The 72089-nt window shown below is 39.1% G+C and overlaps 2 protein-coding genes across 4 annotated transcripts; both read left to right on the top strand.

Annotated features, from left to right (window-relative positions):
- Window positions 1–35136: 35136 nt before the first annotated feature.
- Window positions 35137–35715, top strand: LOC138909037 (uncharacterized). The gene has a single exon (XM_070200060.1). The coding sequence runs from the start codon at window positions 35137–35139 to the stop codon at window positions 35713–35715; it is 579 nt and encodes a 192-aa protein (XP_070056161.1).
- Window positions 35716–57112: 21397 nt separating this feature from the next.
- On the top strand, window positions 57113–67083 carry LOC104109885 (E3 ubiquitin-protein ligase CHIP-like). Of its 3 annotated transcripts, XM_009619260.3 has the most exons (9): window positions 57113–57553; window positions 57630–57697; window positions 57775–57838; window positions 59618–59689; window positions 65950–66083; window positions 66175–66325; window positions 66416–66526; window positions 66607–66743; window positions 66853–67083. In XM_009619260.3, exons 1-8 carry the CDS (start codon window positions 57437–57439, stop codon window positions 66730–66732), a joined length of 843 nt encoding a protein of 280 aa, XP_009617555.1. In that variant the 5' UTR covers window positions 57113–57436; the 3' UTR covers window positions 66733–66743; window positions 66853–67083. The 3 variants fall into 3 exon arrangements, with proteins under 3 accessions (XP_009617555.1, XP_009617554.1, XP_009617556.1); XM_009619259.3 differs by having other exon boundaries at window positions 57114–57553; window positions 66607–67083; XM_009619261.3 differs by lacking the exon at window positions 59618–59689 and having other exon boundaries at window positions 57116–57553; window positions 66607–67083.
- Window positions 67084–72089: the final 5006 nt, after the last annotated feature.

The following is a 72089-nucleotide window of genomic DNA, read 5'->3' as shown; positions in this document are numbered from 1 at the left end:
CCATACTCAAAGCAAGATCTCGGTGGGTGTGGCTGCTGAGACTGACTTGGGCCTGGTCGGTTGGACTAACCGCTGAAGGCACCCCGTGCAGGAGGTGAACTAGAAAGTGGTTGAGCAAAGTGTGTAACCTGAGACCTTGAAATAATCAGAGCATCACTAGAAGCCGGAAGTGCTGAGTAAAGTGGATGGCTCGCAAGTCCTTTACCATGACGGGATGTAGCTGTAGAGTGGCCACCACTAAATTCTCCAGTACCTCGAGACCTTTTGGCCTTCCTGTCCTCTCTCTCATGGCCCTGCATACCCTCTAACCTCCATGTGATCTCTACCATCTGCCGATATGGGGTATATGTCTCTAACTCTCGAGCAATGCTTAACCTAATACCATAGTTAAGCCCCCCGATGAATCGGCATACTCGCTCCCTAACTGTAGAAACCAAAGTAAGTGCATGTCTAGACAAATTACTAAATCTGACAGCATACTCTGACACTAACATAGTACCCTGTCCAGCTGCTCAAACTTAGTGCGCCATACATCCCGAAGGGTCTGGGGAACAAACTCTCTCAACAACATCTCTGAAAACTGGGTCCATGTAAGTGAAGTTGCATCGACTTGGCTACCTCCCTCCTAAACCCGTCACCACTGATATGCTACTCCCGACAATTGGAATGTAGTGAAAACAACTCTGCTCGTCTCTACAATACCCATGGTGCAGAGAATACTATGGTACTTCTCTAGAAAATCCTGGGCATCCTCTGAATCTAAGCCACTGAAAGTAGGAGGATGATACTTCTTGAACTTCTCAAGTCTAAACTGCTCCTCCTCAGATGTCACTGCCCTAACCTCGGCCTGAAACAAAACAACATACTCTGTTGGAATAACCTCTGGGACCTGATCAATATAGACCTGCTGCTCTGGAGTACAGGTCGCGGGATTCTGAGCTCCTCCCCTAGCTTGATATATGGCTGGTTCAAGTGAAATCAACCCCGCCTGAGCTAGAATACCAAACATGCTCAAGAACTGTGTGAGGGTCTCCTGAAGTGTAGGGGTGGCAACAGGCGCCTCGGGTGCCTGCCCCCCAACTGGAGCTACTGGTGGCTCCTCTATCACAGCTCGAGCAGGTGCTCTAGCTGCACCACGTGCCCCTCCTCGGCCTCTGTCCCACCCTGACCTCTCGCGGCCCTAGCAGAGAGCGCGGGTGTCTGATCGTCGGATCCAGCAGTGCGTGTTCTCACCATCTATGAGAGAATAGAAAGACAAAGATTTAGATTTCGAAGTCAACCAATTCGCACGATAAGGAATCAAAGAAGTGGAGGTTTTTTCTTAACATTTTCGTAACCTTTCAAAGATAAGTATAGACATATTTTTATCGATCTGCAAGACTCTATTAAACCTGCTTATGACTTGTAACACTTATAAACCTAGAGCTCTAATTCAAACTTATCACGACCCCAATTTTCCACCATAGGATTTTGTGATGGCACCTAGTCTCTACGACTAGGTAAGCCTAAAATGCATAGAGAAATAGTGAAAATACTACTAAAACTTCAAATTAAACCTTCACACTATTATAATAAACTCAACAGTATAATAACCAACACTTTCCCCAAAACCTGGTGGAACAGATTCATAAGCTCTACAAGAAAGTACTAATAGTTTCGAAATACAATATTATTTGAAACAAGAAATAAATAGTAGAATGTCTAAAATAGATGGTGACTCATAGTCTTATGGACGTCGATCAGGTATACCTTGAAGTCTCAAAAGACAGCTACTCAATCAACCTCTTGTGTCTGACACAGGCAGACACACCTGGATCTGCAAAAAGGATGTGCAGAGGCGTAGTATGAGTACACCACAACGGTACCCAGTAAGTATCAAGCCTAACCTTGATAGAATAGTGACGAGGTCAGTTCAAGACACCTACTATATGAAATAATAAATAGAATAAAAACATAATAACGAGAAGTAATGGAAGGCGGAGAAATAACTGATACAAAACATGTTAAAAACATAGACAAATGCCAGAATTGTAAGCACAGAGATAACATAAAGGAAGCAATTAAAGAGAACCACCAAAGTCAAATACGGATCCAAACTGATAAGACAAGGAAGAACAAAAGCAACAAGAAGTGTTTCACCAATAACTCCTTACAACCCGAGATAAACAACAAGAATCACCAACGAGATACCACCTCATACACAACAAGAATCAAAACCGAGGTACCACCTCGTATACAACAAGAATCACAAATGAGGTACCACCTCGGATTCACATTTCTCAATTTCAATCACAATTTTCCTCATACCATCGCGTGAGCCTTATATTTAAATAGTTTTGAAAAGAATATTTTTCCCGAAATAGCTACACGCACTTTAGCTCGCATTATGTCGATGCATGGCGTCAAGTAATTCCCTTTACAAGAAACAAGCACATAAGTCCCACCTGATGCCTCTGCATGCATATTAACCCCTATCATTATACCACCGCATGTGCATCAATATCACATCACAATAACAACTCGCACCACAAGTGCCCATATTTCACAACTTGCCAATAATCAACAATATATCAATATTTCCACAACAATTGCCCATGGCTCAACCACCACGTGTACAAGAATGTAAACAATAACAATGAGTGTAAATTTCTCAACAAGAAGAATATCTCAACAATAAACAACTTCGCCTCAAAGTGATAACGGCTTTCCCAACTTCAACACCAATAACTCAATAATAAGAGAGATAACATGTAACAATGATTTCAAATAATGATAAATCAACAATGGAAGAGATAACATGTAACAATAAAAGAGGCAACAACTTCAACTGAGCATAAGAGCAAAATATCAAGTAAGATGTAGAATAAGTGTTAACAAAATCATTTAATGCATGTAAGGATAGACTAACACAAGTAAGAGTAGATTAACTATGAGAATTTAAAATATGATATGACAATTCAATTAAAACATGGAAAGAGTCTAAGTAGCCTAAATCAGTCAAATATCAAATATAACATGTGTACCCACTCGTCACCTTGCGTGCACGGCTTTCACATAGCACAAATGACATAATCAATTCCAAATCCTAAGGGGCAGTTCCCCCACACAAAGCTAGGCAAGATATTTACCTCAACAAGGCCAACTTAAACCTCAGAAATAGCTTTTTCCATAAAATTCGCATCCACGCAGCTCAAATCTAACCAAAATTGTCTTAATATCATCAACAATGCAAGAGAAAACAATTACAATAGGTAAAGCTGTGATTTTTACACCTTTCCCAAAAAGTCAACAAAAGTCAACCAGGGGCTTGCCCAATTGAAACCCGGGTCCAAAGGTAGATTCCGACTATCCATTACCCCACGAGTCCATATATATGATTAGTTTCAAAATCCGAGTCCAAATCGATTCTCAAAACTCAAATTCTTATTTTTCAAAAAACTTGACAATTTTTCACTTTGATACACATGTTTTTGATGTTAAATCTAAGATATATTGATGGAATATAGTTCGAAATTGATTAGAATCACTTACCCAAAGTTTGTAGATGACAATCCCCTCTCCAAATCGTCTCCTACCGAGTCTAGGGTTTTAAAATGAGAGAATATATTGAAAAATCCCGTCTCCCAGCACTTTTGTCCAGCTGCAGATGTCGCATTTGCGACACAGGGTTCGTATTTGCGAACCCTCAAAATTGCAGATCGGGGATTGCATTTGCGAATCCTGACATGCTCAATAATTATCGCAATTGCGACAAAGGCTTCTCAATTGCGAAGTTGGACTTCTTTGCAAAAGCGAACAAATGTTCGCAAAAGCGACCCAAGCCTCTTGCCTTATGACTTGGCAATTGTGAAGGGGTTAGTCGCAATTGTGACATCAAATCCCCCATTGTCACCTTCGCAATTGCAAGGCTGGTGCTTGCCATTGCAATAACAGAGCACCAGCAACACCAACAATTCCTTTTCAGTCCAATTCATTCTGAAACATGTCTGAAACTCATTCGGGCCCCCGGGACTCCAAACCAAATATTCACACAAATCTAAAAATATTATACGAACTCGTTCGCATGATCAAAATACCAAAATAATATCTAAAACTATGAATCAAATACTAAAACACATGAATTTCAAAGTAAAGTTCAAGAACTACTAGAATTGCAACTAAGCGTCCTTATCCTATAAATTCAACTCCAAATTTTACCAAATTTTGTAGACAAGTTTTAAATATCATAACGGCCTATTCCAAGTCCCAAAATCAAATTCTGAACTCTATAGCTAAAAATCAACCTGCGGTCAAACTTTTCAGCTTCAAATTGCCAAATTTCGGCAAAATGACACAAATCAACATACGAGCTTCTGAATTTAATTTTGGGCATACGCCCTAGTCCAAAATCACAATACAAAGCTATCAGAGCCATCAAAACACCATTTCTGGGTCATTTTCACAAAAGTCAAAGTTTGGTCAACATTTCTAACTTAAGCTTCTAAGTCAAGAATCAAAGGGTCCAAATCAATCCGAGATCTTCCCGGAACGAAGCTAATCAACCCCGCAAGTCATAAAATTATAAACACATATGTGTGAAGCATCAAAAGGGAAAATAAGGCACAATTACGCAAAACGACCGGTCGAGTAGTTACAATTTCGTTCTTTGATTGGTTGGTTTGAGCTATATGAGGCTAGGTTGTAAGGCACAGATTTGGTTTGGGATGCTTTGGAGAAGGTAAAATTGATTCGGGAGTGAATTTGTACGGCACAGTCCAGATAAAAGAGTTATGCTAATAGGAAGGTTCGTGATGTGGCTTTCATGGATGGTGAGAAGATTTTTCTCTGAGTTTTGCCTATGAAGGGCGTGATGATATATGGAAATAATGGCAAGTTGAGTCCTTGGTATATTGGTCTATTTTAAGTATTAGAAAAAGTTATTGAGGTAGCCTACAGACTTACTTTGCCACCCAATTTATCGAGAGTTCATTCGGTGTTTCATGTTTCCATACTTCAAAAGTATTTTGAGGATCAGTCATATGCTTTGAATTTCAGTTCACTGTGGTTGGATGAGAATCTAGCTTATGAAGAAGAGTTGGTGAATATTTTGGATATGCAGGTTTGGAAGATGAGGTCTAAAGATATTGCATTAGTGAAGGTTCAGTGGAGAGGTAAACCGATCAAGGAGGCAACTTGGAAGACCAAGCATGATATGCTGAGAAGATATCCTCATATTTTTTATATCCTAGGTATGATTCTAAACCCGTTCGAGGATGAACTATTATTTTAGATGGGGATAATGTAACAACTCGGCCGGTCATTTTATGTATTTAAGTTATGTTCCCTATTTGATGCTTCCCGTATGCTTGGTTGTTATTTTATAAATTGGGGGGATAGTTGGTTTGGTTTAGGGAAGGTTTAGGAGTGAATTGGAGCACTTAGTTCTATTTTTGGAAGCTTAAGTTGTAAGAGTTGACCAAGATTTGACTTTCGAATAGATGACCTCAGATTGGTGGTTTGATAGTTCAAATAGGTTCCTATGGTAATTTTGGACTTAGGCGTATGTCTGAATTTGAATTTTGAGGTTCCTAGGACGTTTTGGCTTTAATTATCGAAAGTTAAAAATTTGAAGGTTTCGAAAGTTCATGGGTTTGATCATGAGTTGACTTTGATGATATCGTACTAGGATTGTTATTTCGGAACTTGAAACAAGTTCATTTAGTTCTTTAGAATTTATGTGTGAAGTTTGGCTGGAATTTGGAATGTTTAGGTATGATTCAGACATGTTCGGCAAAGTTAGAAAGTTTGAAACTTAAGAGATTGATTTTGATCGTTGATTATTGACTATGATATTGTTCGTAGTGTTTTGGATATCTGGATAAGTTTGGATAATATATTCGGACTTGTTGGTATGATTGGACGGGGTCCTGTGGGACTCAGGTGTGTTTCGGGATCCAGACCATTTTGATGTTTGTTGGTAGGTCTGGTGTCGGTGCACCACCACTGCGGAAGCGTGGTATGCAAGTGCGATGTCACACCTGTGAGGTAGTGGTCCACACCTGTGAGGTAGTGGCCTTGAACTTGAAGAGTGCAGAAGCACAGGTTGGTCGCGCCTGCGTAGTCTTCGCCTGTAGATTTCTGTTGCACCTGCGTTGTCGCAGATGCGCTACTTTGGTCACAGAAGCGGAGGGACTCTGAGCGCACAGTCACGTAGATGTGAGCTATTTTACGCAGATGCAAGCTCGCAGATGCGTGCTTAGTTGTCGCAAAAGCGAGATCGCTAGTAGCGTATTATATTCAAGGACTTTTCTTAATTTTTACTATTTTGAGTTTTGGAGCTCGGTTAGAGAAGATTTTCACTCTACTTTTGAGAATAAACGATTTCTAATTGATTTTGATAATATATCTTGTTTGCCTATAGATTATTACACATTGATTGTGGAATTTGGAAGAGAAATTTGGAGGTTTTTATGCAAAATTTTGGAAAGTGAATAATTAAGGTTTGAACCCCGATTTGGAGTCGGATTGGATAAAATATGTGTATTTAGACTCATATTCGAATGGATAATCAGGATTTGTGAGTTTTATCGGATTCGAAAAGCGGGCATGGGTTGACTTATTGATTGAGTTTTGGGAATTTGATCAAAAATTAAATCTTTATTGTTTGGAATTGATTCTTATGGCTTCATTTGACGTTATTGAGTTGTATTTACTAGATTTGACCCGTTCAGAGGTCAATTCGAGAGGCAGGGGATTCTTGGATTATTAATTCTCGCTCGTTTGAGATAAGTATCTTGCCTAGGTTTGGCTTGAGGATATCTCTCTGTAGGCTATGATATTTGCTTTATGTTGGGGGTAACGCATATGTGGGGTGACGAGCACATATGCATGCACATTCAACTTTAATTCATACCCTATAGGTGCCTACTCGTCCTATGCCTATTGTCCAGGCGGTGTTGGACAACTATATGGGTAGTTCTAGACTCATCTTAGGCTGCTCATAATTAAAATACTAAGGACCAAATTTTTTTAAACAAATAGGACTTCACAAAGGTGCAATTAACACAATAGGGCTCACAATTACCTCGACAAGTAGACGCACATGAATGTCAAGCTATTACCAATTAAATGGGGTAAAGAACCGGCAGAATCAATGACGAATTGTCCTATGAACATGCTTTCTAGTTGTGAGATTAGGCCGTACAGTTAGGGAACTAGTTTGTGTTGTCAATTTACTGAATTTCTAGGTGGAAAGTGTAGGCTGCCAGTTATGAACTAATTAAGCCTATAGATTGACCTGTACATGGATAATCTAACAAAAGAAGATCTCGTCGTTGAGTACTATAGGAGGGATCTCTAGGTGATTCCAGTTTTAGAATATTTTTACATGATACATTAGTTGAGTGATACGAGTTATTGTTTATAGATCCTATAATCATGGCTTCTAGGTGTAAGGCGTTAGGAGCATAGTTGGAATTGCGAGTGATTGAATTAAGTAATAAAATTCTATAGGCATGATGCAAAGTATGAAATCTTAATACATGATCTCTAAGTATAGTGGCAGATATTCAAACGAATTAACATAGAATAGATCCTATAGGCATGCTTTCTAAACGATATTGTAAGTCATATAGGCAGTGTTTAGTTACCAATTGATTGAGGTCCTAAACTCATGATTTCTAAGCGAGACGGGCAAAATTGAAAGTCCTATGGACATGGTATCTATTGGCAGGTAATATGCAGAAGCAAAAACTTGATCGACAAGTAGAAAGCAAGGCTCACTTGATCCTTTAGGTATATTATCAACCCGTTCATGCGAAATTTAAACCACCCCAGACCTCCTTTCAACTATTATCCCCATTATCATTATTACAGACCAAAAAATAATTACAAGCCTAATAGGAAAGGTGGAATACAATGGCCACAGCCCCAAAGACATAGTAATAAGATACAAAGTGAACCCAAGTATATTTGGGCCTTCAGAATCTCCTAGAACACAACAGAAGCCCATAGATTGCACCATAATTCAGCAGTGGTGAAAAGAAACCCAAGCGAAGGTACTACTCAATTGATTTCGGAGGCAGGCCTTACCCAAGCCATATGCTTAATGAATTAAGGAATTAAGGTGGACTAGACATAACTTCCTAGAGGCAGACCTTCTAATTGTTTGTGCTTAGTGTGTATTATAATAAATACTCAATCAACATAATGCAAAGAAGAAGGATTTCAAGCAAAACAACACAAGCAATGGATCAAAACATGTATGTTATTCCCTATTACGCTTGTTATTGATATAACAATACACTAAACACAATGAATCAAGCTTTTCCTAAATGAATAGATAAAAGTCTATACACAGGTTCATTGTCAACACACAAGGAGGAAACAGATTTCAATAGGCATGAATACACACACTAATGTCCCTAATTCCAGGTTCTACAAATGGTTTAAGGACACTAGGAGCAGCAGTCAACAAAGCATAGCAAAGAGCACAAGTGAGATTTCCTATCAAGCAACATGAGTCCATATTCTATACTTTATCAATTTCAATTGATTCCTAGGCGTAATTACATGGTAGAATAGACCCCAAACGATCAAACTAAACAACAATTCGAATGACAGTACTACTTAGTCGATCAATTAAGCCTAATTGCATGGATGAATGTCACGTAATCATAATTCAACAGAAGCATCATTAGTGATATTGCATGAGAATGAGACAGTGATGAGAATTATCCTATGAGAATGCTTCAACAAACTAAATCAAGACTTAGAGCATAACATGTAAAGCTATTTGTGGCAACTAACAGACAATTGTGAGAATGGAGATTAAAGAGATTGACCAGATAGAGTTGCAACAAAAGCAAGAAATAGAGATTTAAAGAACCTCAAATAGTATCTCCAAGACCTCAAATTCCGGCATGTCAGAGTTTACAAGGATCTCTTAGGATCCCGGGCAATGCTTATGCCGGAAAAGGTTAAAAAATCAATATTCGGTGGCCTTGGCTTCCAACTGGCCACAAAAACCAAAACAACAGTGGAACAAGTAGAACTAAAAGAGAGCACAAATCACAGAACAATATATGTGAGTTATGAGTGTGGGAGTATGAGCCATTACGTCAACCTTTAGGGGAAAGGGGAAGGGTTTATATAGTGTTCAATCCACATAACCAGAAAAGGAAAAGAATAAATCAAACCATTAAATCAAGGAAACCTCAGGCTAACCGATTCCTAATCGGATTAGGGAAAATCACACACAAACCCTAACCGAGAAGAAATCAACGGAGATACGAGGAGATATGTTCTTTTCCTCGATGTATAGAATCGGGATCTTGTAGAAATCCTTAAGATTGGAGCCATATTGGCTTGATTCAGATGAATTATACTTTCCATAGACAAAACAGTACCAAATATCACCATAATTGAACAAGTGACGGTGATAGAGAACAAATAAGGAAAGTGTATTGCTAGTTGACTGACTAAGCTGCCGTAATTTAGGAAAGGGTTGATGGATATTGACGGTGGAAACTACGGTTTAGCATGAGAGTGACGAGAGCGTTTGAGGGTGGCGGGTGAAGGGGAAATGAGGCTAGGGTTTGGTAGTCGGGTAGATAAAAGTGGGAGGATTGTTATGCGATGTTGATCATTTGAGATCAACGACCAGGATTAAAGAAAAGACGGGGCAGATCAATGGATCCTCGACCAGGTAGTTGGGCGAAGGAGTCGTCTGATTTGGCTTGGGGCGATTGGGCCTGGGATTTGGACCTCTTTGGGGTCCAAAATTGGATTGATTTAGGGCTGAATTTAAAAATATGCCAAAATTAAGAAAAATAAATTAATAAAATAGCTAACAAATATATAAAAATTCTATTTATGCAATTTAATACTTTAAAATAGTGGCTTAGGATTGTAGAAAAATAAAAACGCTATTTTGACCTAAATAATATAATAAATATAATTATTGTGAAAATATAGGATATTATTGCAAATAATGTGTAAATGGTATAAAAACACAAATTCAAGTGTATGAGATGATGTAAAAATATTATGAAATATGCATAAAATGCTAAAAATATAAATAACTTGTCTGGACAACTGATAACTCATAAATAATTTTGAGGGAATAACAAATAAATATTTATTAATTAAAAATGCTTGGATCAACTAAAAGCTTATAATATGAATAAAATTATTTGTATAAAACTTTCATGATAATAGTTTGATAAAAAAAATACTACGAAGATAATATATTGATATATAAAACATGTCATGGAATAGAAGTACAAGAAAATATTCTATAAATATTATTAAAAATATATATAAAAATACTATAAAAATATATACCAATACATTATAAAATATACTAGTTCACAAAGGCTAAGTAGAAAATATGAGGGCAAAATTGAGTATCTAGGTAAACAACTCAAATATAGTAATCAGGTAGCTGGAGATGTGTAACGACCCGATCGGTTGTTTTGAGTATTACAACCTCGTTCCCCTATTTACTGCTCAATTTATGCTTTACAGCTGTTTTATGACTTACCGAATTAGTTGGTTCGGGTCCGGAGTGAATTCAGAGTGAATTGAGACACTTAGTCTCTAAACTGAAATCTTAAGTTGAAAAAGTCGACCGAATGTCGACCTATGTGTAAACCACCACGGATTGGAATTTTGATGGTTTCGTTAGCTCCGTTGGGGGAATCTGGACTTAGGGGCATGTCTGGATTGTGATTTGGAGGTCGGGAGTAGAATTAGGCTTGAAATGGCGAAAGTCGAAATTTTGGGAAGTTTGACCAGGGGGTTAACTTTTTGATATCGGGGTCGGATTGGAATTCCGAAAGTAGGAATAGGTTTGTGACATCATTTATGACTTGTTTGCAAATTTGAGGTCAATCAGACGTAATTTGATAGGTTTTGACGTCGTTTGTAGAATTTGAAAATTTCAAAGTTCTTTAGGCTTGAATCTTTGTGTAATTCATGTTTTTGATATTGTTTGAGGTGATTAGAGGATTTGACTAAGTTCATATAAGGTTATAAGACTTGTTGGTACGTTTGGTTGAGGTCCCGAGGGCCTCGGGTGCGTTTCGGAGGCTTAACGGATTGAAATGAGGACTTAGGCAATTGTTGAGTTTCTGGTGTTCTGGTGTTTCGCGCCTGCGGTGGGGAGACCACAGGTGCGGATGCGCAGAAAAGGAAAGGAAGGTCGCAGGTGCGAGCAAGGACATGAAGGATAGGGGTCGCAGGTGCGAAGAATTTCCCGCACCTGCGGTAGCGCAGATGCGGACAAGTGGACGCAGGTGCGGGGCAGCTAGGAGAGAGAGACTCTGCAGAAGTAAGGCCAGGGCCGCAGATACGCGTTTGCAGGTGCGGAACCTGGAGCGTAGGTGCGGGCCCTAGAGGTTCAAGTGATTTCCGCAGAAGCAGCATTTTTTCCATAGATGTGGGACCGCAGGTGCGGAGTATTAGCCGCAGGTGCGGAAAGCCTGGGCAGAAGGTTTAAAAGCTAGGGTTCGTGATTTTTGTCTTGTTTCAACATTTTGGACTCGGACTTAGGCGATTTTGGAGAAGATTTTTGAGGTGATTATTGAGGTAATATTCTTGTACTCATTTTGGATCATAAACCTTCTTTCCACACTGATTTTCCCACCTAATTAGTGAGATTTTGAAGTGAAATTTGGGGGTTTAGGGCTTGAAAAATTTGAGAGTGAGTTTTGGGGATTTGAATGGCCATTTGATGTCGGATTTTGATAAATTTGGTATGGTTAGACTCGTGAGTGAATGGTATTTTGGGCTTTGTGACTTTTGTCGGATTTCGAAAGGTGGGCTCAGGGGCTGATTTGAGCCGATTTCGAATATTTGGCTATGATTTAGTACTTTTCTTGTGGAATTGATCCCTTTAGCCTATATTGATTATATTCTATTACTTGTGGCTAGATTCGGGATGTTTGGAGACCGATTTGAGAGGCAAAGGCATTTTGACGTAGAGATTTGCTTGATTTGAGGTAAGTAACGCTTTCAAACTTGGTTTTGAGGGTTCGAAACCCCGAGCTATGTGTTATGTGATTGGTATTGAGGTGACCGACATGCCAAGTGGCAGGCGTGCACCGTGAGAATTGTGGCGTGATTGATTCCATGGCACTATATAGTGACTCTATCTTGTTGATATTCGTGTTTTCATCATGTGATAAAGTAATTGAGCTTCCAATCATGCTAGATATCATCTTTAGGCTTTATACCGGTACTGTTGGGACCCCTAGTGGTTGTTTCTTGCTGTCATCTCACTATTTTCATTGATATTATGTAATCAGTCATGTTCATGCATTTCCTAACATATCTCAGCCTTAGTTGTTATTTATTGATACATCATATCATTGTTTCGGGCTAGTTTTCATGATATTGTGAGCCTGTGAGTGAGCCTGGAGAGATTGATGACTGAGTGAGGCTGAGAGCCTGATTATGAGTGACAGTTATGGGATCGGGCTACACGCCGCAGTGGCTACACTGATTTTATGATAGCGCTTGGGCTGTAGGAGCCCCTCTGGAGTCTGTACACACCCCAGTGTGCGCGGTTGATATTATTGAGGGATGGATCTTCCCTGGACATGGATCTTGTCTGAAGTACTTGATACTTGGAGATGGATCTTCTCCACAGGTCTATATTGGCCTTTCATCGGTACTGGGTGACTTATAGTCAGTGATGCATATGTTCCGGGATGGATTTCCCTGGGCTGTATGTGCCATATATAGTACCGAGTGGTTGAGCATTCGAGAGTGTGAGCACATGAGACTGACGGCATGGTGCATCACATACAGCATGAGCATTGGCATGTAGAGATAGCAGAGTTATATTCTTTACACTGTTCGGATCTACTTCACTTTACTGTTTTGAGTTGCCTATCTAATTTGAAAGCATGCCTACATTTCTATACAGTTATTTCTATTTTATCTGTACCGGTTGCGTTAGTCACTACCTTTCAGTCCAAAGTTTGGACTTGTTACTTACTGAGTTGGATGTACTCACGTTACTCCCTACACCTCGTGTGCATATCCAAGCGTTGTTTTTCACGGCGGTAGTTGCTGATTGAGGCTTCAGAGTTCAAAGACTACCAAGGTAGTTGCACGGCATTCGCAGGCCTCGACTCTCCTTCTTTATCACTAGTTGTATTTTCAATTTATTTCTCTAGACACTGTAGTGGGCTGTATTCGGATCTAGACACTCATGTACTCTGTGACACCCCGGTTTTAGGACGGATTGTATCGTATCTTGGATATTTCTATTATAAAAAAGGCTTTCCTAAATTATTAAATTGCTTCCGTCTTTATGTTCAAAGATTTTTCTGTGTTGAGATGTTGAGTTGTGGATTGCCTAGTTCCACAATAGGCGCTATCACGACGGTTAGATTTTGGGTCGTGACAAGTTAGTATCAGAGCCTAGGTTACATAGGTCTCATGAGTCATGAGCAGGTTTAGTAGAGTCTTGTGGATAGGTACGGAGACGTCTGTACTTATCTTCGAGGGGCTGTCGAACCCTTAGGAAACTTCACATTCTTGAATTCTTGTCATGCGGATCTGTTGGTTCTGGTAACTAAACTTTTGTTGCTCTATTCTCTCATAGATGGTGAGGACACGTACTACTGGACAGGATGGACAGCCACCGGTATCACTAGTCAGGGTCGCGAGAGGCCGAGGTCCCGGTAGGGCAGAGGTGCAGCTCGCACCGTAGCTAGGACAGCACCTGCAGACGAGCAGGCTCCAGTTGTGGAGGAGCCCGTGGGACCAGCTCAGGCACCAGCTGTGCCCATTGTGATTCCAGGCCTTCAGGAGGCCTTAGCTCAGATTCTGACTATGTGCACCAGTCTTGCTTAGGAGGTCTTTGTTTCGGCCGCAGCAGCCACTTCTCGGGCTGGAGGAGGTGCTCAGACTCCTGTCGCCCGCACACCAGAGCAGGTGGTACAGGGACTTCAGATACCGGGGGCACCACCAGCCCAGCCAGATGCAGCTGCTCAGGACTATGTGGTTTATGTCATGGACGATGATGAGCAGCGTCGATTAGAGAGGTTTGGGAGGCTCCAGCCTCCATCTTTCTATGGTACCGAGGGAGAGGATGCGAAGGTCTTCTTGGATAGGTGTCAGAGGATACTCCATACAGCAGGTATTCTGGAGACTAGTGGGGTCTCGTTCACTACTTTTCAGTTTACTGGAGCTGCCTTTACCTGGTGGGAGGCTTATGAGAGGCGTAGGCCGGTTGGTGCAGCGCCACTTACGTGGCAGGAGTTCTCCGTTCACTTCTTGGAGAAGTATGTGTCGCAGTCAACACAGAGAGGAGCTGTGCAGACAGTTCGAGAGGTTGCATCAGGATGATATGACTGTGACACAGTACGAGATGAGGTTTTCTGAGTTGACCCGTCATACGGTTTGGCTAGTTCCCACTGATAGGGAGAGGATCAGGAGGTTCATTGATGGCCTCACATTTCAACTATGGGTGCTTGTGACTAGAGAGAGGGTTTCTGGTACTGCGTTTGATGAGGTTGTCGACATTGCTAGGGAGATAGAGTCGGTCCGCAGCCAGGAGCGGGTTGAGAGGGAGGCCAAGAGGTCTCGTGGATCAGGTAGTTCTGGTGGTGTTCCTTCTGGAGGTTAGTTTTACCACTACAGAGGTCGTCCTTATAGGCATGCTCAGACGGCTCACCTAGTTCACCGTGGTTCATCATCTAGCCATGGTTCTTTCAGTTCTCATCAGGGTTACTCATCTCTCAGTGCCCTTCCAGTTCAGAGTTCGTCTCATGCCCCATCAGCTCAGGGCTCATCTATGTCGGGGCCTTCTAGCAGTTATCTCTGTGCTCGAGGCTCCCGTCAGTCCCCACCGCTATTTGCAGAGAGAGGTTGGTTTGAGTGCGGAGATTTGGGTCATATCAAGAGGCATTGTCCCCACCTTTCAAAAGGTTCATTTCAGTAGAGGAGTCAGCCTTCGACTTCGGCACCAGTTACTTCACCACCCGCCCAGCCAGCTCGGGGTGGAGCTCAGTCAACTATGGGTCACCCTAGAGGGGGAGGCCGATTAGGTGGCGGTCAGACCCGTTCTATGCACTCCCTGCCAGACCAAATACCATTGCTTCGGATGCTGTGATTACAGGTATTGTCTTAGTTTGCCATAGAGATGCCTCTTTGTCATTTGACCCTGGTTCCACTTATTAATATGTGTCCTCGTATTTTGCTCATTGTCTGGATATGCCCCGTGAGTCTCTAGTTTCACATGTTTATGTGTCTATGCCGGTGGTCGATACTGCCATTATGGACCGTGTATATCGGTCATGTGTGGTGACTATTGGGAGTCTGGAGACTAGAGTAGATCTCGTATTGCTTAGTATAGTCAATTTATATGTTATCTTGGGTATGGTGAGTTATCAGATGTTTTGTTATATGGCTTTGAGCCAAGTGGGGGAGTCTGATATCTATGATCTGATTGCACGATTTGGTACGGTATTGGTTTTTTTTGGGGCCAAGGCATACTTTTTTATTGGTTATGACTTGCAGAGGTTGTTATCGGGGATGACTTGAGTAAGAAAATTTCTTGAATGCGGGTTATATTACACTGTATGAAAAATCATGAAATTATTAAATTGTTATTTTGAAGGATGTAGTGCGCACGGAGTGTGAATTTGATCGGTGGTATTAAGGCAGGGTTACCCCTTCGAGTGTGTTTGTACTAATGAGGCACGTGTCTTTCAGCACGTTTGGGCAGTGCAATTTAGAATTTGAGCAAAGTGAGTGACTCCCAAGAAGATTCTAATGGGTTCGAGATTTCTATGTAGCAATCGAGAATTTTTTTTTCGGATTTGTGCATGGATGGAATCTGAGATTACATTTAATGGTGCCGGGATTTGCGGTAATTCTGTATGATTATGGATTCTACATTTTAGTATAAGAAAGGTAAGAAGAATAATTTTAAATTCATAGGTATTTTCAGAATGAGCGTTACAGTGTGGTATTTATGGAGGTACTTGAGAAGAATACAATGGCTTATAGGCCTTATGGTCGTGTAGTTTTATGTTAGGGTGTCTTGTAGTGAGCTATGGGTAAGGATCATGGAGTTCTGATAAGGAGAGGTATCAAATTGAGGATAATTAAGAAGAAACTCGAAGTAAATAGGACAACTAGGCAGTAGGCTAGACCAGTATGGTAATGGCATGCTCGGTTCTTTTGGGTAATAATGACGTAGAGATGTTACAGATGTTTTGGTGGCAATATTCTTGAGCTTTAGTGACATGCGTGGCTTGGACGAGTTGAGGAAGTGTTCTTGATGGTTTCTACCATGGTTTGAATCGGATATTTCTACCAGTATAGGGAACATGTTGTGTATTGTGATTTTCTCCTGGAAGGGAGCAAGAGGAAGGTTTCTAACTAACCGGGTATGTAAATTGCTGGTGACTCAAAGTTGATAGTGAGATTCTTGTGCTTGCCACATGATGGCATGATAGATGTGGTATGTTATGCAGGATTAAGATTTACATGTACAAGGTGACAGTTCATTCTTGAAGGCAAGTTCAGGAATTCTGGACCGAATGGTCAGTGTTATATATTTAGATGAATGTTATAGTTGCTCGGTAATCCCTGAGAAGGGTGTGCGGTTGAAAAGGGCATCGTGTTTTGATTTACGGATGTTCATTGGTATTGCAGTACTCTCCTACTTGATAGAATGTTGATATTCAAATTTTTGATATGTGGCACGTAGGGATTATGAAAATATTCCTAGTGGGATGATCGTGCATGAAGGATGTGTTAGTTATTCGAGTATTGGAGTTGTGATCAGCTACGATGGGTCATGTGTTCTATGAATTTGAGAAAACTGGGGAGTCCTCAGAAGCATATTGTTTCAGGGTTGCGGCATGTTCGAGGTGGGTATTTTATTTAAACTCAGTGGAGGCACTAGTTGCGTTAATTATTTGTGATGACTACACACTACAAGTGCATATATATATATATATATATATATATATATATATATATATATATATATATATATATATATATGAGCTTTGAACCCATGTGTGGGCATCAGGGCAAGTATTCAGATCCGAAAAAATATTTAGGCTATGATATGCCTAGAGTTGACGGCTAAGCGTAAAGTTATGAAGTTTCTCTTATTCGCACCTTTGTTGAGAACTATCTGAGTTATACTTGAGGGTACAAAGAGGCTAATTCCCCGAATTAACTTGGTAGTTACTATTTCTACATTAACTATCGATTTGAGTTGTGATAGCGCACTTTGCACATGCCTACTCTATGGTATGTTATTTATACCAGTTCAGGAGCATGTGAATTCTACTTCATTTATCATATACATGTATGCTTATTTGATTGCTCCTGTATGATATGATTGGACTGTAGGCTTGTGACCATGCCAGGCGGATTATGTTATTGGCACGTGAGTTGTCCGTAAGGGTCCAGCTATTGATACTATAGCACGTGAGTTGTCCGTGCGAGTGAGGTTAATGCAAGATCTAGAAGAGCTGGTTACTGTTATTAAATTCGTGTGCCTTGGTTCTACTATATATAATGAGCTTATAGCATTGCAGTTGTAGTTGCACTGGTGTGGCATATCAGTGGGATAGTTGCGTTTGTTAATATTAGGTCATCGGGCCTAGAATGTGTACTATCGGATTTGATAATGGTGTATTCGGGAGGATAATATTGGAAGTCGGCTTAGAAAGTGATTATGGTTCTTTCTAGGGTGAGAGAGAGACTTGTTGATCTAATAAGTTGTTATGAGATTCCAAGTGTTTATTTAAATATCAGAAGTGTACAAAGGTTTTGCAACAAGGTTTGGTTCGATATGGGTTTAATACTAGTATTTGGTTGGTTTTGGAGTAGTCACTGTGATCAGGAATGGTGCTAAGGGCATGCGAGTTGTGTAATATGTTGGGTGATTATATCCGTGGTTATAGTTATAGCTCGATGCAACTTGTTCAGACTTATACAGTGTGTAACAGTGAGATTCGGGTCTTGTAAAAAATTTTGAATGTTGGGAATTAAATTCCAAGGTTTATGGGTTACTATTAAATTAATGATGTTCAGTTGTATTGTGTTGTCAAGCCTATATAGAATAGGGTGGCGTGGGATCACCCCCGGGTATGTTCATGGTAAGATGGAATAGTGACGAGAAGGCTTGGAAACAACTTTTGGCACGTTCGAGGACGAACGTATGTTTAAGTAGGGGAGAATATAATGACCCGGCCGGTCGTTTTGAGTATTACAACCATGTTCCCCCATTTACTACTCAATTTATGCTTTACAACTGTTTTATGACTTACCAGATTAGTTGGTTTGGGTCCGGAGTGAATTCAGAGTGAATTGAGACACTTAGTCTCTAAACTGAAATCTTAAGCTAGAAATATTGATCGGATGTCGACTTATGTGTAAACGACCGCGGATTGGAATTTTGATGGTTCCGTTAGCTCCGTTGGGTGATTTTGGACTTAGGAGCATGTCCGGATTATGATTTGGAGGTCGGGAGTAGAATTAGGCTTGAAATTGCGAAAGTCGAATTTTTGGGAAGTTTGACCAGGGGTTGACTTTTTGATATCGGGGTCGGATTCGGATTCCGGAAGTTGGAATACGTTCGTGGCATCATTTATGACTTGTGTACAAAATTTGAGGTCAATCGGATATGATTTGATAGGTTTTGACGTCGTTTATAGAATTTGGAAATTTCAAAGTTCTTTAGGCTTGAATCCGTGTGTAATTCGTATTTTTGATGTTATTTGAGGTGATTAGAGGATTTGACTAAGTTCATATCGGGTTATAAGACTTGTTGGTAGGTTTGGTTGAGGTCCCGGGGGCCTCGGGTGCGTGTCAGAGGCTTAATGGATTGAAATGGGGACTTAGGCAATTGCTGAGTTTCTGGTGTTCTGGTGATTCTCACCTGCGGTGGGGAAACCGCAAGTGCGGAAGCGCAGAAGTGGAAAGGGAGGTCGCAGGTGCGAGCAAGTCCATGAAGCATGGGGGTCTCAGGTGCGAAGAATTTCCCGCACCTGCGGTAGCGCAAATGCGGACAAGTGGACGCAGGTGCGGGGCTGCTAGGAAAGAGAGACTCCGCAGAAGCGAGGCCAGGGCCGTAGATGTGCGTTCGCAGGTGCGAAACCTGGAGCGCAGGTGCGGGCCCTGGAGGTTCAAGTGACTTTCGCATAAGCGGCATTTTTATCGCAGATGCGGGACTGCAGGTGCGGAGTATTAGCCGCAGGTGCGGAAAGCCTAGGTAGAAGGTTTTAAAGTCAGGGTTCACGATTTTTGTCTTGTTTCAACATTTTGGACTCGGACTTGGGCGATTTTGGAGAAGGTTTTCGAGGTAATTATTGAGGTAAGATTCTTGTACTCATTTTGGATCATAAAACTTGTTTCCCCACTGATTTCCCCACCTAATTAGTGAGATTTTGAAGTGCAATTTGGGGGTTTACGGCTTGAAAATTTGAGAGTGAGTTTTGGAGATTTAAATGGCCATTTGATTTCGGATTTTGATAAATTTGGTATGGTTAGACTCATGAGTAAATGGGCTTTCGGGTTTTGTGACCTTTGTCGGATTTCGAGATGTGGGTTCGGGGGCTGATTTGAGTCGATTTTGGATTTTTGGCTATGATTTAGTAATTTTCTTGTGGAATTGATCCCTTTAGCCTATATTGATTGAATTGTACTACTTGTGGCTAGATTCGGGACGTTTGGAGACCGATTTGAGAGGCAAAGTCATTTCGACGTAGAGATTTGCTCGGTTTGAGGTAAGTAACGCTTTCAAACTTGGTTCTGAGGGTTCGAAACCCCGAGCTATGTGTTATGTGATTGGTATTGAGGTGACGCATATGCCAAATGACGGGCGTGCGGGCGTGCACCATGAGAATTGTGGCCTGATTAATTCCATGGCACTGTATAGTGACTCTATCTTGTTGATATTCGTGTTTTCATCATATGATAAAGTAATTGAGCTGTCAATCATGCTGGATATCATGTGTAGGCTTTATGTCGGTACTGTTGGGATCCCTAGTGGTCGTTTCTTGCTATTATCTCACTGATTTCATTGATATTATGTACTCAATCATGTTCATGCATTTCATATCATTTCTCAGTCTCAGTTGTTATTTATTGATACATCATATCATTTTTTCGGGCTAGCTTTCATGATATTGTGAGCCCGTGAGTGAGACTGGAGATACTAATGACTGAGTGAGGCTAAGAGCCGGATTATGAGTGATAGTTATGGGATCGGGTTGCACGCCGTAGTGGTTATATTGATTTTATGATAGCGTTTGGGTTGTAGGAGCCCCTTCGGAGTCTGTACACACCCCCCAGTGAGCGTGGTTGATATTATTGAGGGATGGATCTTCCCTTGGCATGGATCTTGTATTAAGTACTTGATACCTGGAGATGGATCTTCTCTACAGGGATGGATTGGCCTTTCCTCGGTACTGGGTGACTTATAGTTAGTGATGTATATGTTCCGGGATGGATCTTCCCTGGGTCGTATGTGCCATATACAATACCGAGTAGTTGAGCATTCGAGAGTGTGAGCACATGAGACTGACAGCATGGTGCATCACATACAACACGAGCATTGGCATGTAGAGATAGCAGAGTTATATTCTTTACACTATTCGGATCTGCTTCACTTTACTGTTTTGAGTTGCCTATTTAATTTGAAAGCATGCCTACGTTTCTGTACAATTATTTCTATTTTATCTGTACTGGTTGAATTTGTCACTACCTTTCAGTCCAAAGTTTGGACTTGTTACTTACTGACTTGGATGTACTCATATTACTCCCTGCACCTCGTGTGCAGATCCAGGCATTTTTGGTCACGGCGGCGGTTGCTGATTGAGGCTTCAGTGTTCGAAGACTACCAAGGTAGATGCACGGCGTTCGTATGCCTTGACTCTCCTTCTTTATCACTAGTTGTATTTTCAGTTTATTTCTCTAGACACTATAGTGGACTGTATTCGGATCTAGATACTCATGTACTCTGTGACCCCCCGGTTTTGGGACAGATTGTATCGTATTTTGGATATTTCTGTTATCAAAAAGGCTTTCCAAAATTATTAAATTGCTTCCGTTTTTATGTTCAAATATTTTACTGTGTTGAGATGTTGAGTTGTGGCTTGCCTAGTTCCATGATAGGCACCATCACGACGGTTAGATTTTCGGTCGTGACAAGATCATAGTTTGTGCTTGTTGTATAATATGAGTAACCATTGCACTTATAGATTGTGAAGTATAATTTATGTTGCACGGGGTGATCATTTAGGCTAAAAAATTTAGCCCTCCCCCCCCCCACTGTGTCTAATTATTCCTGCATATTTTAGTATTTAGATTTGTTTAAGTAGAACATCTTTGTAACCACAGGTTCTACCAATTAATATAAATGAAGTATGTTCTTTCAAACTATTTTCTGACATTATTCCCCTACTACTTCTTTAAATTAGTGAATTACTAGTAGTTGAATTATATTCGATGACCCTGCACCCGCCTAGAATAATTAATCACCTGCCTTGACCGTTTATTTCCTTAGTTTAATACTGGTTTAATCAGCATGCTCATTTAGGATAATTAATCAATAATTCAATAATCCCACAGAGCTTAAATTCAGCCAAGAACCATAGAGGTGGACCTCGAAGAATGCCTAATACCTTCTGTTCGAGGTAATTTGAGCCCTTACCTGATCTTTGATGACACAGACTAGTCAAACAGAGTTATTTATAAATAGGTGTCCTAACACACCTTAAAAATTGTTAGGTGGCGACTCTTCTCTTTTAATCCCATTTAAAGAGTTGTCACATGTTGAAACCCACTTTTGCGAGAAAATGGGGTGCGAGAAAATGGGGAGCGACAACATGGGGACTCTGCTTGGGATACTTAGGCTCTTACCATGATGAATCTTTGCTTGTGTGGGATATCAAGTTGCTTTATTTTTTTTCATGTACTTCCCTCCCCCCCCCCCCACCCAATCCCTTTACTTACTCGATATTGTTACACCATGAACCTCCTTTTCCCCTCTCTCCTATTTGCTTTATTGATTCAATCATGCTTTTCTCATTTTGTGAACTGTGCTAACAATTTCCCTTTGTCTTTTATTTTCCTTTTCTTCCTTACTTATTTATCGCATTATTAAATAGTGTCTTTATGTGTTTCTTCACCATGTAAAATTACTTGACTATGTGTTATCGCTATTGCATAAGCATGCTTTCGATCATATTCCACTCGTGCCTTTTATCAACATAGTTGCGCTTGATGTGATTTTGTACTTTCCTAAAATACTCTTTAAAATTGAAAAGGCTTATTAGCAGTACACTAGTCGATCGGTGGTGTAGTCGACGGTTCCATGCCTTTCCCTCTCAAGTTGTCTGCTTGAGAGTACCGGTTAGACCCTTAGAAACCTGCTATGATCGAAACTCTGCATGTATCATGTTAAAACCTAGGATGGACTAAATACATGTGGTGTATTAAATCTGTTTAGATAAACCTTGTACAAAATCCAAAGGGATCTATAAAATCCCGATGGATACTCTCATATTATGTGATTCACTTGGAGAAAATATGCCAACATATTGACTATTATCACTTAATTGATCAAATCAGGAGGGGGTAGGGTTAACTTTTTTCGTTAATGCAAAAAATGAAGCACAATATTCCTACGTTTGGTATGGTCCAGAGCATTCCATATAAGTTGATTGATTGGTAGAACGACCTCCCCCAGTGTGACAGGAATCATGCGAGAAGGATACTAAGCAACTTTCCATCCTTAATGGACGTTCAGTCGTGCAGGGAACTGATCGAGGCTGCTACTATGTTTTGGGATGAGAAAAGGGCCGTCTTTCGATTCGAAAATTTGGAGATGACCCAACTTTTGGAGGAGATTGGAGGTTTTGCTCGAATCCCCTGGATAGTCTGGGTTTGTTGGTGACGGAAAACGGCACACCTCGTGGTTTTCTGAAAATGTTCAGAATCAAGAAGAATGATGAGCTTGGTTGTTTGCAGAAGTCTTACATTTCTTTTGACTTTCTGAATGAATGGTATGGACATAGCAAATCATATCGGTTGTTTTACGAAGAACTGGCCATCACTTCTATTGGGTAGATTCACCAGTGCGTTTATGTTTTCATTATGTTCTCCTTGGGGCTGCTGATCTTCCCGATGCAAGGAGCTAAAATCCATACTTGACTACCCATGGTAGCCATAACCATGATTGAGGGAATTGAGGGACAAACCTACACTATTGTTCCTATGATATTTGCATAAATGTATCGAGCCTTGGACTGATGCAAACACAGGGTAGGTTACTTTGAGGGGAGCAACCTACTGTTGCAAATACGATTATTAGAGCATCCCCAAATGGGCGACTACCGTCAGAAATTCCTTCGAAGGCTGATGAATATATTGCAAGCCACCACCCAAATCAGATGACCTTTACTCCTGAAAAGTTTGCAAGGCCCGTAAATGCACAAGGATGGGCACATCTCTTGAGCAATCTTATAGAGGAACAGGTACAGTGGATGTTCGAATGGTTTCCATGCAAGGAGTTCATAATTCGATCCAAGAAGGCTACTCATCTAGTGTTGATAGGTTTGCGAGGTATTTACCCTTACACTCCAATAAGAGTAATGAGGCAGGATGGAAGAAAGCAGGTTATACCACAAGTAGCCAACATGACATAATACAAGGCACATTTTAAGGGGGACGTCATACCTTTCAAGTTCGAAGCCCAACATATGTGAAACCAGAAAATTATTGTGGAAGAAGAGACCATAGAGCCAAGATAGGTATCATGCTGGACACATGTACTACTACCTTTTGTGGCGAGAAGATGACATAATTGGGGATGTCAAACTAGGTATCAAGCTAAATGGAAGGATCATAAATGAAGAGATTGAAGCTCAGGTGAAACACAAAAGGTTGCACAAGAGGGTCTTCGAATCTGAAGCCACGCACATGGAGCAATACAAGACAAATTGTTACACCCCATATTTTTGTACGTAAAAGTATACCATAAGTAAATTGATGAAAGCTCGAAAATGAGATATTACATCCCGCATTTTTGTACGTTAAAGCTTCGTCGTAAGTTAATCGACGTAAGCTCGGGAATGAGATTATTTTGAAGTTATAAGTATTACACTATTTCAAACAAGTGATAAGTAAATTCATGAAGGCGAGAGGGTAAGCAAATCGAAGAAAAATGAATTTCGTCGAAATTTGACATTTTGAGAAAAAATACGGTCCAAGCTACAATACCCCGTATTTTAGGACTAGTGCCATACAAGGTACCATATGACCATGATAGCAAGGTGTATAAAGTGTGTTAAAAGTGAATAGTATTTTAAGTTATTTAAGATAATTCTTAATTATGTAAGTAATTGGTTAATGGGAGAATAATTAGTTAATTAAGGAGATTAAAAATCAAGATCTTTTGGATTAGCCTAAAAGGCCCCAACGTGGCAGCAACATATGAGCCATTAAGTGACTCTTAAGTCACTTTTCTAGATGGCACCTTGAAAGGGATTCTTGGCTAAGCCATAAAAGGCTCTCAAATTTACAATATATAAAAAGGGCAACGTGAGTGCTTTAGAAAAAGCCATATAAGACTTCTTTAATTCACAAATAAATGAAGACATTTACATCTTCAAAGTGATGGATAGCTTTGGCAAGAAAAGTTATACAATATTGTGATCAAATTCATTAAGAGGGATGGATAAAAAATTCAGCAAGGTAACGAACTTAAGCAAAAATTTCATACGAAATTATAGTGCGTAATAGCAACGGGATTTTGCGATTCTAAGGGAGTACGGTACAATCTTTCTCAAGAATATCATACGGATTTTTCCCTGCTTCAATCCGCTGTTACGCGTCTTTGTCGCAAAAGACGTGTGTTAGAGGGATTGTCAAGAGAATCGGTTCAGGTATGTTAAGGCTATCCCTTCTTTCCTTTTGGCATGATCCAAAAAATATAAATGAAACGAGAAAAATACGCAATTTTCATAAATGACTCTATTCATAGAAATACTAGGGGTATCTATATTTTTGATTCCCCATGTGTCTTATTATTCTATCATATATTCATGGATCTCAGAAATACGTAAGTTGATAAGTTTATTTTATGATATTAATCAAAGGCATAATGGTCCTATGACGTTCCGAGAGATTTTATTAATGTATTTCATATGCATTTCATTCATTTATACATGTACATTGACCCATGACCAGATGGTGTTATATACATGTATATTATATGTATATGGGATATGGAAAAAGGTTATGGCGTTATATACGCACCACCACCTGATCAGCTGGTATACATTGATGATTTGCCCACAGTGGCCGAGATGATATGATGGGATGCCCTCAGAGGCTTGATGATGTTATGAACGCATATACCTATGCATGGTATGACATTTATATGTATATGCATGACATTATAATATTAAATGATTCACAGAGCTATTCAGACATACATGTTGAGTCTTTTACTCTCATGTCTATTATTTACTGATTTTCATTCCTTACATATTCGGTACATTATTTGTACTGACGTCCTTTTTGCCTGGGGATGCTGCGTTTCATGCATGCAGGTCCTGTTAGACAGGATGAGAGTCCTCCAATTAGGCTATCAGCTCAGCGGAAGGTGTTGGTGCGCTCCATTTGCTCCGGAGTTGCTATTTGGTCAGTATGATTAGGACATGTGTTGATTGGTATAGAGGGGCTCTGTTCCGACCTTTATCATATTTATGTATCATTAGAGGCTTGTAGACAGATGTCGTGTACGTGAAAGATTGTACGGCCTTATCGGCCTATGTTTAGTGTAATTTTGGTCTTATAGGCCCTATGTTACATGAATAAGCTTTTATGTCAGATTGTGTCGTCTTATATTAAGTATTCCCTTATGTTTATTCTGGTTAGCCCCTGACGGCCCGTTTGGACCATTTTCCAATGACAGTATGATAAGAATGATATATAACGTTGGTACTCGGTTGAGTAAGGCATCGGATGCCTATCGCGACCCATCGGTTTGGGTCGTGAAAAAAGTGGTATCAGAGCAATTCTGTCCTAGGGAGTCTACAAGTCGTGTCTAGTAGAGTCTTGTTTATGGGTGTGTTGTGCACCACACTTATATGCAGGAGGCTACAGGACATTTGGGACTGTCACTCTTTCTTCTTACTCCAGATCGTGTGGTAGAGCTCACTTATAAGAATTCAAACTCCTAGCTTCTATTTTACTCGTAATAAGATGATACCAACAATTGGTAAGAGATTGAATGTAGCTATGGAAGAGTTGAGTCAGATGAACTCGATTTTTCATGATGCTTATGATGAGTAAATGTAAGGTCTTCAGTAGATCAGGTGTGTACTAAGACGTATAAGCCTCTTGATAAGGAGCCTTAAGTCAAGAATATCTATTCACCCCTATGGTGAAAGGTAATGAGAGATTCATAAGATAGATACAAGTTCGAAACAAATAAAAGAAGCAAGGTGAAGAAGGGTACGAGGTGCCCAGTTAATGAAGATTATCAGTATTTACAATTCATGCAGAGAAATATAAGCATTTTGAGTTACCCTCAACAATAACAGAGGTATGTACAATTGGCCACCCCCATCTCATTTATGCCCAATGAGGACTAACAAAAGTAGTATAAGAGGAGGCAGGATATCAGGATCTAGCTGGGGTTAGGGTAACCCAAAATGGTGGATGGATTGTTAGCGTTAGTTGACATTTCTGAAGGGATATTGCAAATGTTCTAATAGATCTCCTTGTGAGATGCCCAGATGGTGCACTCTAAAATAATACAACTAGATATGAGTACTACAAAGATAGGCACTGGAAGCCTGGAAGGGATAAATATTATCTTAGTGTGACTCCCATCCCTAGTAGAGAAAGAATGTTAGGCAACCCGAAGAGCCAGTGGATGGAGAAAGGGGAGCTAAAACTAAAAGAATGTCTTGTTGAAGTTTTCAGAATAAAGTGATAGACAGAAATGTTAGCAGGGAAATAAGCAGAGAGTTAATAAAGCATTATGAGTAAGGTAAAGGTGAACAACGTGCGAGATATTCAAATACAGAAGATCGTGAATGGTCCTTACTTCGGATAGAAGGCTAGAAGTGCGGGGATTTAATATCCAGGAATGATAGCGGAGTCGTCAGTGGCATGTCTTCCAGCCTATGGTTTCTAGGTATAGAGAAGCCAGATTAAGAGAGTAAAGAAGAGTTAGAGACGATGTGATGTCTCGCTTGATGTTCCAGAATGACATAAGGAAATCTATGGTGCAAACAAGTTAAAGGAAGGTTGCGAGTAGTATAAATGGATATGTATAGGTCGCAATCTAAAGTATGGTAGAGCGACAAGATTTAGGAAGACATGAGTAAGGATAAGAAAGGACGAGTGAGAAAGTGACGATAATGGATAAGTCTTCGGGATTAAGCCCATGAAAACAACAGAGCTAATGGTTTCTCTAAGTTATAGAAAACTCAGTATGGCCTGAATGAACTCAAATGAGTCTAAGACTAGTAGCATTTAGAAGAAATTGAATGCCGCCCTAGTAGTAGAATAATGGTGTAATTGTGATAGATGAAGGATGACGTTTGGGCCTTCGATTGAGTAATGATTTCATGAATTGTACAGGATTAAAATACCCACGTAATGTGAATCACTTTGGGATGCTATGAAATACGGTTATGGAAGTATAGTATCTCCCCCAGGTGGATCAGGAAAGTCACTTCAGATATTCCTCAAAAAGACGTAATCCCTAGTGACAATGCATTACGTAAGAGGTTTCAAGTTATCAGTGGTAGATTATAGATCAACGTTAAGGTGAATCGACAATAGATGAATAAAGTTCCAACGTATGAGAGGAGATAAGGATTCCGTCCTTTAGATGAACATTAATAAGGAAGCATTGAAGGACTTGGACTTATAAGTCTATCATAAGAAGCAAGAGAGTAACCTGGAATTGGGTAGCAGACCTCGATAATAATAAAACCAAGGTAAGAGTTACCAGGTTTATAAAACAACATATAGCAATATTCGTAAGTTCGATAAAGTACCGAGCAAGGAACTTTAGTAAACCTATAGATGCCCAGAGGGACATCTTGTCAAGTTCTGTATATGTTCACAAAGTGAGGCCTAGGGATTGGCTAAAAGCAAAAATGAGAGAAGAGTCGTATAGGCACACATACAAGGGCAAAGTCGTACAGGCTGCATGATAGAAGGTAGCAACAGTTACGAGATTGGAAGAATTTCGACCACAAGTCGTGGTGTGAGCAAGAGGCCTAAAGGGGGGAATGCCCTGGCTTTTGGAATTATTCACAGAATAGTTGCCTGGATGGCAAGGAGAATACTAAAGTATTCGGAAGACATAAGTTATGGAAATGATAAGTGCATCAGTCAATATTCAAGGACGAATGTTACAAAGGGGGGAATGATGTTACACCCCATGTTTTTGTACGTAAAAGTACGCCATAAGTAAATTGATGAAATCTCGAAAATGAGATATTACATCCCGCATTTTTGTACGTTAAAGTTTTATCGTAAGTTAATCGACGTAAGCTCGGGAATGAGATTATTTTGAAGTTATAAGTATTATGCTATTTCAAACAAGTGATAAATAAATTCGTGAAGGTGAGAGGGTAAGCAAATCGAAGAAAAATGAATTTCGTCGAAATTTGACATTTTGAGATAAAATACGGTCCAAGCTACAATACCCAATATTTATGGGCTAGTGCCATACAAGGTACCATATGACCATGATAGCAAGGTGTATAAAGTATGTTAAAAGTGAGTAGTATTTTAAGTTATTTGAGATAATTCTTAATTATGTGGATAATTGGTTAATGGGAGATTAATTAGTTAATTAAGGAATTAGTGATTAAAATTCAAGATCTTTTGGATTAGCCTAAAAGGCCCCAACGTGGAAGCAACATATGAGCCATTAAGTGACTCTTAAGTCACTTTGCTAGATGGCACCTTGAAAGGGATTCTTGGCTAAGCCATAGAAGGCTCTCAAATTTACAATATATAAAAAGGGCAATGTGAGTGCTTTAGCAAAAGACATAGAAAACTTCTTTAATTCACAAATAAATGAAGACATTTACATCTTCAAAGTGACAGATAGCTTCATCAAGAAAAGTTATACAATATTGTGATCAAATTTCCCTACTTCAATCCGCTTTTACACGTCTTTTTCGCAAAAGACGTGTGTTAGAGGGATTGTCAAGAGAATCAGTTCAGGTATATTAAGGCTATCCCTTCTTTCCTTTTGGCATGATCCAAAAGATACAAATGAAACGAGAAAAACATGCAATTTTCATAAATGACTCTATTCATAGAAATACTAGGGGTATCTATATTCTTGATTCCCCATGTGTCTTATTATTCTATCATCTATTCATGGGTCTCAGAAATACGTAAGTTGATAAGTTTATTTTATAACATTAATCAAAGGCATAATGGTCCTATGACGTTCCGAGAGATTTTATTAATGTATTTCATATGCATTTCATTCATTTATACATGTACATTGACCCACCACCTGATCAGCTAGTATACGTTGATGATTTGCCCACAGTGGCCGAGATGATATGATGGGATGCCCTCAGAGGCTTGATGATGTTATGAACGCATATACCTATGCATGGTATGATATTTATACGCATATGCATGACATTATAATATTAAATGATTCACAGAGCTATTCAGACATACATGTTGAGTCTTTTACTCTCATGTCTATTATTTACTGATTTTCATTCCTTACATATTCGGTACATTATTTGTATTGACGTCCCTTTTGCCTGGGGACGCTGTGTTTCATGCCTGCATGTCCCGTTAGACAGGATGAGAGTCCTCCAAGTAGGCTATCAGCTCAGCGGAAGGTGTTGGTGCGCTCCATTTGCTCCGGAGTTGCTATTTGTTCAGTATGATTAGGACATGTGTTGATTGGTATGGAGGGGCTCTATTCCGACCTTTATGATATTTATGTATCCTTAGAGGCTTGTAGACAGATGTCGTGTACGTGAAAGATTGTACGGCCTTATAAGCCTGTGTTCAGCATAATTTTGGTCTTATAGGCCCTATGTCACATGTATAAGTTTTTGTGTCAGATTGGTTCGTCTTATATTGAGTATTCCCTTATGTTTATTCTGGTTAGCCCCTGACAGCCCGTTTGTCCGATTTGCTAATGACAGTACGATAAGAATGATATGCAATGTTGGTACTCGGTTGAGTAAGGCACCGGATGCCCATCGTGGCCCATCGGTTTGGGTCGTGACACAGACATGGAAGCTATAAAATAATAGAGAGAAATATCAAACAAAGCAACATAAAGGTTGGAATATTTGGAGTAGGGATTGATGGAGTTAGAGGGGAAAATGAGGAACAAACTCTGGGACTGCAAGGGTATGGGATATTATGAAGGAGGAAAACTAGCAATGGCTTACTTATTGATTGACATGCGCGACCTCGGAAACATGATCGAAGGAGCAAAGAAGGCAAGACATGGAGAAGGGCCCTCCGAGACCAAGTAGAATAGGAAATTTCCTTTAATATTTTATAGTTAGATTTCGTTTTAGAATTGATGTGATAAGTCTTTGTGCCACTAGTTACTCTATTTCATTATTTCGTTTCAATAATAAAATGGTTTGATTTATTTTGTTAATGGGATGAAACAATGTTAGCACAAATTTCTCCAAGTTTACTTGTCGCTTAGGCATCAGGCACAACAAGGTCCCCAAATTAGGACGCAAATTATTAACATCTTATGTGCTATCTGCTTAAATACAGCAATGCTCTTTCTATTTTTACCTTACTGACAACATCACCACAACGCAACTCAATACCCGCAAACCATCACCTACCCTTCTCCTCAAAATGTACCACAAACTACCCATGATCTACCCCATGTATCCATCATTGATCATGCATATTCCCAAGTCCCTAAAACCCACTAAAGCAGCCCTATATATGTGGAAACCCTGCCACACACACCACAACAAACCCTATACACACCCGAACCCAGGGAAAAGGACCTGCTCATTAGGAACATGGCCGAGGAGTTGAAGAAATTATATGGAAGGGTCCAGAGTGTCGAATGAGGAAAGGGTATTGAAGGCTTGAACTATGAAGACTTATGAATAAGTTCTTAGTACGAGCTCAAGACCCGTAGTACTATGAAAGGTTGATGGTCATAGAAAATCACAAATTCTCTAACATATTTAAGTTAGGAGAAAGAATTGAAAAGGGTATCAAGGGTGGCATGATTACCAATTTCGAAGCTCTACAGTCCACTAATAAAGCTTTACAGTCTGGAGGTATCTCGAAGAAGAAGGAAGTGGGTGCCGTGATGGTAGCCCAAGGGCCAAAATCTCCACTCACATATCAAATACTCCTACCAGGATATTACCCATCATCCCCAAAATACCATTACCCTGCTACCACCTACCATACCTACAATACCGAACCATCATATTATCACTCATCCCTACCTGCCCAATAGAACTACCCTAAAACCCGAGCCAACTTTGATCGCAGACCTCCCAGGCAATACTCCCCTTTGGCTGAATCAATAGCCCAATTGTATGGTAGACTAAAAACCGTTGTTTATATCACTCTTATCCCTGCAACTGTAACCGAAAACTCAGCTTAGTGGATCAACCCCCACAAAACCTATGCCTATCACTCTGGAATGAAAGGGCACACTATTGAGGAATGTCGCATGTTGAAAGATAAGATTCAAACAGTGATTGATACTAAAGTAATACAGTTGAAGAAGTCTGCACCCAATGTCTGAGATAACCCCCTTCCCTTCCACAGGGGTGAGGGAGTAAACAAGATTGAAACTGCTAAAGAATGGGACCAAGAAAGGTCTATTGGTCTTATTCGGGAAGGAGACACCGTTATGGCATCCCTTATAATGTCCTCACTAGTTGTGGTGCAAGCTACGGCACCATTTGAAGTCGAAGTGGCCATACCTAGGTCTCTATTACCTATGATGGTAGCTCCATCACCGGCTTACCAACCTAATGCTATTTCATGGGACTATATGGCTGAAGTAAGAAGAAAGTGAAAAGCTAAGGTAGAAGAAGCGGGTGCCGCTCAAGGAATGACTAGAACAGGTGAAGTCGAAGTGCACATACCTAGGTCGCCATTCACTATGATGGTAGCTCCATCATCGGCTTACCAACCTAATGTTATTTCATGGGACTATGTGGCTGAAGCAAAAAGAAAGTGAAAGGCTAAGGTAGAAGAAGCGAGTGCCGCTCAAGGAATGACTAGAACAGGAAGAGTGTACACATCAGAAAATCTTTTCCAAGGAGGGACAAGTAAGGAAGCTGCACTAAAGCCAATTGTTGTGAAAACATGTACTGATGACTTGCAAAAAAAGGTACAGGCCAAGGAATATTCTATTGTCAATCATCTGAATAAACCCCTGCCCAGATATCCATCCTATCGCTACTATAGAATTCAGATGTACACAAGAACGCCTTGATGAAGGTATTGAGTGTTGCTTATGTGCTTGTCAGCATCACTAGTGGAGAAATGGCGAAAATGGTGGGACAAATACTAGAAACACAAAAACAATTTCCATGAAGATGAGTTGCCACCGGAAGGTTTGAATCACAATCGAGCATTGCATATTACTGTGTAGTATGAAAACAAGTTCATCACTTGGGTCTTGATCGATGGAGGTTCGAGTCTAAATATATGCCCTTTCACCACTGTGAGGAGGTTGGGTATAGGTATACCTAAAATACGGTTGGGGAGCATGAAAGTGAAAGCATTCGAGATATCACAAAGAGATACAATTGGAGAGATTGATTTGAGTTTGAAGATATGTCCAACCGTATTCGATGTCGAGTTCCAGGTACTAGACATCTCTACCATATACAACCTGCAGTTGGGACGACTATGGATACACATAGCTCGGGCAATTGCTTCTACTCTGCATCAAGATGTGAAGTTTGAGTGGAATCATCAGGAGCTGATCGTTCATGGAGATGGAAACAATCCTATTTATACCAACTAGACCATACCAACAATTGAAGGTAAAAGGAAGTTAGGAGGAGAAACACTCCACAACATTGAACGGGTAAACACAATCGAGAAGGGACGATGGTGGAGTGACAAAGTACTAAGCATGTTGATGTGGTTGGGATACAAGTCAAGCCGAGGCCCCAAGCTTCAGGTGATAACATAACCAATATGGCCACGGACTCAGGGCACCACTATCGGTCTCAGGTATGAGTACATTGTGCATGAGTATAAGGATTGGTTGCCACCATAGAACGATTTCTATTACCCATTGCCTAAACATATACCACCATTATACCAGTCATTCCCTAAGGCTGATGTGATTTGGGGATCTGAAGAAGATGAGATTCTAGCTGGAATGAGAAGTCTGTTCCTTACAGAAGAAAACATGGACTGCAACATGATTTTGGGAGAGGATAAGGAGGAGCTCACTGTCCAGATGGCAGGAGATGGAACTGTTCTAAGGAATTGGACTACTACACCGTCCCGGGCTCGTCGAGCACCTGGGTAGCTTTGGCAGACTAACATGATTTTTAAATTTTTTTCTAGCACTTAAGACATTCGGTATTTTGTTTTGAAATAAATACTCGAGACATCGAATCGTGTTTGCTTTGACATTTTTAAGTTTTAAATTAATGCATTATTTCTCTTCATTTATTTATGTTATTATTCATTTCATTCTTTTCAGCATAATTATTTCCTATCCCGTTGAATCTACATTGTAACATGTAATGAGACAACGCAACACGATGAGAGTGATTCAGAGGAATGAGAGAATGATGTAATACCCGAGGAAATTATTGGGGAAGTAGAGGATTTCGAGATCAAACCAAAGTCAAACTTAGAGGAATTTGAGACGGTTAATTTGGGAGATTCCGAAGCAGTCAAAGAGACTCGCATTAGTATCCACCTATCATCGTCCGACAAAGAAGAAAATATCAGATTTTTGAAAGAATATGAATATATCTGTGCCTTGTCCTATGAGGACATGACAGGGTTGAGCACATCCATAGTAGCCCACAAGCTACTTACCAACCCAATGTGTCCACCAGTGAAGCAGAAACTCGGGAAATTCAAGCCAGATATGAGTTTGAAGATAAAAGACAAGGTCCTTCGAGTGGTTGAGTATCCGGCTTGGTTAGCCAATATCGTACCTGTACCAAAGAAAGATAGAAAGGTCGGGGTATGCGTCAACTACAGAGATATGAACATAGCAAGTCCAAGGATGATTTTCCGCTGCCAAACATGCATATAGCATGAGCTCCAGTACTTTGTTGATTGTTTTGCTGGATATCACCAAATCTGTATGTATGAAAAAGAAGCAGATAAAACAACCTTCATCACGCCATGGGGTGTGTATTGCTATAAAATGATGTCGTTTGGTTTAAAAAAACATAGGAGCTACTTACATGAGGGCCATGACTATCATTTTCCATGATATGATACATAAGAAGATCAAGGTTTATATGGATGGCATCATCATCAAATCCAAGAAAAGCCTAGATCACATAGCAGATTTGAGAAAGTATTTGGACCGTCTGCAAAGATACATTTTGAAGTTGAACCTGCAAATTGTGCCTTCGGGGTCCCTATCGAGAAGTTACTAGGTTTCATCGTCAGCCGCCGAGGGATCGAGCTAGACCTGTCAAATATCAAAGCCATCCAAGATTTGTCGCCACCAAAGAACAAGAAGGACGTGATGAGCTTCTTGGGTCATCTCAACTACACCAGTCGTTTCATAGCACAATCGACGATAATATGTGAAGCAATCTTCAAGATGTTGATAAAGGATATTTCAACAAGCTGGATTGAGGAATGGCTTTCGATAAAATCAAGGAGTATCTGTCCAAACCTCCTGTGTCGGTCCTGCTGGAGCCCGGGAGACCTCTACTGATGTACCTGTCAGTATTGGACGGGGCATTTGGATGCGTCTTGGGAAAACATGACGAGACCCGGAGGAAAATGCGAGCCATATACTATCTGAGTAAGAAGTTCACACCCTATGCAGCTCAGTATTCTTTATTGGAGCGTATTTGTTATGCCTTGACATGGATAACCTAGAAGCTGAGGCATTATTTCTGCGCATACACCACATACCTCATATCGAGAATGGGCCCTTTAAAGTATGTTTTTCAGAAACCTATGCCTACTGGCAAGCTGGCAAAGTGGCAAATATTGCTAAGTGAGTTCGACATTGTCTATGTGACTCAGAATGCGGTCAAGGGGAAAGCATTGGCGTATCACCTAGCAGAGAACCCTGTGGGTGGAGAATATGAACTATTGAAGACGTATTTTCCTGACAAAGAGGTTTCTTTCATTGGGGAAGACATCGTCGAAGCTTATGATAGTTGGAGAATGTTCTTCCACGAGGCCGCAAACTTCAAGGGAGTAGTCATCAGAGATGTCCTAGTATCAGAAACCGGCCAACATTATCTGGTATTCACCAAGCTCAAGTTCCTATGTACCAAAAATATGGCGGAATATGAGGCTTGCATTCTAGGACTTAGGTTGGCCATTGACATGAACATCCTGGAACTACTGGTAATCGGAGATTCTGTCTTGTTGATACATCAGGTCCTCAGAGAGTGGGCCACCAAGAATACCAAAATACTACCATACTTGCACTATGTGCAGGAATTGATCAAGAGGTTCACAAAGATAGAATTTAAGCATGTTCCCAGGATTTAAAACGAGTACGCAAACGCATTGGCCACCTCGTCTTCTATGATATGACATCCAGATAAGAATTATATTGACCTTATCCCAATAGAGATCCGCAAGCAACCTGCCTACTGTGCCCATATTGAAGAAGAATTTGATGAGAATCCATGGTATCATGATATCAGAGAGTATCTGGAAAAGCGAATACCTGAAAAGTTCTACACACTCAAAAGCGCAAATTACGGATGTTAGCTAATCATTTCTTTTGGAATAGAGGAATTTTGTACAGAAGAACTCCTGATCTAGGATTGATAATATGCGTCGATGCCAAGGAAGCATCCAGACTGCCCCAAAAAATATATAACGGGACATGTGGATCCCATATGAACGGGTTCATTTTAGCTAAGAAGATATTGAGAGCGGGATACTTCTAGATGAATATTGAGATTGACTGCATCAAGTATGTGCAGAAATGTCACGAGTGTTAGGTACATGCTGACATGATACGGGTTCCACCCAATGAACTCAATGTGACGAACTCACCTTGATCTTTTGTCGCATGGGCCATGGATGTCATTGGCCTAATCAAGCATGCCGCCACCAACGGACATAGATGTATCTTGGTAGCCATTGATTACTTCACCAAATGGGTCGAAGCCTCCTCCTATAAAGCCGTGACAAAGAAGGTCGTAGCAAATTTTGTTCGAGATCATATTGTCTGCCGATTCGGGGTGCCTGAGTCAATTATTACCGATAATGCCACCAACCTCAATAGTGATCTGATGCAATCCATGTGCGAAACATTCAAATCAAGAACCACAATTCCACCGCATACAGATCGTAGATGAGGGGTCGTAGAAGTTGCCAACAAAAATATTATGAAGATACTAAGGAAGATGGTGGACAACTACAAATAGTGACATGAGAAGTTACCATTTTCTATGCTTGGGTACCGCACTACGGTCCGAATATCAACTGGGGAAACTCCCTATCTATTGGTTTCTGGTACCAAAGTGTTTAGACTCGCCGGGGAAGAAATTCCTTCCTTACGGATCGTATAGAAAACTGAGCATAGTGATGCAGAATAGGTACAGAGTCATTATGATCAGTTGGCTCTCATCATCGGGAAAAGAATAAACGCAGTGTGTCATGACCAACTTTATTAGAACAGAATTGAAAGGGCTTTCAAAAAGAAGGTTAGACCAAGACAATTCACATGGGGGCAACTGGTTCTGAAGCGGATCTTCCCATATCAGGATGAGGCAAAGGGTAAATTCTCACCAAATTGTCAAGGTCCTTACATGGTTCATCGAGTGCTAACATGAGGGGCACTCATACTAGAAGAAATGGACTGATAGATATGGCCAAAATCCATCAATTCAGACATCGTCAAAAGATATTATGTCTAAGATTGTATTCGTACTTTCTTCTTGATATAACATGAACTACGCTTGGCCCGATTCTTGTTTAAGAAGGGATATGTAGGCACCCTTTTGGGTTCATTCACATTATAATAAAACTTTCATTTCCCTCTGTGGTCAAAGATTGGGTCAAATTTTTAATTTCATCAAATCTGATAGTGTTGCACCAAGAGGCACCAGAAGAGGATTAATCGGGAAATATATATCAGGGCTCATCCATTAGATCTGGAGAAAATTCGAATCTTGAGGGGGTTTCCCTACAATCCTATACAGGACCAGGACGTTACAATATCTCAAAATGTGTCACAGTCTATGATTCGACAAAACTATCTATTTTATGCATTATCACACATTCAACATTCTTTATGACTAACTAATTACAAAATGCGTATTTTCAAAACTCAGTTTTTGTAATAGCCAAATGCTACATAGGCTAGCTCAAAGCACAGAGGTGTCGAGCTCAGAAAGCAAAGACGGAACAAGGAATCAAAAGCACAAACCAACCTTCACCCTGACTTACAATTTTTCTTTAAATGCAGAAACAACAGATGCAACATTATTAGAAGTATCCGCAAAGGATATACGACCAGACTGCTATCTTCACATAGAAATATACTACCAAGCCTAAATATGTCGAGCTAAGAACTACTTTACTTTCTCGCATTTATTTGATGCTAAGCTCTGCCTCCATCATTGTATAAGGCTAAGCATTGCCTTCTACTTGCATAGGACTAAGCACTGCCCTCATTACCTACACAGGGCTAAACATTGCCCTCATAATTTGCATAGGGCTAAGCACTGCCCTCATACTTGCATGAGGCTAAGCTCTAACTTCGTCATTGCATAAGGCTAAGCATTTCCTTCTACTTTTATAGGGCTAAGCACTGCCCTCATTACCTGCTTAGGACTAAGAATTGCCCTCATAATTTGCATAGGGCTAAGCACTACCCTCATACTTGCGTGAGTCTAAGCTCTGCCTCTATCATTGCATAAGGCTAAGCATTGCCTTTTACTTGCATAGGGCTAAGCACTGCCCTCATAACTTGCATAGGGTTAATCATTGCCCTCATAATTTGCATAGGGCGAAGCACTGCCCTCATACTTGCATAGGCCAAACTTTGCCTCCATTACTGTATAAGGCTAAGCATTTCCTTCCTTTGTATAGAGCTAAGCACTGCCTTCACTATCTGTATTAGGGTCAAGCAAGACCCTTCTACTTGCATAGGGCTAAACACTGCTCTCATTTTCCGCATAGAGCTAAGCATTTCCCTCATAATTTTCATAGGGCTAGGCATTGCCCTGACTATTGCATCCGGCCAAGCACAACTCCCATACTTGCACAAGGCTAAACATTGCCTTCCTCCATTCTTGCATAAGGCTAAACCCTGCCTTCGTCATCCGTATATAGCTAAACAGTCAAGTATCTCCACACCCTTACATTTCATGGGCTGAAACGTCGCCATATTATCCGAAGGTGTTATAGTCCAAAGGCATCATCTTCATAGACTAAGGACAACATCCCATGGCCTAAGGATCTCAAAGTTGCACATCATTATTCAAAGTCGTCATAGTCAAAAGGCACCATCTCATGGCCCGAGGACACCATTTTAATGGCCTGCAAATCCCTTATCATACGCTTCATTGCCCAGGACATCATGGTCTAAGGACATCATTCTCATCGTCCGTAGACAAATTTCATGGTACGAAGGGAATCTGCATCATGTTTAAATTCTCCTACTCATAGCAATGATATTATAACTATTATGTATATGCTTCCGTATTCATTGTATTTCAAGCTTTGCGGGTAACTCGGAAGGTAACCGTTCTTCAAACGGTAGCAATGCTCGCTCCGATTTCCGTTCAAACGTTCACATTCACTTAGTATCTCTAAGTAACTGCCAGCCAATAGTCGAACATTTGCTTTTTCGTAACCGTTCCCCAATTACAATACTTCACGTATCTATTAGGATCGATTCTGCTTTATTGTCATTTATAATCTCCATCTGTGATATCAACTATTCATGACATCGTCCTATCTAGAGAAAATGTACTCTTTAAACACATGCAGTCTTTCTACAATGACTCCATAGGCCGCATTCGCCTATGGATCCAGAACTACACGGGGTCTGATTCCCGTAAAATCAGTGGTATGTAGACACCTCAAGAACTAGGGTCCGGCCCCCATATTTTAACATCTCATGCTCATTCTCATCTATTCGGACAAATTGACTATCATCTCGATTTCTTTACCCAACAATTCTTCCATCATTCCCGAATAAAGAGGGGCAGCTGTTGATACCCCAGTTTGCCCTCATATTTTCTTCTTAGCCTTTGTGAACTAGTATATTTTATAATGTATTTTTATATATTTTTAAAGTATTTTTATATATATTTTTTAATAATATTTATAGAATATTTTCTTGTACTACTATTCCATGACATGTTTATATCAATCTATTATCTTCATAATATTTTTTATCAAATTATTATCATGGAAATTTTATGCAAATAGTTTTATTCACATTATAAGCTTTTAGTTGATCCTAGCATTGTTTATTAATAAATACTTATTTGTTATTTCCTCAAAATTATTTATGAGTTATCAGTTGTCCAGACTAGTTATATATATTTTTAGCATTTTATGCATATTTTATAATATTTTTATGTCGTCTCATACAATTGCATTTGTGTTTTTATACCATTTACCCATTATTTGCAATAATAGCCTATATTTTCACAATACTATATTATTGTATTATTTAGGTCAAAATAGCATTTTTATATTTTTACAATCCTAAGACACTAGTTTAAAGTATTAAATTGCATAAATAGCATTTTTTAAATATATGTTTTAGCTATTTTATTAATTTATGTTTCGTAATTTTGACATATTTTTAAATTCAGCTCAAAATCAGGCCAATTTTGGACCCCAAGAGGTCCAAATCCCATGCCCAATCGCCCAAGCCCAATCATACGACCTCTTCGCCCAAATACCCGATCGGGGATCCATTGATCCGCCCCGTCTTTTATTTTTTTTTAATCCTGGCCATTGATCTCAAATAATCAACGGCACATAACAATCCTCGAATTTTTTTCTACCCGATTCCCAAACCCTAGCCTCATTTCCCCTTTAGTCACCGCCCTCAAATGCTCTCGTCTCTCTCAAGCAAAACCGCAGTCGTCTCCGTCAATATCCATCAACTCTTTCCTAAATTACGACTAATTAGTCGATCAACTAGCGATACACTTTCTTTATTTGTTCTCTATCTCCGTCACTCGTTCAATTATGGTGATATTTGGTATTGTTTTGTCTATGAAAAGTATGATTCATCCGAATCAAGCCAATATGGCTCTGATCTTAAGGATTTCTACAAGATCCTGATTATATACATCGAAGAAAAGAAAATATCTCCTCAAATCTCCATTGATTTCTTCTCGAAGAGGGTTTGTGTGTTATTTTTCCTAATCAGATTGGGAATCGGTTTGCATGAGTTTTTCTTGATTTTGTGGTTTGATTTATTCTTTTCCTTTTTTGATTATGTGGATAGAACACTATATAAATCCCTCCCCTTACCCCTAGAGGATGAGCTAGTGGCTCATACTCTCACACTCATAACTCACATATATTGTTGTTCTATATTTTGTGCTCTCTTTTGGTTCTACTTGTTCCACTATTATTTTGGTTTTTATGGCCGACTAAAAGCCAAGGTTACCGGATATTGATTTTTGGACCTTTTCCAGCATAAGCATTGCTCGGGATCCTAAGAGATCCTTCTGAACTCTGACTTGCCGGAATTTGGGGTCTTGGAGATACTTTTTGGGGTTCTTTAAATCTCTATTTCTTACTTTTATTGCTGCTCTACCTGGTTAGTCTCTTTAATCTCCATTCTCGCAACTGTTTGTTAGTTTCCATAAATGGTATTACATATTATGTTCTAGGTCTTGATTTAGTTTGTTGAAGCATGCTCATAGTTTAATTCTCATCATTGTCTCATTCTCGTGAAACGTTACTGCTGATGCTTCAGTTGAATTATGACTATATGATGTTAGTCTGTGAAATTAGGCTTAATTGATCGACTAAGTAGTACTCTCATTCAAATTGATGTTTAGTTTGATCATTTGGGGTCTATTCTGCCATGTTATTACGCCAAGGAAACAATTAAAATACTGTGGACTCATGTTACTTGATAGGAGATCTCACTTGTGATCTTTGTTATGCTTTGTTGACTGTTGCTCCTATTGTCCTTAAACAATTAGTAGAACCTGAAATTGGGGACATTAGTGTGTGTATTCAAGCCTATTGAAATTTTTTTCAAACTTCTGTGTTGACCAAGAACCTATGTATGGACCTTTAGTTATTCATTTAGGCAAAGTTTGATTCATTGTTTTTAGTGTCTTGTTTATACCAATAACAAGCGTAATAAGGAATAACATACATGTTTTGATCTATTCCTTATTTTGTTTGGCATGAAATCATTCTTTTTTGTATTATGTTGATTGAGTATTTGTTATATTACACACTAAGCACAAACACTTAGAAGGTCTGCCTCTAGGAAGTTATGTCCAGACCATCTTAATTCCTTAATTTGTTAAGCATATGACTTGGGTAAGGCCTGCCTCCGAAATCAATTGAGTAGTACCTTCGCTTGGGTTTCTTTTCACCGCTGCTGAATTGTGGTGAAATTTATGAGCTTCTGTTGTGTTCTAGGTGATTCTGAAGGCCCAAATGTACTTGGGTTCACTTTGTATCTTATTACTATGTCTTTGTACTTGTGTCCACTGTATTCCACCTTTCCTATTGGGCTTGTCATTATTGTTTGGTCTGTAATAATGATAATGGGGATAATAGTTGAAAGGGAGCCTGAGGTGGTTTAAATTTCACATGAACGAGGGGATAACATGCCTATAGGATCAAATGAGCCTTGCCTTCTACTTGCCAATCATGTTCTTGCTTCTGTGTATTACCTGCCAACAGATACCATGTCCATAGGATTTTCAATTTTGCCTGTCTCACTTAAAATCATAAGTATAGGACCTCAAGTAATTGGTAACTAAACATTGCCTATGTGACTTGAAATATTATTTAGAAAGCATGCCTATAGGATATATTCTGTGTTAATTCGTTTGAATATCTGTCACTATACTTAGAGATCACGTATTAGGATTTTACGCTTAGTATCACACCTATAAGATTTTATTAATTAATTCAACCGCTTGCACTATCAACTATGCTCCTAACGCCTTACACCTAGAAGCCATGACTATAGGATCTGTAAGCAATAACTCGTATTTCTCAATTGTTGTATCACGTAAAAACAGTCTAAAACTGGAATCACCTTGAGATCCTGCCTATAGGACTCAACGATGAGATCTGCTTTTATTAGATTATCCATGTACACGTCAAATCTATAGGCCTAATTAGTTCATAACTGGCAGCTTACACTTTCCACCTAGAAATCATGTTTTAGGCCTAAATTCAGTAATTTGACAACACGAACTAGTTCCCTAACTTTCTGTCCTAATCTCGTAACTAGAAAACATGTTCATAGGACAATTTGCCATTGATTCTGCCACTTTTTTGCACCGTTTAATTGGTAATCGCTTGACATTCATGTGAGTATACGTGTGGAGGTAAATGTGAGCATTGTTGTGTTAATTGCACCTCTGTGAAGCCCTATTTGTTTTAAATTATTTGGCGCTTAATCTTTTAATTTTGAGAGGCCTAGGATGAGTATAGAACAACCCATATAGTTGTCTAACACCTCATGGACAATAAGCATGGGACGAGTAGGCACCTATAGGATACGACTTAGAATTGAATTAGTATGTTTTAGGCAAACAACTCAAAGATAGTAATCGCGTAGCTGGAGATGATAGTTTGTGCTCGCTAGATAATATGAGCAACCATTGCACTTAAAGGTTGCGAAGTATTATTTGTGTTGCATGGGGTGATCCTTTAGGCTAAAACATTTAGGACCCCCCCCCCTCCCCCCCTCCCCACTATGTCTAATTGTTCCTGTATAATTTAGTATTTAGATTTGTTTAAGTAGAACATCTTTGTAACCACAGGTTGTACAAATTAATATGAATGAAGTATGTTCTTTCAAACTATTCTCTTACATTATTCCCATACTACTTCTTCAAATTAGCGAATTACTAGTAGTTGAAGTATATTCGATCACCCAGCACCCGCCTAGAATAATTAATCACTTGTCTTGACCGTTTATTCCCTTAGTTTAATAATGGATTAATCTGCATGATCATTTAGGATAATTAAGCAATAATTCAATGTTCTCACATAGCTTAAATTTGACCGGGAACTACAGTGGTGGACCTCGAAGAGTATCTAACACCGTCTTTTCGAGCTAATTTGATACTTTACCTGATCTTTGGTGACACGGACTAGTCAAACAGAGTTATTTACAAATACGTGTCTAAAAACACCTTAAAATTTGTTAGGCGATGACTCCTCTCTTTTAATCTCATTTAAAAGAGTTTTCACAAGTCGAAACTCGCTTTCACAAGAAAACGGGGCGCAATGGAGGTTATTCCTGATCCAGATAGACGTTAGGCTATTACATGCCTTGCTTGCTATCATGCTTATTTGACATTGTACTTTTCTCTACGTGTATGACTACATGAGATACTATTCACGCTAAAAATCATGTCTAGGTTATCTACTTATCCGTTTGAGACATGATAGAGCTATTCTTGCTATATTGAGCTATTTACCTTAGACGTAGTCATAGTATTCAGTCATCATATTATATTTGTATATTATATCTCTATTTTTGTATACTTTATATGTTATCCTACATGTTTCTTGTATCTTTGGGTGTGTGACACAGGTTTGAACTAAGTTATGGCACGCTGATATATTTCGTACGGTATTATGATAATGGTACTATGAGATGTTGGCATATTGAGACTTGAGGAGATTGATGATTGGTTTTGGGCCATAGCGCCATATTGAGCAAATTGATGACTGAGCTTGGCCCATAGATCCGTATTGATATGGATTGTGAGGTCACGTTTGCATCAAGGCCCTATATTGGGCTGAGTGATATTGATCGTGGACTTTTAATTCGATCAGCGCTTGGGCTAGGTTCCTCCCCTCCAAAGTCAAATGATAACCCATATGTGCTTAGTGAGGGGCTTATGTCAGGCACCCGTACAGTGCTGAGTATGTGTGTGTGTGTGTGTGTGTGTGTGTGTGTGCCAGGCACTGTGAGTGTGTTAAGAGTATGATTGAGAGGTATTTGTGCCAGTCACTATGTATGTGCTGAGATTTTGTATACTTGAAGATTAAACTATAATATTAATGATTTTGGCATGTATACTAGTCATGTAGGCATAAAGTTGTAATCTTCCTCATGTTAATTGATATTGATGTCTCTATTTGATGTTTAGAGCTTTAAATCACAGTTTATTTTGATAAATCTCTGTCTAGGTGAATTCCGTGGAAGAGTTGATGCCTTGACTGATATACTTGAAAAGCATGCTTATTTCTCCTTTTATTGCGATAGAGTTGAACCTGCTATTATTTGAGCTGTTTTTTTGTTGTTGCTATTATTATGTTGTTGTTGTTGACTGGTGAAAGTGGGTATTGGACCTTGCCAACCTCGTCACCGTTTTCAGACCGAGGTTAGGTTTTCTACTTATTGAGTACATGGAGTCAGTTGTACTCATACAACACTATGCACTTTATGTGCAAATTAATGAGTTTGACCCAGTTGAGCATTGTGAGCTAAGTTGTGTTGTGCTGTTGAGACAGAGATAGAGTTGTTTCCCAATTCGAAGCCTCTGGCCTCTCTTCCTATCTTTAATTACTGTTCAGTCTTTCAGACATTATTGTATTTCATTCAGACTTTGTACGTAGTATTCTATAAAGCTCATGCACTCGGTGACACTAGATTTTGGGTGGTTTTCAGTTATATTGTCATTTTGACTGCAGTTATTTATGCTACTATGTTATTGAGACTATTTCTTATTGTTGTTGAAGTTTATTTCCACATGTATATTGTTGGCTTGCCTAGCAAGGACCTTAGGCGCTATCATGGCTCTGGTAAAATTTTGGGTCATGACATTTTTAAAATTGTATTTTTTTTATTTCCTTTATATTCTAGGCTTTCTTATTTATTTTTTCACCTCTTTCTTTATTTTTTTACCTTTCTTCTTCAATTCTCCATATGGGTTCCCTCTGAATTGTTTTCTCCCTTTCTTATTTCTTCTGAATTTCTTTATTCTCTTTCTCATTTTAGTCTTCTTTTATTTCTTACTTATATTCTTGAAAGAGAACATGTTTAAATCTTCATATTAAACCCAACAAATAAAGTTGAATCTCTTGAACCTTATTTGTGTAATCTAGAATTAGAGAATATAGTTGCTCGCCGATTGGTTTCTTTTTTTTTGAAATATTATTTTGTGTTATTGTCACGATCCAAAATCAACCCGTTGTGATGGCGCCTATCGTAGTACTAGGCAAGCCGACTACTCAAGCATTCCCAACACTTTAAGTCTTTGAAAGATACGAAAATAGTTTAATTAAAAAGAAATCTTTTAAAACAGGATATGAAGTCACAACTCAATATATAATTTCTCCCAAGATCGGGGTGTCGCCGAGTACATGAGCATCTATACATAGCAACAAAAGAGACTGATACACGGTCTGGAAAGGAGGATCAAGGTCTGCAGACGCCAAGCAACTACCTCGATGATCTCCAAATAGATAGACTCTGAAATCAACAACCGTCGTGCTCTGATATGCCTGGATCTGCACACGAGGTGCAAGGTGTAGTGTGAGTACAACCAACTCAATAAGTATCGCAAATAAACAAGTCAAGGTAAGAGAATCTTAATTTGTTGAGGTCACTAGGTAAATCAGTACAATTCTACCATTTTTTTATTAACACAATATAAGTTTTAAAGCTAGCTCATAAGGCTTCGTGGTACGGATATCTATGTGTACATGTGCACTGGTTTTTCAAATACCCCGCTCAGTAGTATTATGGCATGTAGAGGAAAGAAATAAGTAAACAAGATAAATTATCAAGAAGATAAGAGTTTCACACACTGCGCGGACGACTCACGTGCTAACAATAGAATCTGCACGGACAACTCACGTGCGACACAGACAACTCACGTGTCAATAATATCAATATATGGATCTGCGCGGACAACTCACGTGCCAATAATATCAATACATGGATTCGCACGGACAACTCACGTGTTGCACGGATAACTCACGTGCCAATAACATAATCCGCACGGCATACCTGCAGGCTCTAGTCCAAAATATCATACAAAAACCATAAAGCAAGTATACAAATATAAAATGAATGAAATAAGATTCTCATATCCTTGGACTAGTAAATAGCATGCTAAAGTGTAGGCATATGCAAAGTGTGTTATCGTAGCACAATTTTGGAAATTTCTTCAATGAAAGACATTTATCAAGTTCGTTTAGGGATTAAACCTCTAAGTGGGCTCATCATGGCTCAATTAGATCACATAAACTGTTACCACATATTAGATATCGAAGCTCGAAGTTTAACAGTCATTTCTGGGCTTATAGGAGCCTTGAGCACAACCCAAATACGAATATACAATTCAGGTGCCCGCACTTGGGATCATCCACACACATGTGCGCACCCAAAAGCACGTGGATATCACAACAATTCAAGAAACTGGTGCCTCAACCGAGTTTAAATATGATACTTACCTCAAGAAACTCGAATCACTCTGCTAGAAAGCCCTTGCCTCGAAAATCAGCCTCAGAACGTCCCAAAACTAGCCATAAGCAATTTGATACCATCAACACGAGGTAAAGGAATCAATTCCATATGAAAACACTAGGTTCTGAATCAAATTCAAAAAGTCAATTAAAAGACCGGGCCCCGGGCCCATGTCTCAAAATCCAGTAAACGTCATAAAATCCGGAAGCCCATTCAACCACGAGTCCAACCGTAACAAATTTACCAAAATCCAATACCAAATCGACACCCAAATCCCCAATTAAAACTCTCCAAATCCCTAGCCTCAAACCCCCAAATTACACCTTAAAACAACACAATCTAGGTGGAAAAATCAATGGGGAAACAAGATTATCGAACAAAAATGAGCACAAGTGACTTACCTCAATAAACCCCTCGAAAATCCTCTCAAAGGTCACTTAATCCCGAGCTTGAAATGTTTTGAATTGGTGAAAAACACGGAACCCTCATTTTTAATACACTGCCCAGGACTTCTCGCACCTGCGGTTTCCCGCTTATGTGGTTTCCTCCGCTCCTGCAGTCCATGATTCCGCTTCTGCAGACTTGCTTCTGCGAGCCATAAAGCCATTTTTGTGGACCCAGCTCCCACTCCCATTTTCGCTTATGCGCTCCAATCGCCGCATCTGCAGCCATGCAGGTGCGGTAATTCCTTCGCACCTGCGACCACTGCACACTCACCTCCAAAATTGCATATGCGCAACACAACACGCGCATGCGACCAATTTTGTAGGTGCGATTGCCCTAGAAGGCTTCAGCTACAGCAGTTTTTCAAACTCAAATTTTGATCTGAAAACTATCTGAACTCCACCCGAGGCCCCCGGGACCTCAACCAAACATACCATCAAGTCCTAAAGCACGATACGAACTTAGTCTAACCTTCAAATCACATCAAACAATATCAAAAATACGAATCGCACCCTAATTCAAGCCTAACGGATCTAAGGAAATCAAATTTCTACAAACGACGCCGAAACCTATCAAATCACGTCCAATTGACCCCAAATTTTGCACACACGTCACGAATCACACCACGAACCTACTCCAACTCTCGGAACTCCAATCCGAGTCAGGTAACCACAAAGTCCACTCTTGGTCAAACTTTTAAATTTCCAACTTTTGCCATTTTAAGCCTAATTAAACTATAGACCTCCAAATCACAATCCGGACACGCTCCTAAGTACAAAATCACCCAACGGAGCTAACAGAACCTTCAAAACTCCATTCCAGAGTCGTCTACACATAAGTCCACATCCGGTCAACCTTTACAACTTAAGTTTTCATCCTTGAGACTAAGTGTCAATTCATTCCGTAATCTCACCGGACCCGAACCAACTACCCCGGTAAGTCATATAACGGTTATAAAGTACCAAATGAGCAGTAAGTAGGGGAATGTGGCTAAAACTCTCAAAATGATCGGTCGGATCGTTACATCCTTCCCCTCTTAAACAAAGTTAGTTCTCGAATGGGTCAAGAAACATACCTATAGTCTCAAATAGGCATGGATAACTGCTTCGCATCTCCCGCTCGGTCTCCCAAGTAGCTTCATCAACTGGCTGACCTCTCCACTGCACCTTCACTGAAGCTATGTCCTTTGACCTTAACTTTCGAACCTGCCAATCCAAAATGGCCACCGGCTCCACATCATAAGTCAAATCACCATCCAACTGAACCGTGCTGAAATCCAAAACATGACACGGATCACTGACATACTTCTGGAGCATAGAAACATGAAACACTAGATGCACAACTGACAAACTAGGTGGCAAGGCAAGCTTGTAAGCCACCCCTCCAATCCTCTGAAGTACCTCAAACGATCCAATATACCGAAGGCTCGACTTGCCCTTCTTCCCGAACCTCATAACACCCTTCATAGGTGACACCTTGAGCAGTACCTTCTCCCCAACCATGAAAGAAACGTCATGAACCTTCCTATCGACGTAAATCTTCTATCTGGACTGTGCCGTGCGAAGCCGATCCTAAATCAATTTAACCTTGTCCAAAGCATCTTGAACCAAGTCAGTACCCAATAGCCTAGCCTCCCCCGGCTCGAACCAACCCACCGGAGATCGACACTGTCTCCCATATAGAGCCTTATACGGAGCCATCTGAATGCTCGACTGGTAGTTGTTGTTGTAGGCAAACTCCGCAAGCGACAGAAACCGATCCCAAGAACCCCCGAAATTAATGACACAAGCGCGTATCATGTCCTCCAATATCTTAAAAGTGCGCTCGGATTGCCCATCCGTTTGAGGGTGAAATGTTGTACTCAACTCAACCTGGGTGCCCAACTCTCACTGCATGGCTCTCCAAAATTGCGATGTAAACTATGTGTCCCGATCAGAAATGATGGACACTGGCACACCGTGAAGGCGAACAATCTTGCGGATGTAAATCTCAGCCAACCGTTCTTAAGAATAAGTAGTACCAACTGGAATAAAGTACGCGGACTTGGTCATCCGATCCACAATCACCCAAATAGCATCGAACTTCCTCAAAGTCTGTGGGAGCCCAACTACAAAATCCATGGTGATCCGCTCCCATTTTCACTCTGGAATCTCTAGCCTCTGAAGCAATCCACTCGGTCTCTGATGCTCATACTTCACCTGCTGACAGTTAAGGCACCGAGCTACAAATCTCACTATATCCTTCTTCATTCTCCTCCACAAATAATGTTGTCTCAAGTCCTGATACATCTTCGCGACACCTGGATAAATGGAATACCATGAACTGCGGGCCTCCTCAAGAATCAACTCATGTAGCCCATCTACATTAGGCACACAAATATGACCCTGCATCCTCAACACCCCATCATCCCCAATAGTAATGTCTCTGGCATCACCGTGTTGAACCGTGTACTTAAGGACAAGCAAATGAGGATCATCATACTGGCGCTCTCTGATGCGATCATATAAGGAAGACCGAGAAACCACACATACTAGAAACCGACTAGGCTCCGAAATATCTAATCTCACGAACCGGTTGGCCAAGGCCTGAACATCAAGTGCAAGAGGTCTCTCACCAACAGGAATGAATGCAAGGCTACCAATACTCATCGTCTTTCTACTCAAGGCATCGGCTTTCCTGGGATGATATAGAATGGTGATGTAATAATCTTTTAGCTGCTCCAACCATCTCCGTTGCCTCAAGTTTAGATCCCCTTTTGTTTGAACAAGTGCTGGAGACTCCGATGATCTGTAAATACCTCACAAGACACACCATAAAGATAGTGCCTCCAAATCTTCAATGCCTGAATGATGGCAGCTAACTCCAAGTCATGAACATGGTAGTTCTTCTCATGGGGCTTCAACGGACGCGAAGCATAAGCAATCATTCTACCTTCCTGCATCAAGACACACCCAATACCAATCTGAGAAGCATCATAATACACTGTATAAGAGTCTGAAGCTGAAGGCAAAACTAGAACTGGAGTTATGGTCAAGGCAGTCTTGAGCTTCTGAAAGCTCTCCTCACACTCATCCGACCACCTGAAAGTAGCACCATTTTGGGTCAATTTGGTCAAGGGCGATACAATAAACGAGAAACCCTCCACGAAGTGACGATAATAACCGGCCAAACCGAGAAAGCTCTGAATCTCCGTAGCTGAGGACAGTCTAGGCTAACTCTGAACCGCCTCAATCTTCTTCGGATCCACCTGAATCCCCTCACTGGACACCACGTGCCCCAAGAACGCCACTGAACTAAGCCAAAACTCATACTTGGAGAACTTGGCGTAAAGATTCTCCTCCCTCAACCACTGCAACACAATCCTCAAATGATGGGCATGCTCATTCTAGCTACGAGAGTACACCGGGATATCATCAATAAATACAATGACAAACGAGTCGAGATAAGGCTGAAATACACTATTCATCAGATGCATGGATGTTGCTGGGGAGTTGGTCAGCCCAAAAGACATCACAAGGAACTCATAATAACCATAACGGGTCCTGAATGCCGTCTTTAGAATATCTGAGTCCCGAATCTTCAACTGGTTGTACCCAGACCTCAAATCAATTTTAGAGAACACCCTCGCTCCCTGAAGCTGGTCAAATAGATCATCAATGCACGGTAAGGGATACTTGTTCTTAATTGTAACTTTGTTCAATTGCCTATAGTCGATGCACATCCGCATAGTACCATCCTTCTTCTTCACAAACAGAATCGGTGCACCCCAAGGTGACATACTAGGCCTAATGAAACCCTTATCAAGAAGTTCCTAAAGTTGTTCTTTCAATTCCTTCAACTCAGCTGGTGCCATACGATACAGAGGAATAGAAATAGACTGAGTGCCCAGCACCAAGTCAATATCCTTGTCGGGTGGCATGCCCGGCAGGTCTGTAGGAAACACATCCGAAAAATCTCGTACCACCGGAACAGAATCAATAGAAGAAGTATCAGCAACAACATCCCTCACAAAGGCCAAATAAGAAAAACAACCCTTCCCAACCATCCGTTGGGCTTTCAAATATGAAATCACTCTACAGGGAACATAGTCTAAAAAACCTCTCCACTCAATCCTTGGCAACCCCGACATCGCCAATGTCACGGTCTTAGCATGACAATCCAGAATAGTATGACACGGAGACAACCAATCCATACCCAAGATCACGTCGAAATAAACCATACTAAGCAATAAAAGATCAACTCCAGTATCCAATCCCCTAATAGTCACTACACACGATTGATATACACGGTCCACAATAATGGTGTCACCCACTGGTGTAGATATATGAACAGATGAAACTAAGGACTCACGGGGCATATCCAAATAATGAGCAAAATATGATGATACATACGAGTAAGTGGAACCAGGGTCAAATAATACAGAAGCACCCCTGTGGCATACTGAGACAATACATGTGATCACTGCATCTGAAGCAACTGCATAAGGCATGGTAGGAATAACATAGAATCGGGACTGACCGCCACCTGATCGGCCTCCCCTCTTGGGCGACCTCTAGCTGCCCGGGCCCTACCCCGAGCTGGTTGTATGGGTGGTGGAACTGCTGGTGCTGGTACCATAGGCCGAGAACTCTACTGTGGAGCCCTACTCAATAATCTAGGGCAATCTCTCTTGATATGACCCATATCCCCGCACTCGAAACAACCTCTCCTCTGACGGAACTGCTGCTCCTGATAACCTGAGGAACTGCCTGTAGAAACCTGAGCAGACGAGGCATGGTGAGAAATCTATGCTGGTAGTGTGCAGAATAAAGATTGGCCTGAGCGAGCACTGTAAGAACCGTGGCTAACTGATGTACCACAATGAGCTGGACGAGTCGTCTGAGCGGTCCTATAAGGACGACCCTTACTGTGGTAAGACTGTTCCCCAGAATGAACACCACTGGAACCACCCGAACTTCGAGGCCTCTTGGCCTCCCTCTCCTCACGCTTCTGATTACAAACCATCTCTAGCTGTCGAGCAATATCAACCACCTCGTCAAAAGTAGCACCAGATATCTTATTTCGAGTCATAAGTAATCGCAGCTGATATGTGAGGCCATCAATGAACCTCATAATCCTCTCCCTATCAGTGGGAACCAACCAAACTGCGTGACGAGCCAACTCCAAAAATCTTATCTCGTATTGGGTCACAAACATGCCATCCTGACGAAGTTGCTCAAACTATTTGCACAGCTCCTCCCTGCGAGACTGTGGCACGAACTTCTCCAAGAAGAGAACGGAGAACTCATGTCATGAAAGTGGTGTTGCACTGACTGGCTTGCGCCTCTCATAGGCCTCCCACCATCTGAAGGCAGCCCCAGTAAACTGAAAAGTAGTGAATGAGACCCTATTAGTCTCCAGAATACCCGTTGTGCGAAGAATCCGCTGGAACTTGTCCAAAAAGTCCTGGGCATCCTCAGACTCAACCCCACTAAATGATGGAGGCTAGAGCCTCCCAAATCTCTCTAGTCTCCTCTGCTCATCATCAGTCATAACGGGACCCATCTGAGCCAGAGCAACTGCAACCAATTGGGCTAGTAGTAGCCCCGGTGTCTGAAGTCCTTGCATCACGTGCTCTGGAGTACGGGCGGTGGGGGTATGAGTACCTCTCCCGGTCTGAGAAGTGACTGGTGCGCCATGAGCCAAAACTACCTGAGCAAGGCCAGTGCAAACAGTCAATATTTGGGCCAAAGAATCCTGAAGACCTGGAATCACAATGGGCACAGATGGTGCCTGAGTTGGCCCCGCTGGCTCAACCACATTCGGAACCTGCTCCTGAGTTGGAGCAACTGGTGGATCTGCAAGTGCTGCTCTAGCTGATGTACAAGTTGTACCTCTGCCCCTACAGCGGCCCCTACCGCGACCTCGGCCTCTCATGGCCCTAGCTGGTGGTACTGGTGGTTGGCTGTCCTGTCAGATAGCACGTGTCCTCACCATCTGTGAGAGAATAGAACAAAAGAAATTTAGTGACCGGAATCAACAAATTCGCACGACAAGAATACAAGAATGTGAAGTTTCCTAAGGGTTCGACAGTCTCTCAAAGATAAGTACAGACGTCTACTAAACCTGCTCATGACTCGTGAGATCTATGTAACCTAGGATATGATACCAACTTATCACGACCCAAAACCAACCCGTCGTGATGGCGCTTATCGTAGTACTAGGAAAGCCAATTTCTCAAGCATTCCCAACACTTTAAATCTTTGAAAGATACGAAAATAGTTTAATTAAAATAAAATCTTTTAAAACAGGATAGGAAGTCACAACTCAATACATAATCTCTCCCAAGATCGGAGTGTCACCGAGTACATGAGCATCTATACATAGCAACAAAAGAGACTGATACACGGTCTGGAAAGTAAAACTAAATACATAAACTGAAAGATAGGGAAAGGAGGATCAAGGTCTGCGGACGCCAAGCAGCTACCTCGATGATCTCCGAACAGATAGACTCTACAATCAACAACTGCCGTGCCCGGATACGCCTGGATCTGCATACGAGGTGCAAGGTGTAGTATGAGTACAACCAACTCAATAAGTATCGCAAATAAATAAGGCAAGGTAAGAGAAGCTTAATTTGTTGAGGTCACTAGGTAAATTAGTACAATTCTGCCATTTTTGATTAACATAGTATAAGTTTTAAAGTAGCTCATAAGGCTTCGTGGTACGGATATCTATGTGTACATGTGAACTGGTTTTTCAAATACCCTACTCAGCAGTATTATGGCATGTAGAGGAAAGAAACAAGTAAATCAGATAAATAATCAAGAAGATAAGACTTTCACACACTGCACGGATGACTCACGTGCTAACAATAGAATCTGAACGGACAACTCAGTGCGACACGGACAACTCACGTGTCAATAATATGAATATCCATGGACTACTCACGTGCCAATAATATCAATACATGGATCCGCACGGACAACTCACGTGTTGCACAGACAACTCATGTGCCAATAACATAATCCGCTCGGCATATCCGCAGGCTCCAGTCCAAAATATCATACATAATCCATAAAGCAAGTGTGTGTGTGTGTGTGTGTGTGTGTGTGTGTGTGTGTGTGTGTGTGTGTGTGTGTATATATATATATATATATATATATATATATATAATATTCTCATATCCTTGGACTAGTGTAAATAGCATGCTAAAGTGTAGGCATGTGCAAAGTGTGCTATTATAGCTCAATTTTGGCAATTTCTTCAATGAAAGACATTTATCAAGTTCGCTTAGGGATTAAACCTCTATGTGGGCTCATCATGACTCAATTAGATCACATAAAATGTTACCACATATTAGATATCGAAGCTCGAAACTTAACAGTCATTTCTGGGCTTATAGGAGCCCTGAGCACAACCCAAATATGAATATAAAATTCTGGTGCCCGCACTTGGGATCATCCCCATGCATGTGCGCACCCAAAAGTATGTGGCTACCACAACAATTCAGGCAACTGGTGCCTCAATCGAGTTTAAATACGATACTTACCTCAAGTAACTCGAATCACTCCGCTAGCAAGCCCTTGCCTCACGAATCGGCCTCCGAATGTCCCGAATCTAACTATAAGCAATTCGATACAATCAACACGAGCTAAAGGAATCAATTCCATAAGAAAATACTAGGTTCCGAATCAAATTCAAAAAGTCAATTCAAAAATCGGCCCCCGGGACCACGTCTCGGAATCTGGTAAAAGTTACTAAATCCCGAAGCCCATTCAACCACGAGTCCAACCATACCAAATTCACCAAAATTCAATACCAAATCGACACCCAAATCCCCAATTAAAACTCTCCAAATCCCTAGCCTCAAACCCCAAATTACACCTTAAAACCACACAATATATGTGGGAAAATCAATGGGGAAATAAGATTATCGAACAAAAATGAGCACAAGTGACTTACCTCAAGAAACCTCTCGAAAATCTTCTAAAAAATCGCCCAATCCCGAGCTTGAAATGGTGAAAAGCACGAAACCCTCATTTTTAATACACTGCCCAGGCCTTCTCGCACCTGCAGCCACTTACCCGCTTCTACGGTGTCGCAGAAGCGACCCTTTTCCCACTTCTGCGGTTTCCTCCGCTCCCGCGGTCCATGATTCCGCTCCTGCGGACTCACTTTTGCGAGCCATAAAGCCGCTTATGCGGACCCAACTCCTACTCCCATTTCCGCTTCTGCGCTCCAATCGCCGCATCTGCGGCCAAACAGGTGCGGTAATTCCCTCGCACCTGCGACCACTGCACACTCCCCTCCAAAATCGCATTTGCGCAACACAGCTCGCACATGCGACCAATGTTTCGCATGTGCGATTGCACCAAAAGGCTTCAGCTATAGCAGTCTTTTAAACTCAAATTTTGATCCAAAAACTATCCGAACTCCACCCGAGGCCCCCGGGACCTCAACCAAACATACCATCAAGTCCTAAAACACGATACGAACTTAGTCGAGCCTTCAAATCATACCAAACAATATCAAAAATACGAATCACATCCCCTATTCAAGCCTAATAGAACCAAGGAAATCAAATTTCTACAAAAGACGTCGAAACCTATCAAATCACGTCTGATTGACCCCACATTTTGCACACAAGTCACAAATGACACCACAGACCTACTCCAACTCCCGGAACTCTAATCCGACCCCGGTAACCACAAAGTCCACTCTCTGTCAAACTTTTAAATTTTCAACTTTTGTCATTTCAAACCTAATTCAACTATAGACCTCCAAATCACAACCCGGACACGCTCTTAAGTCCAAAATCACCCAACAGAGCTAATAGAACCATCAAAACTCCATTCTGGAGTCGTTTACACATAACCCGTTTGGCCAAGCTGGAAAAATAAGCTTATTTTGAGAAGTGCTTTTTTCAAAAATACTTTTGGTGAGAAGCAGTTTGTGTTTGGCTAATTAATTTAGAAAGTACTTCTAAGCAGCAATTAGTGTTTGGTCAAGCATTTAAAAAGTGCTTCTAAGTGTATTTTTCTCAAAAGTGCTTCTAAAAAAAGTGCTTATGGAAAGAAGCTACTTTTTTCTGCTTCTCCAAAACCACTTCTGCTTCTCCTCAGAAGCACTTTTTTTCTCCTAAAAGCTTGGCCAAACACTTCAAATTTGGAAAAAAAGCATTCGAACTTGGAGAACCTTGGCCAAACAGGCTATAAGTGTCTCAATTCATTCCGAAACCTCACCGGACTCGAACCAACTACCCCAGTAAGTCACATAGCAGTTATAAAATACAAAATGAGTAGTAAATGGGGGAACGGGGCTACAACTCTCAAAACGACCGGTTGAGTCGTTACAATTATCTTATTTGTGTAATATGAGATGGTTTGTTTTCAGAAATGCAACACTATATGTCTTCATTTGTTTTTCCTTTCTTGTAAAGTGAATGTAAACAAGGACATGTTTAATTGGAATTTAGCATAAAGTACAATCACAATTAAAGCTAAAAATAACATATTGTATTAGATCCTACTTTGGTCAAAATAGCCATCAGAGAGTAATACACCACGAATAACTACATCGATAACTTGGTACAAATCATAAGTTAATATAGTTATATAAACATACTTCTAAGGAAATCTATATGAGAAGGTTCTCGAACCGGATATAGATATATCATATATATATATATTGGGAAATATAGTACGGGAATTTTGGAGACTTCATATAGTTAAGTAGATAAGAGCAAAAACATGATAGTTGAGGGGATTTTAGTATTCACTCTAAATTTAATCTAATTAAGAAAATAGTTAAGCAACCAATATGGGCAGTTTCAAAATTGGATTAACCAGTAGAATAGCCTGGAACTATCAAATGACTGCTCTACCATTAGGTGAGGTTATCAAAATGCTCCCAAAATGGTCAAATTAATCATGGAATGTTCCTGAAACTTCACGAGGGAACGCATTCGCATTTCGTTTTCACCAAAAAGCCCTCGCTTATTTTCCCTCCCAAAAACAATGTTTCCTTCTTCTCATTTCAATTTCAGTATCATATCTATAATCCATTCGTGATTATATTTACAAAAAGTAGTCAATATCTTCAGAGAATTTTGTCCTAGAAAAGAAAGATAGGTTTTGGAGTGCGAATCGAAACGAAAAAAGGGGAGAAATGTCACCAATAGTGGCTCCCTCTGCGGCGGCCAAACAAGCGGAACAACTGAAGCTAGATGGCAATAATTACTTCCAGAAAAATCGATTTGGAGCTGCCATCGATGCCTACACCGAGGTGAGAGAGCTCTTTTTAGCTTTTTAATCTTGCTTTTCATCCATTTATTTTCTTAATTTCTGAACGGATTTTATAGGCTATTACATTGTGCCCTAATGTTCCCATATATTGGACCAATCGTGCTTTGTGCCATCGGAAACGCAAGTAGGTGCTCACAATCTTTTTGATTTTTAGTGATATCTTATGAATATTCATTTGTCATCGTCATTTTTGGTTTATAGTGAGTGGACCAGAGTAGAGGAAGATTGTAGGGAGGCTATTCAGCTCGATCACACTTCTGTTAAGGTCTGTCTACTTGTACTATTTATGAATTTCACATTGGTGTTTTCATCCAGGGGTGGCTTAACAATGTTAGTGGCCTAAAGCAAAATTTTGTCGAGAGTTTTTTTTTTTTTTTTTTTGAAAAAAAAGTGAAATAGTAAAAAGTTCTAGCTTTTATATATGAATTCATGTGTAACTATGTTGCGGGGACTCTCCAAAACAGCCGCCGCACCCGTGTCGAATCCTCCAAAAATATACTATTTTTGGAAGATCTGATACGTACTCATAGACATATTCGGACAGTCCGAGCAATATAGATATGGGGTATATTTTATTTAAAGTCTATTTTTCTAGCTTTTTGAGATGAAAAGTTGTTAACAAATTTTTAATCAATTTTTTCTAATATTTTTTTTTATCAATTTGACAACATAGCTAATCAATTACATGGCTAAAAAGTTCTCTTTTCATTTTTATGAAAATCTTGTTTCTTCACCTTAAAATATTAAGTAAATTTTGAAGAAAATTAACTAAAGAACCTACTACTAATAAAAAAAAAAGGAGCCCCAAAATTTGGGGCCCTAAAGCCATTGCCTAAGGCTTTGGCCTTCAGCCGACAATGTTTTTATCTAATCGCTCAATCAACATTCATATTTCCTTTTGCCATTTTTTCTAATGTGTGATGATTATAATAACTAGCTTGAATCATGCTGCAAATTTGCTGAAATAGGAAAGGAGAGGGAAAGAGGTTGTTTGCAAGAAGTCTTATAGCCTGTTTGGCCAAGCTGGAGAAATCAACTTATTTTCAGAAATGCTTTTTTCAAAAGTGCTTTTGAAAAAATTACTTTTGGAGAGAGCAGTTTGTGTTTCGCAAATCACTTTGAAAAACACTTTTAAGCAATAATTTGTGTTTGGCCAAGCTTTTCAGAAAGTGCTTTTAAGTATCAAATTACGAATAAGGACATGAATAGATTTACTTAATAGTTAATATTATAAGTAAATAAATAATCTTAAAATTTGTTATTACAGGCAATAATTAAATCTTTTCATTTTATTTAAGTAAAATATGAAAATAAAATTTAAAAGTACTTAATTCTTTTAATATAAGTTAAATATATTAAAAATCATTCAACAAATATAAAAGCATTCACCCCTAAAGTCACTATATATTAGAAAGCTATCCTAAAAATAATAAGAAATATTTATACATTAATATCCTAAGTATTAGGTTTAATGGTTATTTTGGTATATATTTTATTAAGGGTATTTTTGGTAAGAAGAAAAGTCAAAACTGTTTTTGCTTCTGCTTTTGGGAAGAAGCTATTTTTTTCTGCTTCTCAGAAACTACTTCTGCTTCTTCCCAAAAGCACTTTTTTTCCCCAAAAAAGCTTGGCCAAACACCTCTAAGTTAGGAAAAAAAAGTGTTTTTGAGAAAAAAAAGCACTTTTGGCCTCTTGAGAAGCTTGGCCAAACATGCTATTAGTTTGAGCATTAGTTGCTTGTAATGAGCATTTCTTGCCATTTGTCAAAAAAATACTGAGAAGATATTCACGGGAACTATTATTAATTTTTAATTATTATTATTTCTGAGAATTGTTCATTTGTAAATTAAGTGTACAAATTGAGGCATCTGCAAGTTCAAAATTTTAGAAAATAAATTTAGCTTTTTAGAGTGTCGATAGAACCCTAAATGGAATCATGCTTACATTGTTTCAAATCTCTTGTTAATTCTCTGAAACTTTTAGCCTTTCTAAACTTGTGGAGCTAGAAATTCTGAGCTCTCTAAAGATAATAATGATTTGACAGGCACACTACATGCTAGGTCTTGCATTGCTTCAGAAAGAACAATATGCTGAAGGAGTAAGAGAATTAGCAAAGGTAAGGACACGTGTCTCTCTGAACATTTATTTTGCATATTTGTTTATGGACCCCAATGTTTTTGGAACTGAGGCGTAATAGTAATAGTTGTTGTATGTTTTCTTTTGGACCAGTCATGTATTACATAGCAATCATGCATTACCTGTTATATGTTCGATGTATTTCTTAGTTTAAGCAGCAGGTTTTAACTGCTTATAGAATCAATTGACTTGGCATTCATTTTTTCAAGCAGGCTTTTCTTGTGCTTCTCTTCCTCCTGGCATTATTACTTGTCTTTCTTGTTTTTACTTAATCAATCTTCATGCATTTAATTTGTATTCAGATTTATAGTAAATTTCTATATTATTGCTCATTTCTTGTGTGTTAGACTTTTTACATAATGAAAGTTAGTAGGCTTATTTGGTGGAAGACTAGATTTCTGAACCGTTTATGGTTTCCAATGTATTAGTTTCAGACTCTTTCTATGTTACCTTCTCAAATTTCAGACTCTTTCTGAAACTGAGTTGTGCGTGCCATCTTTGCGCAAGGGCAAATCCAATCCTCTTTTTCTTTTTCAAATTTTATTGGATGTCCCTGGAAGAATGATTCTTTCTGACTTATTTAACTCAATTTCATGAATGGCAGTTTTACCTTTATGCTTTGATTTAAGTAATTACTCCAGCCAGTACATTTTATGTAGCACCATTTCTTTATTAATCCTTTTCAAAAAGAATGACACCTTTCTGTATTTGAAAAGAAAGTAATTTTTAACTTTCCATTTTATCCTTAATGGCATGCTTTTATAGCAACAAAATCTCATTGCAGGTTTAAGACCGCAAGCTCGAAAAGTCTTGTTTTCTTTCTTAAACTCCGTGTCCAATCAAAGTACATCACATAACTTGAAACAGAGGCGTATATAGAATTTAGGATTATAGTGCTTTGCATAGATCCTTTAACCTTTCACCTAAAGTATAGTGCCACACTAATTATTCTATTAGAAACCAAACGTAGCATCTTTCTTGTTACTACTGGTTGATCATCAGCGGTAATATATTTCAGGAGTGCCTTTTTTAAGCTTTCCTAGAAATAGCTACTCCCTTTGTTTCAATTTGTTGGAACGTTTTCGAAGTACATGGGTCAAATTAACTAATTTTCGGTCTGAATTCGGGCATAGATTCTTTAAGTTTTTTGAAATAAAATTTACATATTTTTACATAAAAAGTACTATATGTCACAATAGATAAATTCAAAATATTTAAATACTATTTGCAAAAAACATGGTAAAAGAAAACCTTGTTTGACTCCCAAATAGTAAAAGATTCATTCTATTTGAAACGGAGGGAGTATTAGACAAAGAACAAGGAATAGATGGAGAAATCTTTTGCAAGGATTATACTAATTTATGTGTTTGAAGATTTGTTTTTTTTTTCTTTCTGGAAGGTGGATTGTATTTGCTCAGTTTTACATTTCAAATGCACATAATACGAATCTGTTGCTGGAATGCAATTTAAGAAACCTGAGATGTGAAACTGGGAAAAGGTGAGAATACCAAATTAAGTAATTGACTAAGTTGGCTTTCAAAGGAGAGGTTGTTGCAGCTTGAATAAAGTCAGTATTAGAGTAGGTTGTGATCACCTAGATGATGAAAGCTGAAACTAATGATAAACTTATTGATCCCACTACGGCATTGAAAATTTCCATGAGAAAGATCAACAAATTTTTTATGTGAAGCTAAGTAGCTGATAGTTAAATCGAAAGAGTGTATCTAATTCCAGGAGAATTACAAAATACTGCTCCAGGGGTTAGCTCAATTGGCAAAGGTTGAGGGACTTGTGTCTTAGGTCACATGTTCAAGCTCTGCACCAAGCGAACTAACTCTGATACTTAAGCGGAGAAGAGTAGAGTGGCGGGCCCATCATCCCGATTTTAGAAGGCTGTGGTTGGCCTCGGCTCCAGATGAATTTCTTGGTCATAAGAAAAAAAAAATTAATAACAAACTATCACTCTGCCAGGGGGAAACTTCATTTATTTAGTCCAATAAATATAAAATTAGACCAAGAAACTAAAGTTGCTAATTGGTTGAAGGAGAGCTTGGGAAACAAGTTAAAGAACTATACTCTTGTCATCCAAATGACTACAAGTATGTTCTGACTTGAGTAGGAAAAAACATCTCTACTTCTAGAAAACAAGTAAAGAGTCTGGCATATCTTATTTTAATGTTTTGTCAAATAACAGCCAACTTGTAGTGACATTTCAGTTGCTCTTATTTTTGTTCCCAATAATTACTAGAGAAAGTAGAAATTGTTCCATCAATTTGTGCACTCTTTCATGGATAAAAATTGGCTATAGACATCTTCTCGTATTTGTATATTTACTAGTTTGGATGAGTAATTTATTTTCTTCAGTAGATATTACTCAACTGTTTGTTTCTATCTTTTTGTGTATTCTATTATTGGAAGTCTAATGAATCTTCTTAGGCATCATAGTGCTTGGGCTGATTAAGATTTTTTTTACATTTATATTCAACTTTTGATGCTCATGAATAATTATTCTTAATTCTCCTAGAAGCTGTCTGGTCATTGGATTATTCATTATGGAACTACCTTCTAAATTTTTTTTTTTTTAGAGAATGGAACTAAATTATCACGATATTTGTCGGAGACAATAGATAATATTGTTGTCAAGCTGATGTCTTCCTACTAATTTAATTTAATATAGTAACCTTAAACTGTATCTGATCAAACCAAATATAATTATCAAAATCCAGAACTTCCACTATCAATATACTTTGATTTTTATTTATAAGTAAATTTTTTTTTTTTAAATAATGTCTTGGGTAAAAGTCTATTATCTTTGCATATAAATTTAATAACAGTAGTATGGGCTACACTTGCGAGGCACGTGACATAGAGACTAATATATATATATATATATATTTCCTCGTTGTGCCTTCTTTAGCTAAAGACCACACAATAATTGTGCTTTTGCGCTTAAAGCTCCCGTAGACTTGGACCGTTTTTTATCACTTTTATATATATATATATATATATATATATATATATATATATATATATGTATGTATGTATATTTGTATATGTAATGCAAGAAAGAAGTGAATTTCATTCATAATGATTTCGTCAACAATTAATATATCTTTTTGCCAATCATATGTATTGTTTTGTACCGGTTTATTCAAGATAGAACTTATAGGCAATGAGGCACACGCCTTAGTGCCTTGCCTATACTGAAGCGCAACCTAAGTGACGCGAAGTGCATACCCTGAGCTTTTTTAGCTTCAGGGCTTAAGCGCGCCTTAAATGAGCCTTTGACAATACTGATGCCAAATGAGCGGAGAATTGTACACACGGTTAAGACATACAAGAAAAAAAGAGGTACTATCGTGGTACTAAACTTACAAGTTATACAGTGGAACTTTATGAAATAGTGATAGCACAAAGTTACCTTTTACTTGTCAAAAAAGTGACAACACAAATTGAAGTATTAATAGGGAACAGAAGATTAGTTTGAACTTATGCCTTGTTCATATAGAACATATGTTTATGTATGTGAAGACAATTGATTTAAATTTAAAGGAATAGAAAAAAGGATCTACATAATACTCATTGGCCTAGATAAAGTTGCTTGAGAAAAAATTAATTTATATCAAATATATAAATGCCTAAAGGATGTGTACGAAGATCAAGTGTGAGGACAGTAGAAGGATATACATAGGAGTTTCTATAACTATGGGTTTAAATCAAGAATTTGTCTTGAGCTCATACTTCCCTGCTCTAGTAATGGTGCATCCTATTTGCAAGTTGATGCTATATTGATTGACGAAACCAGAGCAAGAGTCAACCAAAAGTTGGACGTGTGAGGAAGCACTCTAGAGAATAGAAGCTTTGGATAAGTGGAAGTAAGATGGAATGTACTCTGCATTTAGCTGTCACAGGAAAAATGAAGTTGAAGTAAAGCATGCGCAATTATGGTATTTCGATGTAGACAATTGAGATATTTAGGCTCAATTTTCCAAGAAAAAGGTATGATTTATGAAGTTTTAACACATAAAATCAAAAATGGATGGGTGAAACAGAGGGTGTTATGCAATTGGAGGATACCTACCAAGCCGAAATTCAATTTCTAGAGAACAATTATTAAACTAGAATGAATGATATATTCACAAGATGAGTATCATGGAAATACAGATGTTAAAGATAAATTTAGTGTCACAGGTAGATTAGATTAAAAGTGGTATCTTTTGTTTGAGGGTTGAACAACATAGTAGACAAAACAAGAGATCTCCAAAGATGATCTGGTGATGTCTTAGACAGACCTACTATGATAATGGAAGGTGCTGATTGCCCAAGGGGGAAGGTAGACTTACATTTCTATGTGAACATAGCTAGTAATGGCACCCGATGGAAGTAAAGAATCCACATGGACAATACTAATTAGTTAGAACTGAAGTTTTAGTTGTGGTTATCTTACATCACGTGTGAATTTAGAAAATCTCTAGTTTTAAAGAATAGCTAATATGAAGTGGGGGAACAAGAGCATCTTTACAGTGAAAGAATGCTATAAGCAGATTTATACTCAGAATCAGGTATTTGACCCAGACCCTTGGCCATGGAGACTAATATAGAAGACTAACCTACCTACCAAGGTTATTTGTTTCAGTTGGATTGCTCTATAGGAAGCCTGCTTAACACAAGATAATCTCAATAGAAGAGGCTTCCAACCAGTAAACAGATGTTACATGTGTAAGGAAAGCTCAAAGAACGTCAGTCACGTACTTTTGCATTGCCCAGTTGCCACTGATATGTGGAACATGTTTTTTTGTCTTTTTGGCTTGAACTGGGTCATGCCATTGCATATAAAAGAGGCATACACAAGCTGGAGTCTTTGGAGAGTTGATAAGGCCATTAAGAAGATCTGGTTGATGATTCCTGCAGTTATTTTTTTGGAGTTTGGAATGAAAGGAACCAAAGATGTTTTGATGGAATCTCAACTCCAAAGCACAATCTTAAAGCTAATTGTTTGCTTATCCTTTTTAGCTGGGTTAACTCCTGTAATTAGCACTGACCACTTTTTGGACTTTGTTAGCTCCCTAGTTATAGCTTAACGCATTCTAAAGGGGCTTACAAACTCTTGTTTTTATGTATTTTTGTCTTCTGATTTTGTAACTATGCATCTACTTGATTCCTTTCTAATGAAATGCCTTCATCAAAAAAAAGAATAGCTAATTTGAAGAAACAAATTACGGAGCCGTGGAATGATACAGCTTCAAGTAGATTGGAGTAGATGCAGAGAATATATATGGTTGACCCCAACTAATTGGACACCGAGGCATAGCTGATGATACGGTTGGGTTTTGTATGAACAGGATTGTGCTACAAAATTTGAACCCGTGACCTCAAGGTTATGACCCTTGCGAGCTACCAAACTGTTGTATAAGTTATTTTAGAATATAAGCTTTTATTTTGTGAGGGAGTATTTTTCTTTATTGTCTGACGGAGTAAAAAGTACTCGAAAAGTACTCCCTCGGTCAATTAAGGCTTAAGCTATTCCTAAAGATCTATATGGATCAGTGCAGAGTTTTTTTTACTAACATTGTGGATTAAGGGGTGTGAGGAATGCTTCAGAATTTTATTATCTGCCTTGCAAAACTTTGGTGCGCTTAGTGCATAAGAAAGCCCCTTGTCATCTTCCCCTTTAGCTTAGGTCCATCTTGAGGTGATCTGGTACTCTAGTGCAATAACAAGTGTTGAACCAAGGATGGCTCGACTACTCGAGTGAAGCTGCAATTTTTTTTCTAAGAAAAATTACCCTCTGATACTTTAGGTCATATTATCTTAGCAGTTGTCATTGCTGATTACAGATAACATCTCATAATATGAGCAGGATAGTCTGTTACAAAGGAAATAAAACTACTTCATTTTGAGTCGAAAAGTAAAAAGCATGCTCGAGTCACTTTGAGCATATGTTGTCCTGGTTTGTTAATCATCATGCGAACTATCAGTGTCTTAAATCTTGAGTCAGTTCTTGGCACAGGAAGCCAATTTCTAATCCATCACCATTGAAATTCAGAACTTCTGTCCATTAAGGTTCTGGCACAAATGATTTATTGATTTATTTTTGTGGGTATAGCACGACTTTTGTAAAGAAGTTTGTATGAATATATTTTCTGCTGTAGTTATCATGAGTATGTTCAAAAGATGATTCTAGGATATTCATCTTGCTTAATTATCTTTTGGTATAACTGTTTAATGTATCAATGGTAGGCATTGGATCTTGGAAGAGGTGCTAATCCAAAGAGTTACATGGTTGAAGAGATCTGGCAGGAGCTTGCAAAAGCAAAATACTTGGAGTGGGAGCATGAATCTTCAAGACGCACATGGGAACTTAAGAAACTGAAGTAATGACCCTTGCTTTAAAACTTCTAAATTTGCTTTACTTTCCTGGTTGTCACAGCAATTACCCATTGTTCTCTTGTATATGTACATCAGAGAAACCTGTGAGTCAGCTCTCAAGGAGAGACATGAGCGTGATAGCTCTCAGATAGAAGGGTTCATAGATAGATCGACATCCCTGTTGAAGCAACTGGACGCTTTAGGCAGGGTTTTCAGGAAAGCTGCAGAAGATGATACTCCCACCGAGGTCAGTCTTTGGGCTTTATTTCCTTAACTGATTTCTCTATAGTGTGTGTGTGTGTTGTGTTGTCCTCTGATACCTGCTGAGAATTAACAGGTACCCGATTACTTATGTTGCAAGATCACACTTGACATTTTTCGTGACCCTGTCATCACGCCCAATGGGGTTACATATGAAAGGGCAGTGATCCTTGACCATCTGGAGAAGGTAAAATTGGTTCATCCACTGCTTTGGCTCGAAGTTTTCGTTGTATGTTCTATTAATATTTCCTGTATGTGGCAAATTAGGTGGGAAAGTTTGACCCGGTCACACGAGAACCCCTTAAACCATTTCAGCTGGTGCCAAATTTGGCTATAAAAGAAGCAGTGCATGCATTTCTGGATAAGCATGGCTGGGCATACAGGATGGGTTGAACCTTTTCTTGGTATGGTTGATATTGGTTGATTTATGTCGACTGGGTCTCATTGTTGGATGCCATATCCAGCCTTATTTATCAGTAACCCTGGTTTACCATCTAATGATTGTTCTTACAGTTGTACAGGAGTTCTTTTGTGATGGCTTATTGGTGTTCATCAATTGTACAGTACTCGTAGCCAGTGTTTAGTGGTCTTTTTTTTGTCCATGATGTTATAGTGATCTTGTTTATTACATGAAAGGATATTCTTAAGCATTAATTGATAGACAATTTGTTTCCATGTGGGGAAAGACGAACTGAATTACTTCTCTTAAATGGAGCATATACAAAGTCTTGAATCTTGGTTTCACCTTGCGTTTATGTGCTGTTTCTGATATTGGACCTGACCAATGGTCAGTGACCATTTAGAAATCTCTGGCTAGTTGGGTACCGAATCCAGTCTACAAGAGTAGATATTGATTTTATTACAATCAGAAGAATGATTAGTCATTGTTGATCATCTTGTATTTCTTCTTTGATTGGTGCCAGTTAATAATTGATTTACGAGTTATATTATGCAGCTTTTGTCTGTCAATTTAAGTGTATAGTAATATTAGTGGCCATGATTTTCCCATGGAATCTTCATCTCCATTATATTAAATATGCCCAGAGACAGGGAAACAGAATTCTACTTTATCCTTGGCTGCATTTTTGTCGCGAAGCTTGAAAGAACGTGGTCTAGTATTGTCATCATATCAAACCATCAAACGGGTAATATGTTCCCTATTAGTACGGGCGGAAAAGTGTAGGGTGTAAAGCAACAGAGTCCCTAAGAGATTTGTAGTCCTAGTTTCTCGCTTGTAAAGTCAGGCTGTGGTGAGACCCCCATCTTTGACTAGCTTTTTCTTACTTATTGCAGTGTTATCCTTCTAGTAAAAAACTAGTAACTCAATGAGTTTGTAGTAAGTATTTGAATTTGAAGTTAAATTTCATTAATAAGTATTGAAATTGTATTTGGACATGAGTTTCAAGTTGAAGATTTGTGAATTGAATATATTATTTCACTTGAAATACTTACTTCGGATGTTGAAGACCCCCTTTTTCCTCATTTGATCACCCCACTTGTTATGAAGCTTCGGGGTATCAGTAAAACTTTTCATTATTAGTAAATACGGATGAAAAAAAATCAGTATTTGCAAATACTGAAATACTTATTATCTATGGCCTAAAGCTACACATTAACAAGCCCCATTGGGAGGTTGGTTTCAGCCTCGTCCGCAACAGTAAGTCAAATGTGTTATCCCAAAAGCCGCAGGTCCACTAGCTTCATCTCTTAAGTGGTAGCTAAATCTGATTTTTTTGGTGCCTGTCGGCAAATTAAAAAATTGGAAAAGGAACAGCGAACAACTTTCTGTATAAATTTTGTATAATAACAGAGGAACCAATTAAATGTCTAAAATAGTTTGATGTTATATTTATTGTCCTAAAGTAGTAACTGGAGAAAGGGACATCACCATTGATTTTAAGTGAATTTTAAACTTGCCAACTGGAGTTACGCGCTTGGCTAGTTGCTTTCATTTGGGAGGCGCTGATGTGTTTTAGCATGGTCGTTGATTAGATTTGGAAAGTAATTCCACAGTAATAACGCGTCTAATTACCTTCCAATACGTGAAAGTGAAAGGAGTCGGAGCACTAACATTTTCTTCATTATTAGCTTTACAAATAATTAACTCTAATCGAAATAGCTGGATTCCATAGCTCATTCATACTTTTATATGAACTACTTTTGCAAGTGCAAAAGAGTGATTTGGAAGCTTGTCTGTTACTTCGAGGAAACTAAATGCATCAACTTTAAACTAATTCGTCTTCAAACCCACCTTCTAAATTGAATTGTTCAAATCAATTCAGATATATATTGTTTTTAGGAGTTTAAGTTATATACGTCGTTAATGTATGAATTTTATTTTTACTATTAAGTCAACCAAATAATATCTATAGACAAGCATCCTTAAAATGTGAGATTTTTAATTTTAAAAATATGATGAATTGCCTACTACAACAATAAAAAGGACTTAATAATCTAATATATATAACTTAAGTTCCTTTCTAAAAACAATGTTATCCCCTTATGAAGAGAATTGCATAGTTCAAGACGTCTAAGATTTTCAAAGTTAGCCATGGCCTTAAGATAATGGGAATATGAGATCTTTGCTCTTGCATTCAAGATTCCTCATGCCCTGGTTTGTATTAGTGTAATCCCAATCACTTGAAATAAAATAGTAATACAAAAAGTGGTCCAAAACCACTTAAATAATAAGTTGTACAGTTTGTTATCTTCCTTGATTTGTCTGCCCAAAAGGCTTTTTGCCTTGTGCCGACAGTTTTGTGAGGCTACCTGCGCTTTAAGTTTTTCATTTTACTACAACGGAACCAATAACCAAAAAACAAATACGAATAGAACATCTGATAACCCCTTTACTTGGTGAGATTTTAAACCGCAGCAAAATTTAAAGAAGTAAACACTTGAATAAGTCAAGGGGATTCAATACATAGTATATATACATTACAAAAATAATTGTTACCTATTTAAACAATTTATTTTTCTGAAAAAAGGGTATCAGTTGACATCTCTTGGAGCTATGTAGCTCCGCCACTGATTCTAAAATATATGATTCATCAGGAAAGTCGTAACAATTATTTTTTTCTCTATAACAAAATTATTAGTTAGTCGTTGAATTTCTTTGTGACATTCCTCTTTTATATGAATCATTAATATTTCTTTCTTGGAGTCACTCCCCTATTGATATAATTTCGTCTCTCAAGAAATAACTGGACCAAGCACAATTTGCATAAGGCTTTGTAATTCAGCTGTGCCAACCGAAATACACCATATGCAATATTAATTTGTGAAAATAGCACGGACTAGTCAGTTTTTGAATTGGTAATTGAAAAATAATTAGCGTTTCTAAAGTCATTAAAAAATAGTCACTATGCTGAACATGGAAAATTCCAGCATATTATGTTGGAATTCCAGGACACAGAAAGTTCCAGTATATGCTGGACATTGGAGTTCATGCGTATAAACTTAAGGCATATTATGTTGGAACTCCATCACATTATGCTGGAATCTCATATGTAAAAAATTCGAACTCTGGCATATTAAGCTGAAATTCTCTGCATTTTAAAAATATTTTTGTTCAAATTTTATTTTCACATGAAAAATGGCTAAATTTTGATTACTTTTGAAATCGTGGCTATTTCTCAGTTATCCGTTATAAATCTGACTATTTGTGATTTTTTCCTATTAATTCCCGCGCTTCGATCTGAGTGGTTGATAATGCAAGAAAGTATGATGATAATATAGGTCTGCAATTATGCTCATTTAAGTCTTTTTTGTTCTCTTCCATCATAGGGAACAACAAAAATAAATCTAGAATTATATGTTAAATTAATAACTTTAGGTATGGGCGGTCTCTGAACAGTAGAATGAGGGAAAAGCCGAAATAGAAGGGCTTTTCTTGAGACTGAAATAATGGAAGATAAAGTTACAAGCACATTAGGTTGCAATTTCATCCTCGTTGAATTTCTTCTTCTTTTTTTGGCAGCATTTGAATGTGGCTTATGTACTTACCCTCGACGAGAAACAGACAACTTAGGAAACTTGGAACAAAAAAGAAAAGTTCTACCTTTTTCAGTCCCAATGCTAAATCAAGTGGACAACAATCAGCTAATAAAATATAATTAGTCTTATCATTGCCTAACATGATAATCAATTCCAAAAATTAGGCTACTGCACTTGGTGTTGCTAAAATCAAGCCTAAATCATCCCAAAATCAGTGGTGAACTGCAATAATCGCGTCCAGATAACAGTCCAACAGCTGAACAGTATATGCCAAAATAAACATGATAGCTGGGTTATCATTAATCAGGTAACTAAACCTTTACCAATAAATCAATCAAGTTGATACAAAATCGATTAGTATGAATCAACCAACTATACCAATGTCATTCGTTTGACTATATAAATCCACCAAATTTAACCACGGAGTGGTTTTCCCCTCTACTACCATTCTTTACCTTTTTCTTCTTTTCTGAGTGAGCAGACATTGAGAGTATAAAATAGTTACAACTTAGAACTTGCAATAAATAAGTAAAAGTTTATTCCACGTTATCATTTTGCTATTTACTCATTTTTGTTCCATGCTTACATTTGCATGTTTGTGGTCCAAAATCATATATTTCCCTACGACATGAAAACTTTTTCACGAGACAAGGATGAAAAAATTAATACAAAAAAATGGGTCATATAAAATGAGATATAGAAAAGAATCTATATACGATATAAATTAATGGAAAAGTTGATACATATAAATTTTTCTAAAATAATTGATGGAACTTGTATGGGCGAAAAGCTTTGTTTCACGCATTTGACCTGGTCAACAGTGATAAATCATTTGAAGACTGTGACGTGTAAATGCTATGACGTATCAACCTGAGCCCAAAAGGCCGAGGTCGTATGAAGAGCACAAATTGTCGTTGAGGTCAAGGTGGTTTGATGGAAGACGAGGACGAGGACGAGCCTCCGTCTTCGGCACGCAGTAACAGCTAGTTTTGGGATTTAGATTCCCTAGAGAATATTCTAGTGAATATTCCTTTCTATTGTACTATCTAGGATTTTGTGGCCTTGTACTCTTATAAATAGGAAGAGATGCAAGTTCCAGAAGGAGATCAAACATTTTTGTAAAGAACATCATTGACATTCTCTGGGAAAGATTCTCTCTTTATTGAATACATACATTGCATACTTTACACTCCTTTTTCTTTGACCTTTCTCTCCCGATCTAAAAAGAATCGGAATATTCAACTGTTTATCACCATCTATTATTGTCAGGAAATTTAGTGAAAAATCTCACCCTTGTCGGGCGAACCTCATTCCATTTATTACCTAAAAGTCATTTAATATCATTAATTGCTTTCTTTTACGTTTTCATGCCTTCATTGCTACATCATTGTTCTAAGATAATCTCATGTGATACCATGCATTAAATACTCGCCATAAAAGCACTAGATCTACTATTGAATTTTATTATCGACTTTGATTAACCCTCCCTTTTTTTTTATAAATATAATTTTATAAAAACCTAGATTTAAATTTTGGGTCATACAATTTGGCGCCGTCTGTGGAGATTTATTAGTCAAACTATTAGTTTTCATTTGGATCTACAACTTTTGTGACTTGTTAACTAACATACTGTAGAGTAGGGGTGTTCAAAACCGAACCGAAACCGAAAACCGAACCGAAACCAAAGCTTAATGGCTTATTGGTATCGGGTTAACGGTTTAACGGACAGGGAACAGATTGAAGTTTTTTTATTA

Source organism: Nicotiana tomentosiformis, chromosome 1, assembly GCF_000390325.3.
Source record: "Nicotiana tomentosiformis chromosome 1, ASM39032v3, whole genome shotgun sequence".
Taxonomy (NCBI): Eukaryota; Viridiplantae; Streptophyta; class Magnoliopsida; order Solanales; family Solanaceae; genus Nicotiana; species Nicotiana tomentosiformis.
This window is presented reverse-complemented; position numbering and strand designations above follow the sequence as displayed.

Excerpts from the sequence above, each read along its gene's own strand:
- LOC104109885 (XM_009619260.3), top strand. The coding sequence starts at position 57,437 with ATGTCACCAATAGTGGCTCCCTCTGCGGCGGCCAAACAAGCGGAACAA. Across the intron at positions 57,698-57,774 it reads TTGTGCCATCGGAAACGCAA|TGAGTGGACCAGAGTAGAGG; the intron begins GTAGGTGCTCAC and ends TTTGGTTTATAG. Across the intron at positions 59,690-65,949 it reads GAGTAAGAGAATTAGCAAAG|GCATTGGATCTTGGAAGAGG; the intron begins GTAAGGACACGT and ends TATCAATGGTAG.
- LOC138909037 (XM_070200060.1), top strand. The coding sequence starts at position 35,137 with ATGGGCCCTTTAAAGTATGTTTTTCAGAAACCTATGCCTACTGGCAAG.